Source organism: Mytilus trossulus, chromosome 12, assembly GCF_036588685.1.
Source record: "Mytilus trossulus isolate FHL-02 chromosome 12, PNRI_Mtr1.1.1.hap1, whole genome shotgun sequence".
NCBI classification, from domain to species: domain Eukaryota; kingdom Metazoa; phylum Mollusca; class Bivalvia; order Mytilida; family Mytilidae; genus Mytilus; species Mytilus trossulus.
The window spans coordinates 2,353,686-2,425,774 of NC_086384.1; the positions used below are offsets into that span (position 1 = coordinate 2,353,686).

Here is a 72,089-nt window from a genome sequence, read left to right on the forward strand (position 1 = left end):
AAATGTTAGAGGATAACAACACAATTCAATATTTCAGTCCTCAATTCAAAAATGTACCAATGAAACCGTTCAAATTCTAATGGCTTATTCTGTACTGTTTCTGAACATTGATCGCCCTGAAGATCATAAAAACATTTTATTCGAATCAAGTATGTCAATATTAAAAAGTTTTGATTTTATAAATATTGCCGGTATTTTTAACGGTAATTATGTTAAAAAACAGATTCCTGTTTATTTTGATAATACTGAACACCCTCTTACTTAAATTGAGAATTGAAATGGAGAATGTGCCAAAGAGACAACAACCCGAACATAGAAAAAACAACAGCAGTAGGTCACCGACAGGTCTTCAATGTAGCGAGAAATTCCCGCACCCGGAAATGTTCTTCAGCTGGCCCTTATTTTTTATGTTTACAAGAAATCTATCCGAAAATATGTGTTAAATTATAGCCAAGTGAATAAAGATATAAACCAGTTAAAATACACAGTAACATCAAATACATTTATGAGCCCATTTCCCATGTTTTAACCGGATACCTTGACGTCTTTCGCCACCCTAGAGTTTAAATCATTCCTCAGGAAAGAAGTAAATAAAAATGGTGCATACTGTCATTGCCTTTTATAGGATTGTCTTATATATTTTTTCTTTAATAACAATTTTTATCAATTCGATGCTGTATAGACATGTAACCTAACTAAACAATTCTTATTTTATTGTATTAATTTAATGAACAGTGATAAGTGAACATTAATTGAAGCCAATTTAAAACAAGTTTGTGTTTGTTGTTTTAGAGTTGAAGTATTTAATGGTTGATGTATGACAACGGGTACTTGTACTTCTTGTTTGTTAACATTTGCTTTCACACATTGATGTACACGCTTTCACTATTTGCATGAAGAATTTTACCTATTTATTTGATTTGATTACGATTCATTCAATTATAGCATCTGAATGTAGAGAGGTATTCTAATGAAGCAATGACAGAAAAAAACATCGCTTAAGCAGATTCTTATTGCTGCATTTTAGTTGTTAGTTCTTGACAATTCAAATCGAAACAAGTAATTTCAGATGGAATATAATTTAAATGAAATGAAAGTCATTTAATTAAACAAGCAAATTAAAGAGACGAAGGGAGAAGAATAATAACTACAATCGGTGAAGAAATAAACAAACAAATAAATCGTTTCTAAATGCATTATTTGTTGAGATGGGGGTCACGGGGATAAGTACCATTTTCCTTCATTTTTTATATATTTATAAATTTTAACCATTAAATGCCTTCCATATCATTCAAACAATCAGTTCTTAGTATATCTATTTGGTGACACTGATAAGTGATTATATTTCATTTATAATAATTTTAATAACAAAACTCATCCTTAAATTCTTATTTCGCATTACTAAGCAAAGAGGAAATCCTGGATAATCATAGGTCTGTTCTTTGTTCCTTTGGTATTTCAACCAAAGACGAAGAACTGGATCTTCCATCACTGTATTGGATACCTAATCTACATAAGTGTCCTTACAAACAACGGTATATTGCTGGGTCTTCCAAGTGCTCCACGAAACCCCTTTCTAAATTATTAACATCTATTTTATCAGCAATCAAAGACGGGCTTCAAAGTTATTGTGAAACTGCCTATTCTAGAGGTGGCGTGAATCAGATGTGGATACTTAAAAATTCCAAAGATCTTTTAGAGTACATACAATCTAACTCTCTTTCATCTTGTAACAGTACTAAAACATTTGACTTTTCTACTCTTTAAACAAGTATTTCACATTCCAAACTAAAAGACAAATTAAAAGAGTTGGTATTACTTTGCTTTATAAAAAAAAATGACTATCGTAGATACAAGTATCTTGTCTTAGGGAGGGATACATCCTATTTTGTAAAGAATCACTTTGATTCAAACAAAAAAATCTCTGAAACCGATGTTATCAAGATGCTTGATTTCTTGATTGACAACATATTTGTTACGTTCGGAGGACGTGTTTTTCAACAGACTGTCGGCATCCCAATGGGAACAAACTGTGCACCTCTACTTGCTGACTTGTTTCTTTATTATTATGAGGCTGACTTCATGCAGGAACTTCTTAGGAAGAAAGATAAGAAGTTAGCAATATCCTTTAACTCTACTTTCCGCTATATAGATGACGTTCTTTTACTAACTAATTTAAAATTTGGTGACTATGTGGATCGCATCTGTCCCATAGAATTTGAGATAAAGGATACTGCAGATAAAGTTAACTTCATATCTTGACTTACATCTACAAATTGATAATGAGGGTCGGTTGAAGACAAAACTTTACGACAAAAGAGATGATTTCAGCTTTCCAATTGTGAACTTTCCATTTCCAAGTAGCAACATTCCAGCAGCACCTGCATACGGGGTATATATCTCCCAATTGATACGATATTCCCGTGCTTGCATTTCCTATCATGATTTTCTTGATAGAGGGTTACTGCTCACAAGGAAGCTATTAAACCAAGAGTTCCAAATGGTGAAGTTGAAATCATCTCGTCGTAAATTTTACGGACGCCATCACGAGTTGGTTGACCGTTATGGAATAACCGTTTCATAAATGATATCGGATATGTTCCTTACGTCGTAATAACAATCCCCTTCCCTTTCATGAATTTAACCTACCGAATTAGACTATTTACCGGATTTGTAATCACATAAGCAACACGACGGGTGCCGCATGTGGAGCAGGATCTGCTTACCCTTCCGGAGCACCTGAGATCACCCCTAGTTTTTGTTGGGGTTCGTGCTGTTTATTATTTAGTTGTCTATGTTGTGTCATGTGTACTATTGTTTTTCTGTTTGTCTTTTTCATTTTTAGCCATGGCGTTGTCAGTTTGTTTTAGATATATGAGTTTGACTGTCCCTTTGGTATCTTTCGTCCCTCTTTTAGCAACTCTTTGGATACAGCATTAAGGCATCACTGTAGGTGACTCGGCTTCCTCTGCTTCATTTTAGACTTATACCTCGAAATCGACATACACGGTTATCTCAGTACCAGAATTTAAAACAAACGAGACGAATTTGATTTTGAAATTATCAATTTCCCCTCCTTAGTTGCAACACACCAACTTCACCTTCATATGGAATATACAATTTCCCAACTTGTTCGATATTCAAGAGCTGAGACTTTGTAAAACGTCACCAGTGTCTGAGCGGAAAGTGGATGAACCAGGGGTACATCAAAGAAGGTCTCGTATTACTTTTCTTAAAAGGTCAAAGAAAGGTACCAAGAACTTGTTGATACTATTTCCGTTTCAAGTTCACAAATAATACTTGATGGTCTTGACGTATAGCCTTTGCGTACTGACGGTATTTATTTTTTTAAGAACATGTTGTATTGTTTCTTTTATTTGTCTTTATTCTATAATTAATATTACTTTTACTGTTTGGTCTGTTTTCTGTAATATGCATTTGATGTGGCTCGTTATACATTTTGTCATGTGTTTGTTTTATCTTTTTTTTTTCTTTTGTTTTAACATTCATAAATTCTTCATTGCACTCTTTGCTGTTTTAACAAATAACTTGATGTACAGCATTCCATCAAGTATCCCTGTTACATACAATTATAACTGATATCCAGGGAGAATATACAGTAAAACTTATCTTATTTTATACATAGCTATTTAATACATTTCTATTTTCTATAATTACTTTATAAAAAACATAATATCATATAAAATCTTATCGAAGTATTTAATGATGTAACAGACATTGTGTCTTGAAGTTTACGGAGGAAAACCCGTTATCGGTTCTTTTTATAAAATTTTGAAACATATGAAAATATGAAAGAGATACAGCGTGGTTACTGTTTCTGTTAATTTTTGTTAATTCGTACCGTAGGATTTATAAAATTCTTTGGAAGTGTTTGTTAATACTAAAGAATGGTAAGTAAAATATGATTTTTGTTTGTTTCTTATAAGCTCTCGTCAAGAATTTTGCTTTTACAAATTTGACCCCAATTTTAGGCAGTGGCTATTTGACCGGCACCGGCTAAACAGCAAATTTTACACTTGACCGGCACCGGCAAAATAGCAAATTTGCCATTCAGTCGGCACGGAACAAAACTGCTCATTGATATGACCAGCGGAGAACAAAAAAAGCTTAATAATAATTTTGTTTGTTTTATCTTTCATTTTTGCTAGTGTGTTTTGTTCGTGTGACCTTTTTTAAGAATACATGACGTGGCTCTGTACTTTAAAATGCCACCATTATGGTATGTTGTACTAGTACTATTACGGCAGTATGTTATTTTCTATAATTATAATTTAAAAAAAACTTTGAACGACAAAATTATTTTACTCGCGTAGTGGAATTGTCCATATTTGAATTCTTGATAATCAAACCTCTCGGTCTTTTTCTGAAATTAGAACTAACAAAAACTTTGGAAATACATTTAGTATAGAGTACTATGAACAGCAAAAACTACCAGGATTGCAATAGGTCTTACAAGAAATCGACCTGATCTATATTGCCAACTTAATCTTTATATGGCATATTGCTTTATTAAATAATATCATTTTCATAAAAATTAAAGATAGGTGAGCGTTACAGTATATATTTTAAATCATGTTCACAACTGTTGTTTACTTAGAGTATTTTTTATAAAGTTGATATAAAGCAAATTGCACTAGTAAGCACTTCCTGTTTGTTCACATTTGCTTTCACATATTTTATTTTAGAGAAATCTTTGTTAATTGCATTTTATAGACATTGTTCAATGACCTACATGTATTTATTACTTTGCATTTTAATTCTATTTTAGCATCTTCAGGTAGAGAAGACTTGTTATCTCTTTGGCTATCCACGGTTAAGTTTAAGATAGTTGTTAGGACACCAATTGGACAAATGACAGAAAAACCACCTCTAGAAAAGGTCAATATTGCTGCATTCCAGTTTTTAGTTCTTGAAAATTCAACCCTTACAAAATGAAAATCGCTGTACACAAGTCATTTAAAATAGAATTTAATCCGAATGAAGTTAGTGTCAAATTTGGCCTAGAAGCAAGAGACGAAGGGATGACAATGATTACTGCAGTAGAAGGAGAACTAACCAACTTAATAGAGTATTTAATTGTAAAGGAACTTCCGTTTGATCAGAACGCTTTCAGCACTTCACGTCATGCACTGAAAGAAGCCAAATTTGATTGTTTGCATAGAGATGTTAATGTTTATTGTCGAGTCAGTAAACGTTGGTAATTGTTGGACCAGAGAAGATAGTTGAAGACATTTTCACAAAATTTTTTGGTTTCGTTTCATCAAAAACACAACCTTTAGTCTCTGTTCATCTGACTGAGAAGACTGAATTTGTTCAAATTTGATTAAACAACTGTAAATTATTTAGAAGTTTGAGAGGGAAAGAAGATTTTATTGAAAAGTTTCCACAAATCAAGATGGAAATTTCATCAGACAATGTTAATATTTGTGGACCAATAGATCAAGTAAGTCAATGTGCTGAAGAAGTGAAGAAATGGCCTTCAGGTATAAAAAGTAGTGAGAAGCATACAAGTAAACATATCATTCAATTGTTAGAAATGCCAGAGGTTAGTGAATATGTTGAAAAGTACATCAATGGGAAAGGAATCATTTGTGTATATGCAACGCTATCTCAGAAAGAAATGGTGAAATATTTGCTTTTTCTGACCCAGTAGTAAACCTTGGCTTCACCTTTCTTGATGAGTGTACAATAGAAAAGAAATATGGTTGTGACGATTACTTAGTGTTCGCAGATCCAAAATACGATAATTTATGTGAGAAATATTTATGGAAAAAAATGATACAGCTTGATAAAGATGAGTGTACAGTTTTGGTTGCTACAGATGATGTAATGTTAGAATTCTATGAGATAATGAGGTCGGTCAAAAACAGGGAGATTAATGCAATGAAATACTCTTTAGTTTTAGAAAATTCATGAATGGATATTCGATTTATATTTGTCCATGCTATTTATCATGTTTTAAAATGCAGTCCTAAATTGTTATCCTTTTTTTCGTATTGTATTTGACAATGGATAATGACATTGTAGCGTACAGGATAACAATAGGACTGTTGTATCACATGACTAGTTTGGGTTGTTTGAGAAAACAGTTTACCGGTATTGTTTTTCTTTAAATGATATGCTGACAGAATTAATTAAGATGATACCAAGATTTAAACTATGTATACGCAATTAATATAGTACTTTTCATTTATTGCTTTTATGTTTATTATTAATATGTGGTGACATTGAACCGAACAAGGGTCCTCAACGCACACAAGAGTATTCCGAGAAACATTGTCAATTTTCCATTGCAGCATTAGAAGCCTAAGATATGAACTGAACTATATTGCCGATATTATTGAGGATTATGATATAATATTTTTCACAGAAACACATGTAGACTATTATATTACTGATAACGATATATCTATTATGGGGTTTCAGTTACCAATTCGAAAAGACAGAAACAAGCATGGTGGTGGCCATAGCATTATCATGTGTTTTATAAGTTACGTTCACATAATCCGTAGGCATTATTTACAGCATCATGAAATTGAGAGTATGTGGTTAAAGACCAAACTTTAATCTATTTTGATCAATATAAATTACAGGTCGGAAAGGCAATCTGCAGTTTATTTCTGGCAATGAAAAACGCCCTTCATGAAAATAATTGCTAAGGTGATCTGAATAAAAAAATGATGTCTGATCTACCGTCAAATATTAGAGATTTTATTTTCATTAATTGCCTTATTATTATAATTGACAAAGCCACGCACTTTGACACACGACCAAGTATCCAGTCACTACTTGATCCTATTTAGTTACAGATTCTATACCAGTTTTAGATAAAGAAAAATATCGATATAAAGATATTCGATATAAGTGATCATGATGGTACGTATGCCACAATTAATTGTGGTTTCAGTAAAAATCGAAGATATATTAGATCTATATGGGATTATAAGAGAGAGAATTATGACTTGATGAAACAAAAAGTACTAAATATTAATTTGGAACATTTAATTTCGGATGCAATTGATGTTCGTATTGCTACTACAAATCTCACTAACACTTTTATTAATATAGTATCTGCGTGTATCCCTACAAGGAACGTAACCATAAGATGCAATGATAAAGTTTGGTTTGATTTAAGTTTGCGACGTGAAACAAGAAAACGGGACAGACCTCGAAAAATTGTTTCCGTTGAAGTAGTACATCTGCTGAACATAAATATAACCAACAAAGGAACAAAGTTAATAATTTAAAAAAGCAGACTAAAAAGCATTTCTATGCGATTAATTACGAGAATATTGATGAACTGAATGTTGCAAACAGTAAACAGTATTGAAAGACCATCAATATGCTAATTTAAAATGAAAGACCAACTCATGATATTCCTCCGCATAGAGACCCGGATCAGAACTTTAACCTTGCGTTTGAAGGAACATAAAAGTTGGAAATTTTAAATAAATATTTTTATTCGATTTCTAATTTAGATGATAATAAAAATTTACCGGAATTTGATGATAACTGTCGTGATTTTCTTTTACAAATAATTGTTAGTGAACAAGATGTACTTAATATTGTTTCCACGCTCGATGCAAATAAATATGTGGGACCAGATATTGTTAGCAACAGAATTTAACTTGCAGTCAGAAATGAAATTTCACAACCTTAATGTTTACTTTTTTAATAAATCATTTCACGATAGAGTATTTTTGGATCAATGGAAAATTGCACATGCTATTCCCTAATTCCAAGGTGGTGACAAATCATCACATTCCAACTACATTAACTACATGTCTATGTATTTTTGATGAACATGAAGTTAAGGAGGTGATTGAAATGATCAATGCAACTTCACTAAGCTCCTTTGATAGTTTTGATATGCGACCATTTCTTTCGCAGGCAATGCAAATAGGTAATGTGTTTTTCATTGAGCCTGTGACTTATGTTGTAAAAGCAAGACATATGTTATGAGGCTTTGGGGTAGCTTTCTTACTATTAGCGATATCGCAAAATTATCTCCTCACAGAAAAGCCTAGCACCTTCCCTGAATTTGTACCTATCATTTTACAATGTCATGAAAAGATTAATACATTTTTACCCATACATAAGTTCATATATTTTCCTTATTTGTTTTCTGTTATATTTGAGTGTGAATTCACATTACTATAAGACATGTCACGGTACTTTTCTATCCCAAATTCATGTATTTGGTTTTGATGTTATATATGTTATTCTCATCGGAATTTGTCTAATACTTAGTCCGTTTCTGTGTGTGTTACATTTTAATGTTGTGTCGTTGTTCTCCTCTTATATTTAATGCGTTTCTCTCAGTTTTAGTTTGTTACCCTAATTTTGTTTTTTGTCCTTAGATTTACGAGTTGTGAACAGCGGTATACTACTGTTGCCTTTATTTATACATTTATTGTAAAACTAAAAAATATGAGAGTTCTAATTGATCGCTTTTTTGAATGATAGTCAACTTAAAACATTTGCCATTTTCTAACACTGTTTTTTTCATAAAACTTTTTTTTAAGACTTTGATCCTTATTTACATATAAGTGAATTTTCCCGTGATTTCGTTAATGGTCATATAGCAGACTTTACAATAAATTTATAAATTGTAGGCCTAAAGCTCAATTTGTGCAAATTCTTTTAAATTTTGTTGTCTTGAAGATATTATTTTTATAGGCCGAAAATCAATTTTACCAGCCTGTCCTCCTGGTCCTGTGATCAAGTTTAAAGACTGCACAGTTGACAGAAAATGAGAAATATATAGACTTCACTTTTCTTTGCCTGGGTTATCATTTTTTTTGGCTTGTGATTCATCTTTCTAATGAACCATTTGTAGCATGAGAGATTGAGATTTTGATAATTTTTTAGATTGAATTGTTGTCCTTTGTATAGTTATTGGAATTTAGTTTGGAAATTATTTTTTACTCTAAAATAATTATTATTTAGTAATTAAGATATTCAAAGAATATATGAATAGAAGATAAAGATAAAAAAAAATAGATTTTAATGTTATTGCAAAAAGAGATTTTTGATACTCTCGTAGGTTAAAGTTGACTGCGATTGCGCAGATAATAGCGGGGGTAGTTTAAAGAGGTTGACATTTAATTTTGTCATTCACTGACAAGTTTTTTGGGAACACAATGTGACATGTGTAATTGGAAACATAATTGTGAACATTCAAATATTATGTTAGTATATATTGACATGAAAGAGGTGTATAGACTGAGGACGAAGTCAGAGGTTGATATACTTCTTTGGGTCGTTATATCCTGTATTGACCTCATAAATGGACTATAATTGTTTTATTATTAATTTCAAACAATATTTGTATTATAAATTTTCATCTGATTTAGTTGGAATTTTTTAGATATCATAGTGTCTTCTAGACAATAACAACATATCAGTTGTTATTCATTTATTTTTTTTGTTGTTGTTTTCTTTTTCATCTCATGTATTTGCAGACCTTTTTTTTTATCAAATAATTAATCATAGATATTTTTTATTAAACTTGTAACAATGTCATGAAATTTATAGCATGACGTCACAATGTATATTGGTTTTTAGATATTTTAAAAATAACCGTGCAATATGCGTTTTGCTATTAGCCATTTTTTCTGTACCTTTAAAAATATATTTTAATATCAGACTTTCCCTCAACGAATCAAATAATTTAAAATATACTAAAAAAAATAATATAACACTGAACTGACCTGATAAACTGTCAGATCTTCTCTTTTGCCATGCTCCATCTACACTCACGCACAGACCATCATTCCTATAAAAAAGAATTTGATAGTTAAGATCATTTAAAGCAAAGAGCAATACATAGAGAACTTTGAAAATTGCCTATTTTAACCTAATTTTACCAAGATTCTGAATTGTCTATATAAGTTAACATGAGTTCTCTCAGATCTGTTCATTGTTTCTTTTTGTTGTCGGGATGTAAAAGTACCTGGCCACGTCCACTTGTTTTTTTTTTGTCCATCTAATGAGCTTAGACTTTTTTCACTGATTTGAATTCGTTCTCATGTTGTACTGTTATACCACTGTCCGAGTTTAGGGGGTCCTGCTTACATGTTTATTCCCGCTACATTATTAATGTATGTGCCTGTACCAAGTCAGGAGCTTATAATTCAGTGTTTGACGTTTGTTTATGTAGACGAAAACGTGCGTCTGGTGTAAATATTTTTTTTTAATCCTGATATCTATGATGAGATTATTGTTTTACAGTCACCAAATTGAAGGCATGCAAAAATTTCAAAAATTTGGTATAATTTGAACTGTATATAAAAAAAAAGTATAATTTGAGTATAAAAAGAGTCTGTCAACCTTATACTGTGGAATTAATGATAGATGAAATACCAATAACATGTGTGCCACATATAGATAGTGAATATTTGTTCATCTACGACAGGTACATATTTCAAGACTGCCGTAGAACAAGACATGGAAGATGACGTGTTAATACATTTAAACCAAGAACCAACGATGGAAAAGAAACGAGAACTGGTAGGTAACAATTCACAGTAAAAAGCATATCATAGGGATTTTTTCTCAAGAACACCCTACACTGGACGTTAAGCAAGCAACAATCAGCTATCTAACGAGGAAGATCCAGTATAATTTAGTTTAATAAAAAAAACTCTTGCTTTCTTTATACCAGACTTATCTGCATCTTGGTTCCTTTATGTATTCAAGCATATATGATTTTTAATTTTAGTGTCTCGTGTATAATTCATAGTTTAGTATGACGTCCATTATCACTGAACTTGTATAGATATTTTTTAGTGGCCAGCTGAAGGACACCCCTGGGTGCTGGAGTTTTTCGCTGCATTGGTGACCTCCTGCTGTTGTTTGTTTTATGGCGGGTTGCTGTCTCTATGACACATTCCCTATTTCCATTCTCAATTTTATTAGACACTAAGTTTGGTATTAAAACACGGCAAAGAATTAAACAGATTATCTTTCAGACCAATATAAATATAAAGAAATGTGGTATAAATGCCAACAAGAAAACCCTCCACCAGAGACCAACAGACATATAAAAAAGAAGTAGAAGTTGATTGTCATCTTACCAAAAATATGGTCCTTGAAGTCAAGGCTCCTCTTTATAGGTTTCAACCTGCTATGATGGTCCTTTGAGTGAAAGTCTGTCTGGTAAGGTCAAGTTCATGTCCTACTTTAGCACATTTGAATACATTTTGAATCTTATTTGAGAGTTCACTTTTTTCAAAACTGAGAATAAACAAAATATTTTACAAATTTTTAATTTTGTTTTTAGGTGAGTGGTCAAGCTAATTTCCATCCCATCTATACAGCGTGTAAGAATGGGTCTGCAGGAGTCCTGAAAGCCTTGCTGAAATATGCTGGACCACAGGCTCTGGAGGAAGGTGATGATGAGACCAAAAGTACACCACTACAAATTGCTGTCAAAAAGTTAGTATCAAAATATATGCTCACTAGTCAATAGACGTATTTACACATGTACGAAATTTGTTTGCCATTATGTAAAATCCCACAGGTTCCCGTAAACTTTGACATCATAATTTAAAATATTTTGATGTCACAATTTAAAAGTAATTGTTGCTTGACGTCAAAAGGTTATTTGGAGTAGATCCAAGGTCATTCGGAGGCTAGATTCATCTAAATACCTAAAGTGTAAATACATTTATACGTAGGTACTTACATGATTTATTACATACCTTTCTAAAATAGTATGCTTAGGAATTAGGAAATGATAAAGACGCTAATGTTCCAACTACCTAAGGCAAAGTTGACCTTAAATGGAAACTGACAAAAGCAAAGGCTATTAATGGAACAAGTGAAAAACTGCTGCTATACTCTTGACTTGGTACAGTTGTTTTTCAAGAAAAATGGTTGGTTACACCAGGTCTTATTTCTAGCTAAATCTCCTACTTGTTTTTGATGATTAATAAAATTTGATTATTCATACTTCTAACAGGGGCCTGATTAGGTTGTGTTACAAATATCTTACAAAGTCGCTCCAAATTATTTAAAAAAAAAATACACTCAAGCAGGTGCTTAAACTTGCAGTGAGGTGGGGTTTTTTTTTGGCTCTGTGTTGAAGGCATCAATGTGACTTTGAGATAAAGAACAGCAATAAAACAGCTGTCCCTTTGCTTTTTGTGTGTTTTTGTTGCTGTTTGTGAGCTGATTTTGTGTCATAGATTGATACCAAATATCATTTTTTTTTACTTTATTACATGTTGAAGATACATTGTGATATTTTAACATTACTTGTCAAATTAAGAATATCAAAGTGTTTGACCTGAAAAAAACTTTAGGTGTTTATTAAAAACATTTCTCTTTATTTTCAGAAAACATTCTGATTGTGTAGAATTACTGCTGAGTTACAATGTGAATAAGGATGCAGTAAATGACCACAGACAATCAGCTGTTCATCTGGCCGTACAGAACAGAGATGTAGCCACCCTTCGTGTACTGAGGAAACATGAATGTGACATCAATAAAAAGGTAAAACTAGTACAGCATGCAAATAATCAGGAATTTGTTATATATTTCAAGATATTGGCCATATTTTGTCCATATCTGTCTCTGTATATTTTCTAACAATATAGGCAAACCTTCAGTATGAAGTCAATTATATCCAAATACCAGTAAAATGTCACACAGTAGTGAATTACAATATCCAATCACCAATAGAATATATATAACGATGTACACTATTTACAATTGTTGGTATATCTCTACACCAATATCACACACGTTCTCATCTATAAAATCTAAAAAAGAGTCCTAGAAAATATGAGATTTGCAGTCCACACACAACTTTTGTTTATTAAATAGGGCTATGATCTTAAATTACTTTTTCAAGATCTTTTCTGACCTAAATTTAAAAGTTTGTTACATTTGTGTAAATATATATTTTGAATAAAACATTGAAATTTTCCTCTTTAACCATGTAGTTTGATGAGTGCTTTTAATTGTTTTATTCTTGATACTGGAAAATTACAATAGATTTGATTTAGAAAGCAAGTATATATTATATGAATGCTACAATTAGAAATATCTAAATCAGTAGTAAAAGATAGAAGTTCATTAAATATTTCATATAGAAAAGAAGATGTTGTATGATTGCTAATGAGACAACTGTCCACAAGAGACCAAAATGACACAGACATTAACATCTATAGGTCACCGTACGGCCTTCAACAATGAGCAAAGCCCATACCGCATAGTCAGCTATAAAAGGCCCTGATAAGACAATGTACACCAAATTCAAACGAGAAAACTAACGGCCTTATTTATATAAAGAAATGAACGCAAAAAGATTTTTTGGAGTTTTTTTCAAAGATGTATGTTGAGAACAAGAGGTATCAAAACTAAGATATTTGATGTCATATTTTTATTTAATTTAGGATGCCCTAGGAGATAGTCCTGTAGTAGATGCTATAGCAAGACAACAAGGAGACAGTACAGAAATGTTAGATGTCATACTATATTGGCCTGGTATTGACCTGAACTTTGAAAATAAAAACGGATTTTCTCCTATCCATATTGCTGCCAGGAAGGGAGATTTAGGGTAAAAGATAATTATACATCTGATTTTAAAGAGCTGGGTAAATTGTTATATGTCTGATCCTCCATTCTTCTGTATGCTCTACTGTGTGATGTGTTTTATAAATGATGGGCAAAAGATATCAGAGGGACATTCAAACTCACAAGTAAAAAAATAAACTGAAAATCCCATGGGCTAAAAAAGAAAAAGACAAAAAGACAAATATCAGTACACAAAACACAACATAGAAAACCAAAGACAGAGCAACAAGAATCCAAAAACTCATGGTCTACCAAATACTGATATATTTAATCTTGCACATGATGACCAGGTTAAAAGTTTTGATCACATTTTATTAGGAACAGAAACAAGTTTGAAACCCAATGCAATTATGTATGATAGATAAAAAAAAAAAACTCAACACACTGATGTGATATGGTCTTTCCTAGTTCTGTTTGTTTCTAGGGGGTGTTTAACAACATGAGAGTATGGTACAATCAGTTAATATGAAATTTAAAAAAAAAAAAATTGTGTTTTATAATTTATTATTTTCAGTACTTGACTGATTATATTTGACTTTTATTAACAGAGCAGTACAAAATCTCTTAAAGAAAGACAGGAAATTACTCAACAAGGAGAAGAGCGATGGATACACACCATTACACCTGGCTTCATGTATGGACCATCACCTAGTCGTACAATATCTCCTAGACCAGGTAAGATGGCCTAGCTTAGCTGTATTTGACCAAACTTTTTTTAACCTTTTAGTTAAGTTTTCAATGCTCTTGATCTTTTTATGGGATATACCCTTTCAACTGTTAGTGCAATTGTCTTTTATGAATTAACTAGGACTACTTATTGTATAATAAAGAATGTATGCATAAATGGGACAACAACTTGACCAAATTACAGACAGCAGCCCAAGACCACCAATGGGTATTCAACATAGGGAGAAAATCCAGTACCTGAAGGTGGGCGTCAGCTTTCTTCTTAGCAATAACTTATACTATTTCAGCAAAATTGATCCCACACCAAACACTGAAACATACCAATGAACAAACATAAAAATTAAAAGACACAAGACTGAAAAACGCTAAAGTTAAGTGACTAATTTGGACAGTCTCAAAAATGGTTTGTTCTTATGTTGTGCTGTTTATACACCACTGTCGTTGGATAGGGGAGGGCTGTGTACTCACAAACATGTTTAACCCAGCCACAGTCTTTATGTGCCTGTCTCAAGTCATGAGCCTGTATTTCTAGCCTACTAACCGGTACGTGTTTTTCTTATTTTTGAAGGTTGTACAGTTGCCTATAATAGCTTACATCTACTTTATTTAAACGTTGGTGGATAGTTGTCTCATTTGCATCAAACCTCATCTCCTCATTTTTACATATAAATAACCGTTTTAGATGATAAAATATATCTTATTTTCCAGCCTGGTATTGACATTGATGCCAGGACAAGAGATAAAGGTCAGACAGCCTTGTTGATTGCTTGTTTCTATGGCAGCAGAAAGACAACAGATATTTTACTGAGTGAAAAATACAGTAAGTAGTCTTTTGAATAATTATTCTAAGGCTATGATATAGTGATAATTGAAAGGAAATACATTGTATTTATATTTTTAATGGTAGTAGTTATAGGTTTGTTTTTTCTCACTGTTGAAGGCTGTCTAGTGACCAATAGGTGCATATATTTTTGTCATTTGGTGGATAGTTTTTTTTTTATTTACAATCCTTACTTTTATATGTTTTGCTGCTCTTTTAAAAATATATATTTCAACATAATAATAACTGCATATTTTAAAAAGAACCAAATATGTTATGATTTTTTAACAATTTGGTGACAATATTATTTAAAAACAAAAAATGATTTTATTTCCAAAGATTGTCAGATTGATGTGAGGGACAGTGATGGTAACAACGCCTTACATTTATGTCTGAGTGGCCCACCCCAAGTCATGGAAATTACTGAGGTAAGTTTGGGGAGAAGTTTAAGGGGGGTGAGGCAGTATTTAATGTAAAAAATCATATATTATAACAAAGGAATAAGAAATCATTAGAATTATTTGTATTACTTGAACAAAGAATTGATTATTATATAGAAATAAATCTGTTCATTTTTTATGATACAACTTGTTTGCTTTCCTCATTTATGAATTTCATTCATTGATAAAGCAGGAATTTGATGAATATTTCCAGAGACATATATTTTTTTATAAAACTGCATGCTTCCTATTTCTCTGTTTATTACTTCTGGTTTGTATTGACAGATTCAGAGACCAAACCTGAGAGACAATGACAAACAGATAAATCTACAACTAGACCTGGCCGAACTCTTAGTCAATAAAGGTGTGCCCTACAATGTTCAAAATAACAGCGGGAAACTACCACAGGAACTGCCGTCTGCAAAGAAACTGAAAGAAGAATTCACTTCTATTATCAAGATTATAGTTTTAAGGTATTTAATTAAAAAGATTATTTCTCGTTTTTTTTATATAGATAAGACCGTTGGTTTTCCTGTTTGAATGGTTTTATACTAGTTAATTTTGGGCCCTTTATAGCTTGGTGTTTGGTGTGAGCCAAGGCTCCGTGTTGAAGACCATACTTTGACCTATAACGGATTCCTTTTACAAATTGTGACTTGGATGGAGAGTTGTCTCATTGGTGCTCATCAACCACATCTTATATCTATATATTATAATTTAGAGATGTTGTATGATTGTCATTGAGAAAATTTATAATACACTGTAGATCAAACAATGCTGATGTATTATGGCATAAACTTTTTCCAATTGACCCTAGTTATCAGCATGATACCCTCACGTTGAGCAACTGAGGGTGCTATTATCAGATGGAGGAATATTATGATATTTAATTTTCATCACAATTATAATACACCTTATCGCTATTTGTCCACCGTTAGTGGAAATCACACAGGTTCCCGTAAAATTTTGACATCATAAAGCAAATTATCTGTCGCCACAATGGATAGTGATGATTGTGTGCATCAAAAGTTCAACCGGCCGGGTCAGCCGGGAATTAGCGATAAGGTGTATGATGATGCAGTAACAGCCAGACAAATTAACTTGTGACTGGAAAATATGTTTAAATAATGATATGATACAATGAATGTTTCCTTTAGTAGATAGTTGAATTTTATAAAATAATAAATGAATATTTCACAAATGAAATCCAAAAACATTGCCTGAAATATGGGGAGCTTAAGAATGGTTTTCTGCATGTTGCTAAAACAAAATATTGTTTGCTTTTTTCAAAACTACCTCTACCCTTTTTTGGGGGGAAATATGCGTAAATTTTATTCAATTGTGAAATTTATGATAATCCATAAATCTGACTGGAACTTCAAGTTGCAGACCCCCTTTCAAAAGGTAAACCCTCATTTGAAATAAGAACCGTATTATCAGTTATGATACAGAAATAGACCCTCAAATCCTCATATACATGTATAGTTATTTAGGCATGAAAAATTTTAAAATGAGTGTTTTTCAGTTTGTATTCATGCACAATTTTAACTACTTATAATGTACTGTTTGGGAAAAAAGTTCTCTTTTTGGGAATAATTTTAAGCCATTTTCTTCTCCAGGGGAAAAAGCCTTTATTCTCCGGTAATTTAAGGCAAACAATATCACTAATTTTAAACAGATATATCATGTCAAGGAGGGGTATTTGCGAAAAATACCAGTCGGGAGAATGTTAAATTTCACGGGCCGTAAGGCGAGGGAAATTCATTTTTTAAGACTGGTATTTTTCGCAAATACCCCTCAAGAACATGATATAACTGTTTAATTACACCAAATGTAAAGTTCAAAAACGCATTGATCGTGACGTTACAAGCATCCAGTCGGATAGAGTTTTTTTTTGGCAAATACCACGGCAGAGAGGGTAAAAAATGCATATCCTTTTGGCAAATACCCGGGCGGCGTTAAAAAGTGAACGATATTCATTTGATAACAGTGAATTGGTGAAAAATACACTGGCTATCAACCAATCAAAGCCAAGTATTCTTACATGAGGTGTAATTATTAGGGATATACTAGGACTCAGCTTTTTTCAGTTGTGAAAAATACTATGGGTAGAGGAAAAAAAAGCACACGCTCATTTGATAGCTATAAAAACATCTGATACGAAAACATTATAATATTGAAACTTTATATATACTGCCGACCAAACTATTGAACAGATAAACAATATACACTCAAACAAAAAGAAAAAGAAGCTACAAAAATCAGGACATGAAGACAGAGACAGTTAAATGTTAAAATGATTCAGCCATTTTCTGCTTTACTTTAATTTACAATAAAATTTTATTACAGATCGAGTGGAGAAAAACACCAGTTATGTCCTTTGTGTGAAGAAAAAGGTAACGAGGTTTATGCTGTGTTTGTGGTTCAGCCATGTGGATGTTCTCTTTGTTATGGATGTTTCAATCCAAAATTCAAGCGCTGTCCAAACTGTGGTAAAAGTATACAGTCATACAAAACACTCAGGAGGAGGTAATGATTCAGGGATTCACAAAAACTTTACGATTAAAATTGACTGTAAATTATACTGAAATATTCATGACTTGAAAAGAGTCAAAGAACTCTAGTTAACTTTTTTGTTTTGAGTCAATTTGATTTTTTTAATAATGATTTATTCTATAGCATAATATATAAAATTACAAGTTATTGAAATTGACAAATGATGTTGCATTATTATTATTAGATGGGTACAATTTTCCTTTAAAAGTTTGTTGAGATTGCACAACTGCACAAAGTAATTAAGTTTTATTGTTCCATTGTTTTGATGCATGGAGTTGGTCCTTTGTATTGATGAGAAAAGTTAAAAATTGAAATATGAAATATTGGAACTATAATTAGAAACAGGAAGGAATTAAAGTGTTGCTGATAATTTCTTATCTATTGTTGGTAAAATATAAAATCAAAACTCTGTATGATTATTCCCCTTGTACAACAACTCTAGAAAGTATATTTATTTATTGGCTAATGTATTCGTAAAGGTAAAAGGAAAGTTTTGGACAATAAGGAATAATAAAAATGTAATATCTCAGTGCTTTAATGTTATAAGTAAAACTTTGATGGAATTTCAATGCTTATCCTTCTTTAAAAATTGAGAATGGAAATGGGGAATGTGTCAAAGAGACAAAAACATATAACCATAAAACAGACAAGTTTTTTATATTGCTTTATAAGCTGTCTTGATAATATATATCCAAAATCTCTCTCACTCATTCATAAGTAAAATTCAGTGACAAAACTTAATAATGACATTATTTTAAATTATTAACTGCTTATACATTGCAGATTACTGATCTTTAAACTTTGTTGGTTACAAGCACCATATAGTAGAAAGTAAAAACACAAAAATACCGAACTCCGAGGAAAATTCAAAAAGGAAAATCAAAAATCAAAAGGCAAAATCAAAAGTCCAAACATCATTTTGTTCCTCTTTGCAGGTAGCAGTTTACATTAAATTGTATATGGTTATGATATAATATATTCTATAAATGCAAATAAAGTGTAATATAAATCCTATTTAGTTGTTAATTCTACAAGTTTCACAAATATTTTGTCTTTTGATAATTCATTACTTTACGAGACATTAGGTCTACATTTTCCCAGACATTTTATCTAATGAATGACGGGTGCCACATGAGGAGCAGGATCTGCTAAACTTCCCTGTGAACCTGAGATTACCGTCAGTTTTTGGTGGGGTTCGTGTTGCTTAGTCTTAGTTTTCTTTGTTGTTTCTTGTATACTATTATTTGTCTGTTTGTCTTTTTATTATTTAACTTTGGTGTTATCAGTATATTTTCTATCTTTCAGTTTGACTGTCTCTTTAGTATCTGAGTCTCACTCCTCTTTTCCACAATTTACCATACACTCAGTCTTAGTAGCACTCTACAATTCACTGTACATACTGGGTCTTTGATTTCCAAAAACAAATCTACAATTTGCCAAACATTTACCAGATTTTCAGTTTGATATTAAGTGTTCTGCAAATAACCAGAATTTTGATTTGACAATCATTCCACCTTTTACCAGATTTCATTCTGATAACCATTTATCAATTTGCAATCCTATATAGATATAGGAAGATGTGGTATGAGTGCCAATGAGACAACTCTCCATCCAAGTAACATTTTATAAAAGTAAACCATTATAGGTCAAGGTACGGTCTTCAACACGGAGCCTTGGCTCACACCGAACAGCAAGCTATTGTAATGGAGGGGGTCGGTGACGACACCTCCCGGGAAGTGTAGTGGCCAGTACTTTGCCCCTATTCGACCATTGGGATACCTGATAAAGTGTTCCCAGAGTTAGTCTTAAAAGTAAGTAAATTAGCTTCGTGTTGTGTTATTTAAGGTAGTAAAACTTGCACAAAAAAAGGGGTGACTATATCTGCACCGAAGTAGTGGCTAACTCTTAACCTGAGTGAACTGATACAGTTCGGCGAGTATTAGGAGGCCTATGCAAGGCCGACTCAGACTAATTATCAAATGAACTTCTAATCTTGTCATTCAACAGTGTAACTTTAACAGAAAAGGTACTGAAGAAAAGTTGAATAAATGAATATTCTTAAAACATTATAAAAACATCAAAAGTTAAATACTAAAACAGTTAAATTAACATTCTTTACTGTTATCCTACTATATTTAAATCAAATCAAACCTAAAATAAACATTTAAATACTAAATAATTCATCTGTCCAAATTAAGAGGAATTAACCTAGGCACATCTAGGCACATCTATTACATTCCTCCCCCCTTAGGAAAAATTTTAAATAAATTAATATTTGGGAAAAGAACTATTTAAGATAGATGTGTTGAAAACCATAAACAATATAAAGCAATGCGAATAAAATGTCAATAAATGTCAACAAAAATGTCACATAAGCACACGGTCCAACCATTGGAAAAACTACTCTTGGCCTTCAGATCAAGGAATAGGTGGTGAACACAGTTTATAAAGCACAGAACTCCAAAGTATATATATATCAAGACGGTAAACGGACACAGTTATATACATCATTCAATAAAACACAGTTTTCCAAATGGAAACGGAAGGTAAACACGGATAATCTGCATGGTCCAAGTTGTACCAGGTAATGTCCACCAATTGTTGTTCTCACGAAAAACATTTTGAACATGTGATTTCGGGTTCTAAAAAGTCCATCGTTGTACCAGATAAAGTGTAGATCTCACAGAATCACGTTAAACATGTGATTCCGGGTATAAGATGATCAAACGTTGTACCAAAAGTAAGAAAGTTGTTCTTGATACAAGAACTGCTTACTTTATCAGCTGGTTGTCTTCACACATAAACTAACTGCCACTCTATAGATTTCTGCCATGACTTATAAAAGTCACAAAAGGAATACCATAACCAAACTAAACAAATTTACAGCAATAAAACTTGTTCAGAGAGGTTAAAAATCCAAATAAATGAGCAAACTCATAAATAAACCTAGTAAAACAAGAAACTGAGCCACAATCTGAACAAACCAAAATCAAATGAAAAACACAATCAAATCAAACAACGTTTTTGAGGGTGGTTTCGATAACAAAACCGGCTCATTAACGTGACGAAGAAAAACAACAAAATCCAATCAAAACTTTAAAAAAATTGTCCTACTAAAACAATATAAACTGACAAAATAAGTAAAATACTAAATTTACAAATTAAAACTCATAAAACAATCTATTTCAAAACTTTAACTTTCCCAGTCCTGCAAAAAGAAGTTTGCACTTTGTGAGCCTCAAAAGAAACAGACGAACATCTATCCGAAGTAGATTGAAATAAACTTTGAACTATGTTGACAACTATGCATATTTTTTTCACTTTCTTATGAACTGAAGTAGAAACTGGTTTGTCTGGTTCAACAACATGAACAGAATTGACACTTTTACAATCTTTATTGGGACAATTAGCTCTGATATGTCCAACAACCGAACAAATGAAACATGTTTTAACTTTAAACTTCCTATAGACCAGCTTTTTCAGAACTTTGACAATTTGATCAAAACCAGACTTCAAACAACTAAAATCACAGTTTTCTTCACTTTTTTAATCATGTTAATTTCATATTCAACAGGTTCAACTGTCAAATTAAAAGACTCAAACTCTGTAGCCAAAAATATAGCATCGTCAAAAGTTGCAGGATGCTTAAAATGGACAAACTTTCCCATTTCCTTCTCTAATTTGCCAATAACAAGATCCATAAAATAAGTTTCCATACTGCGAAAATTATCTGGATATGCACGATGACATAAAAGTTTGTATCGATGTCCGAAATCAAACACAGATTCATCTGGCAAAATAATACATCTTTTGAGTTGAAATTTATAAAAAAAAGTATCCTTTCCTTAGGATTAAAACGTTGCAATAATATTTTTTTCAAAAATTGTAGCTTTGCAACTGAACAGGAGTAAGAAGACGTAAAATAGTTTGTGCGTCTTCTCTTCAATTTATAACTAACTGAAGAGCAATTTCAGAAAAAATCCAGTTATTCCACAGACAAACTGCTTCAAATTGAATAAAATAATCTTGAACATCAGCACTTACACCGTCAAAAGTGCAAGGTTTCTGATCAAACTTTATCATTTTGAAAATCAAAAATTTAAACGATATAAAAAAAATGCAATAAAAATATTTAAACAAAAAACTAAGGGATCAGGTATCCTGGTCACGGCACCATTTTTAACGGAGGGGTCGGTGACGACACCTCCCGGGAAGTGTAGTGGCCAGTACTTCGCCCCTATTCGACCATTGGGATACCTGAAATCAGATTATGGCTGAACAACAGACAATAAATCAAATGAAACTATATTTTATTCACAAATGTACAATAATTGCATGAATTTAAACAGAGTCGGATAAACAAGAGTTAGAAAACTTTCTTAAATGGAGTTAAAAAATAGAGTAGTTTTTCAAATGTAAAATAAAGTGTTCCCAGAGTTAGACTTAAAAGTAGGTAAATTAGCTTGGCGTTGTGTTATTTAAGGTAGTAAAACTTGCACCAAAAAAGGGGTGACTATCTCTGCACCGAAGCGGTGGCTAACTCTTAACTCGAGTGAACTGATACAGTTTGGCGAGTATTAGGAGGCCTGTGCAAGGCCGACTCCGACTAGTTATCAAATGAAATTCTAATCTTGTCATTAAACAGGGTAACTTTAACAGAAAAGGTACTGAAGAAAAGTTGAATAAATGAATATTCTTAAAACATTATAAAAACATCAAAAGTTAAATACTAAAACAGTTAAATTAACATTCTTTACTGTTATCCTACTAAATAATTCATCTGTCCAAACTAAGGGGAATTAACCTAGGCACATCAAGGCTCATCTATCAAGATGACTGTTTATTTAACGCATCATGCAAATATAACGGAATTTGATGAGACTGTTATTAAAGAGAGAGGGTTAGCGCTATAGAACCAGGTTTAATCCACCATTTTCTACATTTGAAAATGCCTGTACCAAGTCAGGAATATGACAGTTCTTGTCTATTAGTTTTTGATGCGTTTTTTTATTTGATATTGCCATGTGATTATGGACTTTCCGTATTGATTTTCCTCTGAGATTAGTATTTTTGTGATTTTACTTTCTATTACACTATAAAGGGCCTGAAAATGACTTGTGTAATACAATTCAAACGGGAAAACCGACGGTCTAATCTATATAAACATGAAAAACGAGAAACACGTATGAACCACATAAACAGACGACAATCACTGAATATTAGATTCCTGACTCAGGACAGGTGCAAAATATTGCAATTGGTTTAAACGTTTTAATGGTACCAAACCTTCTGTTTCTGAAACAATAGAATAACATCACAACATAGAAAGATGTATAAGTATAACAATATTATTTAATTTTAAAAAGAGATGGACAGAAGATACCAATAGGGCATTCAAACTAAATAAGCCAAAGAAAAACTGACAACGAAATAGTAAAAAAAAATAGACTATGAAACACAGGATAGAATACTAAAAACTGAACAACAGGAACACGACCAAAATCCGGAAAGTATTCAGGTGCTTAAAAAGGGTAAAAAACTCATCATAGATACCAGGACTAAATTTAGTATATACGTTTTGTCTACAACAGACTCATCAGTGACGCTCGGATAAAAAAAAAGTTAAAAAGACCAAATAAAGTACGAAGTTGAAGAGCATTGCAGACCAAAATCCATAAAAATGTTGCCAAATACAGCTAAGGGAATCTATGCCTGAGGTAGAAAAGTCGTAGTATTTCAAAAATATCAAAAATTTGTAAACACTAAAGTTAATAAATTTAACCATATCAATGACAATTCATGTCAGCACAAAATTGCTGACTACTGGGATTATGATACCCTCGGGGAAATAAATCTCCACCAGCAGTGGCATCGACCAAGTGGTTGTAAATAAGCTCATCATAGATACCAGGAAATAATTTAGTATATACGACAGACGCGCGTCTCGTCTACAAAACACTCATCAGTGACGTTCGAATCCAAAAAAGTTTAAAAGACCAAATAAAGTACGAAGTTGAAGAGCATTGAGGACAAAAATGCCTAAAAGTGTTGCAAAATACAGCTAAGGTAATCTATGCCTGAGGTAGAAAAGTCTTTGTTGTTCAAAAGAAATTCAAAAAATTGTAAACAGTTAATTTATAGATATAACCAATGACAAATTATGTCAACACAAACAGTGGTGACTACTGGGCTTGATATACCATCGGGGAAATAAAACTCCACCAGCAGTGGCATCGTTCCAAAGGTTGTAAATAAACTCATCATAGATATATACAATTTATCCAATGTAAGACTTAAATTTACCAGAAGTATTATTTTTTAAAAAGATTCTCCAATTTAACAGATTGTATCTGATGTCATTAACATTCTGCAGTAAAATTTTCAAGATATTTGAAATTGGTTTACAAAGGAAATAAACGTTCTTGACTACACATGAAGGTCTGTTTTGTAAGTACATTGTTGTCAATATAATGGAATGTTACGCGACTGTCATACAAGTGAGAGGTTAAGTTAACTAAAATACCAGGTCCAATCCATTATTTTTTTCACACGGAAATGCCTGTTCTAAATCAGGAATATGACAGTTGTTTTCCATTCGTTGGATGTGTTTGAAGTTTTGATTTTTTTCATTTGATAATGGACTTTCCGTTTTGATTTTCATTGAAGTTCGGTATTTTTGTTATTTTAATTTATTCCAATCATTATTTCCTTGAGAGTCGCTGCTCATAGGAAATCTATCACACCAAAAGTTCCGAGAGTTTGAGTTATTATCATCCAATCAAACAGTCCACAGACACAACCACTAGTTAATCATTATGGAATATCTGTGTCACAGATGAGGACGGATCTGTTTTGATATTTGTCACCATAATCCCGTCCTCTTCTGTCCGGAATATGACCAACCGAATAAGACTAAACAGCGGGTTGTACTAACAAAAGCAACACAACGCGGTCACACGTTGGGTAGAATCTGCTCACCCTGCCGAAACAACTGGGATAACCCGCGTTTTTTTTGGTGGGGCTCGTGTTTTTCAGTCTTTAGTTTTCTATGTTGTATGTACAGTTACTTGTTGTTTGGTCTTTTACTATTTTTGTCGTAGCATTAGCAGCTTATGTTAGACTTTTGCCTCTCATATGAAACAAGCCTACCAATATCTTTATTTTTTTTAAGAAATCTGCCTCAAATGGTCTTTAATACCAAGGAACAAGTTATAATAAATAAATGGCATCGAACTCTAAAGCCGTCACACTATACCGAAAAAACAAAAACACCCCGCAAAGACACAAAACGTACAATAAAAGATCAAGCAAAACATATGCATCAAACTTTGTTATAAGAATAAATACACAATAAGATGTTAAAATTTTATTTTATTGATTTAAAGCAATATAATCTCGAGAAACAAAAAATAGACAACACATAGATGGGTTTAATGTCATTACACCAACAGATTTGCAAAATAAAGGGAAACAAAACTAATCTTTTGAATATCAGAAATAGAACTAAGTGTCAAAACTTCGCAAAATTTCAGATCTTTGAATAATCAGTTTAAAGAAAGATAAAGTTTTGGCTTCTTATGTAAACAGATGCAAGTCATATTATAAACTTGTAATAATTGAACAATAGAAGAAATTCAATACAACATAATGTGCTAACTTTCCGAACGATATTACAAAAATATTTATGCACCCAACCGTGGTCCAAGTGGATTTTTACAGATTTTGTAGGCTATTTACTGTTTGATTGTCCTTATTTCCGTAGCCAGACCGGCATAGGTTTAGAAATTATTGTAATAAATACCGACATTTTTTTACACGAACTCTTTGATACAAATTTACCAAAAAATGAGAAGAAAAACATATGATTTTTATTTGATCTCCTAATAGTTATATGTTTCACTTTCAGAAAAGGTATCACTCCAAAGGATTGAAATTATTTTTTGTCGCCAGGTTTTAAGAAATATGTGACCTGTTTTCCCTTTGTTGCAATATTTTAACTATTGAATGCACATTGTTGCCATGGGTACATCACAAGAAATATTTTTTTCCATTTATAACTTCTGGATATCAAATATATGATAATACTAATAACATACATATGCACATGTTTGACACTAACAATTAATGAAGGTAAATTATAATGTTTAAAGGAATAATAATATGTTACCTTATAAGTCATGACGACTGATTATGATGTCTAAACATACGTTGGACATAATAATAATAAAAACATATATAGGGTAAAACTAATGCAATAAGATACAAAATTTACAACATATTTGACATGCAACATAAATTAGCATACATTGTAATCTTCAAATATATAAAAATATATTATATGTTGATTTAATTTGTTACTAGTGTATCTAGTCCATATAGGTATACACTCCGACTACGAGTTTATATACCAACTGAAACACATCATAAAACAAATATGAGGTATTTTGATCATTTTCATATCTATCTGTGTCCGTTTCTCAACCAAAATGATAATACGATGTATGACCAAAATCTTAAATAGCATAGCATAGAAGAAAATTCTAAATTGGAGGCCGTTAACATTCTATTCTAAAACATTGCACTAAATGGTTACAATTAATTTTTAAGCCCGAAAAATAATCTTCTCAAAAAGAAACACGTTAGCAATAAGTTCAAATAAAAATTTCAATCCTCTGAAAGAAATTCGGGCAAGTGCTAAGTTTTTGCCTGTTAATATGCCATAATGGTCAAAATAACACATGTAATAAAACGTATGTAAACAACAAATGCATCTCATAATTCCTTTCAACAAAAAAGGAATATCTTACATAAATTGACTCGAATCAACAAAATCGAAAAATAGTTCTGTTTTCATTTATCTCAAATCGATCTCTTGCAGATAACAAATCGATCATTCATGTATGATCTGTTAAATAAAAAAATCACCACCAACCGATAATTTAACATCGTATCTGGCCAATTGAAAATATAATTATCATCAGAACCTATTTTTAAGGGTACAAAGTCCTAAGGTCATTGCTGTTCTCAAAATGGTCAATAGCAACTTTTGCCACAGATAGTCAGACAGTGACCAATGAAAAACTATAGACCAAATATTATCAGACAATGACCAATGAAAACTATAACTGAAATATAATCAGAAAGTTGTCAATGAAAATCTTAAGATCAAAGAAAGTAAATGATTATTAGAAAACTAAAGGTCATAGATGATCAGACTATAGCCAATTAAAATCTGTAGGTCAAATATAAACAGACAATAATCATTTCAAAAATCATAAGTCAAATATAATCAGGCAATGGTCACTCAAATTCAAAGGACGAAGACAACAAGAAAATAATCGATGTAAAACTATAGGAAAATGACGCTTGACATTTTGTATAATATATAAGCTTATTTTCGGATTTATGCATCCAGTGAATTTAAACTATCCGTGTCAACTCATCTAAAACATATTTTTTCAAATAATTGCATTGCGAAAAAGCTGAATTTGTCTGTGCATTCTTATGTTATACCATGTTTTTTTATTAAGTTTTAAATAATCCATTTATCAATAGGCTGTACAATTTTACATGGATTTGAAAATTCTTCATTCGTTCTGAAAGAGGGACGAAAGCTACAAAAGTGACAGTCAAACTCATAAATCGAAATAAACAAACAACGCCATGGCTTAAAAAAGAAAAAGACATATAGACAATTAATAGTACACAAGACTCAACCTCGAAAACCAAAGACTTAGCAAAACTAACCCCACCAAAAACTGGGAGTAATCTCAGGAGATCTGGAAGGGTAAGCAGATCCGGCCCATATGTGGACGAGAAAATTGTATAATACCCCCCCCCCATTAAAAACCTCCCAAAATAGTCAATAATATTTTCTCTGTTAAACCTATAATCAAAAATCAAACCAACCCTGGTCGGTTTTGTTTCACAATTATTCTATGACAGTATAGCTCTTTTCATCTTAAAGCTTTGGTCATTGCTGTTTGCATATCAAATAATGCATTGTCTACATTCTCCATCAACCATTTCACTATGTCAAGGTTTTCCGATCCACATGCATTGTTCATTGCTTCCTTCATATCAAATAAATTATTGTCAAAATTCTCTATTAACCATTTCACTATGTCAAGGTTTTTCGACCAACAAACCTTATTCATTGATTCCTGCATATCAAATAATTTATTGTCAAAAGTGTCTATCAACCATTTTACTGTGTCTAGTGTTCCCATAAGACATGCATTTTCCATTGCTTCCTTCATATCAAATAATTCATTGTCAATATTTCCTTTCAACCATTTCACTGTGTCAAGGTTTTCCGACCCACAAGCATTGTTCATTGCATCCTTCATATCAAAAATTGTATTTTCAAAGTGCTGTAACAACCATTTCACTGTATCTAGTTTCCCCGTAAGACAGACATTTTTCATTGCTTCCTTCATATCAAATAAGTTATTGTCAAAATTATCTATCAACAATTTCACTATGTCAAGGTTTTTTGACCAACAGGCATTGTTCATTGCTTCCTTCATATCAAATAATTCATGGTTAACATTATCTATCAACCATTTTACTGTGTCTAGATTTCCCATAAGACAGGCAATCTCGATTGCTTCCTTCATATTCAATACTGTTATGTCAAAATTATCTATCAACCATTTTACTACGACAATGTTTCGCAACCCACAAGCATTGTTCATGACTTCAGTCAAATCAAATGATTTATTGTCAAAACTCTCAAATAACATTTTCACTGTGTCAAGGTTTTCCGACCCACATGCATTGTTAAATGCTTCCTTCATATCAAATAAATTATTGTCAACATTCTCTATCAACCATTTCACTACGTCAGTGTTTTCCGACCCACAAGCTTTATTCATTGCTTCTTTCATATCGAATAATGTATTGTCAAAATTCTCTATCAACCATTTTACTGTTTCTAGCTTTCCCCCAAAACATGCATCATTCAATGATTCTTTAATATCAATCTTCGAATAGTCTACATGTTGTAACATAAGGTCAATGAAACTATACAACTTCAAATTAATCATTTCTGTGATGATATCTATCCACCTGTAATATTTCTGGTCAATTTTGTGTAGCAAGAAAAGAAAAAGATCTTTCGGACTATTATTTTGATATGTCGAAAGAATTGCAGTAATGATTGAAGTGAGGTCAACATCACTGGTTGTTCCTTCTGCTGTTCTGTAACATCTTACTTTACATATGTCGTTTATCAGTTCATGTATATTTAAAACAGAGTGGTTATAACTATGCAAAATCCATTTTATAATTTTGATTAGATCATTTCTACATGAATAATTTAGTAAAAATGTAATAGGATCAAACATTGTTTTTATATTTTCATGTAACCATTGTAATATTTTATCAAAATTATTAATTTTGTTGTTGATTGTTTTCAACGCGGTGCTCCTCACGTCGATTTGTAAATCGGGGAATCTTTCATAAATCAACCGAAGCATATTCAAATTTTGTAAATCAGATTTGCCAATCGTATCTATTAGGTTATCAGTATCTTCTATAATCCACTGGATAAAACGAAAAACTCTGAATTGTGTGAAAACCTTCTTTATCATCGTTTCCATTTCCTGATGGTTTCGCAATTTCCATATAAAGTTCTTTACAGTCCCAACATTTTCGCAACTGAAATCCTCAAGGAGAAACTCTTGAACATCTAGTACACTTTTATCGACAGTAAATACCACCCACTTCAGAAACGTTTCATTGCCATCTTTGCATGAAGAAGTAAATATTTGTTTCTTTTCATTTTGGTTGCATAATTTCTTGTTCAGCAAAATCTTTAGTACATCCTCCCAGCCATTTTCACAGGCTGTATTAACAATATTACCTGTGTCAAATGTTAATTGCCGCGCATCAATCAAAATTTCTATCACCAGATCTTTACAAAGTCTGACGCAAGCTGTTTTGATAAATTTTCTTAAATTAAACAAATTCAGAGGTAACGACCTAAACAAAATCTTCAGATTATCGATTTTGTTATATGTGTCAATACATTCTAAGGAAAGATTTGTTGATAGCAAGTCGCACAATCTTGTAATATCTTCTTCCTGTTCAACTTCCAAAACTAGATCTACAATATCAATTTCTGTAGGTACATGCCCTAAAAGAAAGCTAACGGCTGAATCATTACCATTTTTCAATGCTATCTGTATGCTATAATCGTAATTACACTCTATTTTATACTCATTTATCAATCCATATATAAGTTCCAACTTCATATCTGAGTTGTCCGTTTCACACAAATAGTAAAAACAGGCTACTACTACCTTTTTACTCGCTTTAAATTTTTCCAAATATTGCTCCACTTTAATGTCATTTTCAATGAAATGAAGGACTGTTGCAATATGTTTATCTACATTATGTTTCTGTATAAGGAACCATAGTAGGGCTCTTGGGAAGTGGAATGGCATCTGATCATGTTTACCCTCAATGTGTATGTCTATGGTATCTTGTGGTGTACAGTTGTTAAATTCCTCAGTTAAAAAACCTATAAAAACTGGATTATTCTGCAGTATGATTTCCGAATCGCAAAGTGTCTTTATAAACTCAGCCGATCTCATTATATATTCTTTCTCAAATAACGCCAACAGTCGCTTAGCCAAATGTTCAAACATGTTTTTTGCAATGATCAATCCAATTTTCTGTTTTCCAAAATTCTCGAACTCTAGTTGTATCAAATCTATTATAAAGTCAAAGTTTAACACTGAAATAACTTCCGACGGATTGACTTCATAATATGATATCGCTATTGCTTCATATATCATTGTATGTTTAAAATAATAAACCATTGTTTGAGGGTCTTGTTTTAAAAATCGACCATTCATTTGCTCTGCCATTGTTTCTATTTTACTGTGGAATAAACGTCTGCGTTGACAGTTTCCACATGACTCCATAATTGTCTCTAGTTTTGATATGTCTATTTCGTTTGTTTCCAAGCAACCAGTATTTAGTAGAGAGAACACTAAAAGGGCATACGAAATATTATTTTCAAGACTAATGTCGGTAGAATCTCTGAGTGAGTTTATTTCAGCAATTAGGGACTGATCTGGATGTTTAAAAAAATTAATACCTAGCTTTAAAAGACTTTTGTTCGAAGTAAACATAAAGCATAATTTGGGATACCCTAAAAACGGGTCCGTTTTGGCGATTTTATAAACTGTTCTCCAATCTAAGCTAAAATCTTTGTTACCATCGTATGAATTCAATACAATATCAATCTCATGTTTTTTGCAAAAATTAGACAATAATTTAACTTTTTCTTCTTCGCTCATGCAAAATCTGGGCGAGCTAAGATCAATTTTACAACAATTTTGAAACAACCTATGAGAAACAAGAACATATGTAAATGCATTAATTTTTGAAGAGTCTACTGTAAAGACTATCTTCAAGTTCCCTTTATGTTTCCTAGCATTTAACAGATCTAATATATTTTAACTGTTTGACATGATATTAGAGTATTCTTTAGACGAAAATCCATCGTCTATTAATAATGCAGTTTTTCTTTCATCGGTAATAATGTCCTTTATCTGTTTGATATTTGTAACTTTTATTAAGTCAAATTCTTCATCTGTTAGACCAAACTGTCTAAGTATTTCCAATCCATTTCTAGACTTTCCTGATCCCCCTTTACCAATGACGATAAAGACATCCTTCCTGTCCATCCATTCTTTACATTTCCTGACAGCATTGGTTTCAACAAATGTTTGTTCCTCCACACGACAATCAATTTCCATGTGTGTTTGATCTTCAAAAATAAAACAAAAAATGATTTGCGTATAAACAACCCCAGGCTTAATTATAGTTATCAACTTTACAAAGCTATGGATTTTTGACCTCTTAGAAAAAGAACAAAAAATTATTTAAACAAATTAAAAAAAATGTTACTTGCTCCAGGAATTTCCGTACCATTTATTTATATGCCTTTCCGAAAACCAAAGCCTTTTCTTTCAACAGAAATCAAACGACGCAGAAAACCTACTTGATATCAAGCATGTTCAGGTCGAGACGTTACAGGCCGCATGGCGCCATATTCCTAAAGAAAGTATTTTCAGCAATGGTGCTTTGACTTTTTGGCATACATTTCAATGAAAGAAAGAACATTATAGTCTAAATTATTATTCTCAATTGCTGGTTATATAAATAGAATATGACAACTGTAACACACCAACTATTGGGTTTGTGTCACATTGCCTTAGACTCCACAGTTCATTCAATATAACGTTTACAATGCAAAAGTAATAAAAAATTAAGGGCAAAGTATATTAGTAGTCAGCACTTCGGTGTCGACATGAAAATCCATTACTGTTAATTCAGAAATTATTGCGTGCATTTCTTTATCATTGAGATTTTGTCATTCTAGACTATTATGCGAATTTAAGTTTTGTTATATTGAGAACAATACTTTTAAATTCATATACTAAATTTCAAAATGCGAGTTTAAAATTGTTGCGATTTTAATCCTGTCGAAATTTTCGCAATAATAAAAACATCGCAATAATTTCTGAATTTACAGTATATGGTCAGTTTTTTTTTTTTATAAATTTCCTGTTACAAAATTTTATTTTTTCGAAAACTAAGGATTTCCTTAACCAAGGAATAGATTACTTAAGCCGTGATATAGTTTATGACTATGTTGATCTGAGCGTCACTGATGAGTCTTATGTAAAAAAAAAAACGCGCGTCTGGCATATTAAATTATAATCCTGGTACATTTGATAACAATTAATTCATAAAAAGAAGTGACTACGCGCTAAAATGTTTCTGTACTGTTCTTGATATCTGAGTAACAGCTATTCCTTTGTAATGCAAGAAATCTGTTTTAAATATTGAGGACGTGGTGCGTTTAGGAACATGACAGTTGTTATCCATTCGTTTGATGTGTTTGGACATTTTTGATTTTTGATTTTTGATTTTTGCCTTTTGATTTTTGATTTTCCTTTTTCAATTTTTAACAACTACCTTTTTTTTTTTTTTAAATTGTCTTAAAAAGGTACATTTACGGTAAAAGTAGTCTACTGATGAGGTTCGAATCAAAGTAATAAACACAAATTGCGAGATTTCCATCAACTCCAACAAAAGCGAGACCTGGCGCATCCACAGCGTAAACGTTACCTCTTACGCATATATCACCCTTCATGCGGTTCCACACTCATTCAAAATGTCAGATCGGAAATAGGAAACAATCGGTAAATTTACAAATCCGAATACTATACTGGTATCTAATGATATAATCAAGAAAATGTAGCGGTGTCATATATTTTAACGAAAGGAAGCAATGCATCACTGGTAAATCAATAGACATGTTACGAAAAGGTATATTCACGACACTGAGGTTGACAAATTACACTTTAAATGTGGGGAATATGTCAAAACACAAAAGATGGTACCTGTGTATACCTTGAATATAATTTAAAAACTGCATTGATCCTTTTGGAGGCAATTCCGCATGGAAAAACTATTCGATAACATTTGTACCATAAGAAATATAAGAAATATATATTAATCAATTCCATAATATTTTTAAGAAACTCTAAAGCTAAAAAATGGGGGGTTATACATACATGTAAATGCAATAGATGTGCGCGGCAACGGAGACACGAGTGCATACGTGTGGGAATTTTGCAGCGAGCCCTTAAGAGACCATGATATTATAATCTGTGATATACCGACTCGTGAATATATATATGTAACGGTCATTTTTATATAGTTATATAAATCAAACAAAGGTGTGTGTGTATTTTGATCCAGTTGTTTGCCACCTAAATTTTTATTTAACGGGGCCTGTTTTTCGTAACATGTCTATTAAGTCAGGAGTTTCGAAATCATAAACTAATTCAAACTTTGACTCAATTCTTTCATAGATACAAATATTGGATTAGCAAATTTGACTGTACTAATTAACTTATTAAAACGGTATTTATCATCCTACATTTTACAGTTATGTTTGACTAAAAGCACAGAAATCACTATGTGATGATAAATCAGTGTCAACTCATCGAACTTTTAAATAAACTTATGAGCGGCCACGTCCACTTGTATTTTTTGTCTATCTGATGAGTTAAGCCTTTTTCAACTGATTTTTATAGTTCGTTCTAAGTTGTACTGTTATACCACTGTCCAAGGTTATGGGGAGGGTTGGGATCCGGCTAACATGTTTAACCCCGCCACTTTATTTATGTATGTGCCTTTCCAAAGTCAGGAGCCTGTTATTCAGTGGTTGTCGTTCTGTTTATGTGTTACATATTTGTTTTTCGTTCATTTTTTTTACATAAATAAGGCCGTTAGTTTTCTCGTTTGAATTGTTTTACATTGTCTTATCGGGGCCTTTTATAGCTGACTATGCGGTATGGGATTTGCTCATTGTTGAAGGCCATACGGTGACCTATAGTTGTTAATGTTTGTGTCATTTTGGTCTTTTGTGGATAGTTGTCTCATTGGCAATCATACCACATCTTCTTTTTTATATTATAAGTAAAGGTTATATTATCAATGTTGTTATAAGATCATTGAATATTGTTAACATTGGCACACATAGCGATTTTGTAGTCAACTAATTAAAAAACAGCTAAATTTTCATTCTTTTCAAAAGTTGTTTTGGTATGTATGCATACACGTCCACGTTCATTTTCTCTATATAGATTTCTAAAGCTTACTTTTCGGTGTTATTCGATGTGAGTCAAGGCTCCGTACATTGACCTTTAACTGTTTACTTTTGACAAATTGTGATTTCGATGGAGAGTTGTTACATTTGCACACAATTCGTAACTCTAATAAACTGTTTTTGTGTACGGTCCCAAATTATTTTAGATATTCGTTGTTTTTCGGTGGTATAAAACATGTCGAAATGTACTATAACCATAAGTATTAAAGTATTTCTCTGTCTTGGATATATTTGCATTTATTTGTAATAATTTATAATACTAAAATAAATAAGCAATGAACGTTGAATTTGAAATATGCTTCTATGAATGTTTAATATTTGTATTTTGTTCTGATTGAGATTGTGAAGACTGATGTACGCCTATTTTGACAGTTTTTCCTATAATTAGTAGTGTAAATCCATTCAAACGGGAAAACCAACGGTCTAATCTATATAAAAAAATTGAGAAACGAGAAACACGTATAAATTACATGAAAAAACGACAACTACTGTACATCAGATTCCTGACTTAGGATAGGTGCAAACATTTGCAGCGGGGTTAAACGTTTTAATGGATCCAAAACTTTTCCCTTTTTCTGAAACAATAGCATAACATCACAACATAGAAAAACACACGGTAACAAATACCAACTATGTAATAGTAAACTAATAGATTATTACAAAAAAGGACAGATAAATAAAGGCAACAGTAGTATACCGCTGTTCAAAACTCATAAATCCATGGACAAAAAACAAAATCGGGGTAACAAACTAAAACCGAGGGAAACGCATTAAATATAAGAGGAGAACAACGACACAACACCGAAACGCAACACACACAGAAACGGACCAAGCAACAGACAAAACATTACGAGAATAACAAATATAACATCAAAACCAAATACATGAATTTGGGATAGACAAGTACCGTGCCACGTCTTATCTCAATATCTCAAAAATAAGAGAAAACACAAACGACTCAACGTTAAAATGCAACACACACAGAAACGAACAATATTATAACAATGGCCATCTTCCTGACTTGGTACAGGACACTTTTAAAGGGGAATACAAGTGGTGGGTTGAACCTGGTTTTATGGCATGCCAAACCTCGCACTTTAATGGCAAAGTTAAATATAACATTGAAATGACAACATAATATTACAGGACTACAATACAAATAAAAAGGAGAACATATTAGACAAAGAAAAGCATGATTAATAGATAACAAAAAGCATCAGGTTTAAAATTCAATACGCCAAAAACGCGTCTTGTCCACACAAGACTCACCAGTGACGCCCAGATATAAAAGATCGAAAGTGAAAAAAGTACATAGTTGTACAGCACTGAAGATCAAAAGTTGAAAAGACACTAACTAAAAAAAACAAAGAAAAATCTTAAAAGTCGCAATTCATTAACTTTATTAAATAAGGTCAAAAAGCTCAAACTAAGTAAGCAATACAAGCGTCTAGCTGATTATATTTTAGGTCGCTCATCTAGTCATTGAGCCAAGCAGAGGACGGAGATTGCCGATTACCATTACATTATTCGATGTGTGTCAAAGATATGGCGACAATCCGGAACCACTCGAAAAGAAGGATACATTGATGTTTTGTTGGTTTAAATAAAGGAAGAAAACGACAAAAAAAGATTAAAATAAAAAAAGGATCCTTTTGACCAGTAAATATAAAGTTTTCACAACATAATTGATGTTTATTGTTTTTGTCAGGCTAACAAAATACATAATAGTATATGCAAAGTTAGACACTTTCATCTATAAGAGAGAGAGAGAGTAAAAAAACATCAAAATTATTTTAAATCTCATAAATTCTAAATTGAAGACACACTGATGACAATAGCACATTGAAAAACGAACAAAAAACAACAGTTTAGAAAGCACCTACTAAAGACCGAGGATGACATTATGTGCCCTTGAAGAAAAAGCAGATACTTGTCTTAATGTGACATCTGCAGTGCGGCGTATGTAAAAAGAAAAATCACAAAAATTATGAAATCTGAGAAAATTCAAGACGGAAAGTCCATTAGCAAAGTACGAATTCATTGAGTATGTCATAAAAGATACTGCAACTTGCATGTTACCGATTTTATTAAATGATGATGATTACAAAATAACATCAACGAATGGAATAACAATAGCATAACATCACAACATAGAAAACTGTCCGTTTTTTTCACGCATTTTTGTAAATAAAATGGGATTTGATAAGACTGTCATACAAGTGAGAGGTTTAGCGCCACAAAACCAAGATTAATTCACCATTTTCTACATTTGAAAATGCCTGTACCAAGTCAGACATATAGTAGTTGTTTTCAATTCGTTTGTTGTCTTTTACCATTTGATTTTGCCGTTTGATAAGGGACTTCTCGGTTCGAAATTTTTCTCGGAGTTCAGTATTTTTGTGATTTTACTTTTTCCCGTCATGTAATGTTGTCATTTTAGCTGCATATTTTACATTGCCAAATTGCGCGGAGATTTGGCTATCCTTTTTTCTTAAAATGTCCTGTACCAGGAATATGGCAGTTGTTATCTAATAGTTCGTTTCTATGTACGTTGCATAGTCCTTTGTTTTTTTGTTGAACTTGTTTCGTTATTTTGTTGTTTTACTCTGGTAGTTCATCATTAATATGGGCAATAATGTCATAGAAAAGAGAAGATCGAGTACAACTTTTTATGTTTAAGCGTATTTGTGTTGAGCATTTGTCAGTCTTAAAAACATATAAAGCAATAAGTAAAATCACAAAAATTCTGAACTCAGATCAAATTGGAGAGTCCATAATCACAAGGCAAAATCAAATGACAAAACACATTAAAAACGAATGGACAAGAGCTGTCATATTCCTTTCTTGGTACAGGCATTTTCAAATGTAGAATAAACCAGGTATTAAAGCGCTTAACATCTCACTTTGTTGACAGTTTCATCAAATTCCGTTATATTTACAAAACATCATCTCGCTTCAGAAATATAAGTTTTATGCATTTAGGCTACAGGTTGATACAATAACATTTGAAATTCACAGTTTTAAAACTCTAATATATGGGTCACGTGAAATACCTTTCTCATGAGTCAAATCACAGAAAATGTGTGCTTGAACAACACATTTTTACGAAAAATACTTGAGAACAGACTTCACAAGTGGAACTCATGTTCGAGTCACCGGCAATATCACAAGTTCAGTAGTTGGTCAATCGGTACTGACATTATTATAACAAATCTTTTCTTAACTGCCAGTTTATAAATAACCAAGGTGTCAACTTCAAGAAGCAAACTTGACTTTATATGTTTTTGACTGTTAATTTATGTCCTTTTTGTCATTTAGCTCAAAAACTGTTTCTGTTCTTAAAGAACCTTTACTTGAATATTCAGCTTTGAGCGTTCCTCATGACAGTTAATTCAGAAAAGCGCTTCAGGGCATGAAATTTATAAAATGTTGTTTTTATTTTTTAGGACAACTTTCATCTTTTAAAGGTGTAATTCGTCTACTCACTTTTGACTTTAACTAACGTCTGGTTGAACCTTTCCATAAGTTGTTCTTGGTAATCATAGCCTTTCCTAACACATTCATCCAATAATTTTGGGATTTTTCCTGCTTTTTCTGTGATTTTCTTTTTTATTTCGCTAATGCAAGGTGCTATGTTTGCAACACTGTACATTAAAAAAGATCAGTTTATACATTAAATTCGTACATTTAAAGCCAGGTTATGATATTAAGCCAAACTGATTAAGGCAATGGTGTAGCAAAATAAAAATTTATTAATAAAGAAACAATTTCGTGTTTACGTTTTTGTCTCATAGTATCCTTAATCAGTTTTTATCGCCCAATTTTCTTTTTTACAAATGTGCTGTTTTTATGAAACATATCTTATGAATATATTTCCTTGTTGATTGACATAGTAATAGAAACAGTATTAAGACGGTACGGAAATCTTTCAGTGTAGTTTAAATTGCGCATTCACTGACTTGCACAAGATAACCCGGGTTCATTCAAAAGTTAACATTTTTTTCTTTGTACATTGTAAAAAATAAAAAATAAATATGTGCATACGGATATATTTAAGAAAATCAAACATCCTGATTTATAACCCTTATTTAAGGTTAAACAAGGCATACTATTATTGATAAGTGATTTAATTTAAAATTTGATTAGTTACAGCAGAAAATAATACTTGTGCGACTTTATATCTAAAGTTGTCTCATTTGCAATCATGCCATATCTTCTTAATTTCGTTTTCTTACCTCATGAATGTCTGTTTGTCTGGTAAGCATTTCCATCAAATAGTTTTGATACTGTGTGAAAAGTGTTTGATCGAGAGCACCTTCTTTTGCCTCACGTAATTTCTGCTTAAATTGTGTTTCTTTGTTACACACTTTAGCAATGTCTAAGATACAACGTTCTATCTTGACAACTGATGTGTTATAGTCGTTATCCGACATTATACCTTCTTTAGCATGGCCGAAGTCTTGGTTCCTGATCTGAACCAAAGTTTCAACAGCCATCCGTAAAATACAACAGTGCTGTAGTATGATTCTGCTTACGGACGGGTCAATATTACTCAATGTTATACCAGGTGCCGCTGCAACGGAGCAGATACTTAGAATAGCCCCTGGCCTGGGTCTTTTTCTATGACAAGTACAAGGCAGCAGAACGGCATTAAACATCTTTATCCAGTCATTTTCATCCATCACGGAATATTTAGTTGAAAATGTGTAGCCTGGTGGACATTGACAACAATGTGCATTGTACTGCCATAGATGATACAGTTCGTGCTTGTTGTGGTTCAGGAAATCTTCAAAAGTTATGGATTGCAACTGAAGACAGCTAAACCAGAACACATCGTCACAAAAATGGAATAACAAACATTTAGCTAAGGTAAGGTCAAGCACATCAGTACATAGACTTACCTTTGCCATGCGACAACAGAAGTCAGTTGATCGTCTGGTTTTATTGTGACATGGTAACTTTAAAGATCGGTCAAACAACAATTCAATTTGTGATTGATGCAGAATGCGAGAAGAACGGGATCGATAATGTCCCGGTGGACATTGACAACACATTGTACTGTTATATAAATGATAAATTTCATGTTGATTCGTGTTAACAAACTTTTCAAACGTCTGACCTTTATTTGCCACGTCTAGTTCGACTAAAGACACTAAGGCAGCCTTAGAATGGTCAACAACTAAAATAGCATGGCGTAGGCAATTCTCCCGTTCTATCGAGGTCATATTTAGGCTGAATTCTAGAAAAGAAATTGCAACTTTCAAAAAAAAATAAGCTTCCTTACTGGAGGGCTTTTACAATGAAATACATACAATCGTAGCAATTCGTACATAACACAGTACTGTAAGGGTACAAGTGTTTTCTTATATATAGCTACAAGAGTAAATAAATATGAAATATGAAAACAATTGAACGATTGATTAATTACTTTAAGCACAGTGATCTTATATAAATCTATATCTCTCAATTAAAAACGAAAATATGTCGCAACCATGTGTACATGCTTAATAGCAAACATATATGTATATAGCAAAATACATTCAATGAATATGTTTTTGTAAGAAAAGTTCATTATTAGTTGTTATATACAAAAATAGCAAAGGAGATTGTAAACGGGTTTATTATTATAGAGTGTTATTACAAAAAAGGACAATATTTTATGAAAAAGGACGAGTGAACAGAATTTTGTGATTGTGGATGTAATTTAATCAATACTTATAAGTAAGTGTTGCACAACTTTGAATATCAATTTAGTTTGATATATTGTTATTATATCGGAGCAAAAAAGTAAAATCTTCGTGGAAATTCTGATATGAATTCCTAAGTTATCTATGTGTCATTGACGAGGTATATTTAATCTTTTGCATTTTAACAAAAGGTGTTCTGTTGATTCTGTTCCTCCTACACTTTGGAGATTGTAACACCTTTCTGTCATAAAAATGTTTTTTGAGTTTGCTATAATTAATTCCTTTTCTTGCATGATCATGATGATTTAATTGACAAGACCGGAAATAGAATAATTACATTCAGACTTAATTTAACGTTTCATTTATTTTATTTTGAAATATGTGTAAAAGGCGATTAGTGACGGACTACAAAATGTATTTCAGAAATTGATGCGACTTCATTGATACTAGTTGTCAAAATATGGAAAATAAAATATCATTGCAAAATGTGAAGGGTTGATGAAACCGAGTGAACAAAAGTATAAGTATATGCTGTTGTCTGCTCTATGGCCGGGTTGATGTCTCTTTGACACATTCCCCAATTCAATTCTCAAATTATTTCATGATGTATAAGGTTGCAAAGATTTTCGATAACATCAGGTTTGTATAAAACAATATAACAATTTTTATGTTAGTGCCGAAATTCCACTAGCAGAAGTATCCGCCCAATTTTAGTAATATCATAAACATTTTACACTGCACCAGATGCGAATTTGTGTCTTTGTCCATATCCCTTCTTAATTTGAATTAACCATCCAAGTTATTCCATTAGAACTATCAATAATGTATTAAACAAAATAAAATGAAATAAAATAAATGGAGTACTTTTTATCTTTCAAGACACGGCGCAGGGCAAAATACACATATGCAAATTTGTTCTTTTTCCTGAGCTTAAACAAGACTCACAACAGTATTGTGATGCCATTTAAAGTTCTATTAATGTTTACCAACACACAATGATGCAATATACAGACCTTAGCGAGAAGCTAATACGTTGTTCAAATACCGTCTTTCTGTAAATATTAAATTGAATTTAAAAATCATATTGTTATCAGTGTTGAACGTATAAAGTAAATGACCTATAAAGATAAACATGTTGGGAACATAGTTTGATTTTTATCAAGGTACATCTTCCTGTTTGCATAACTTAAATGTTTGATATTATATATGTTTATACAATTTACAAAGAGGATTCTCCTTGCAGCCTTCCTGTACTAAAATGATTTTTTCGACAGTCTCTAACTAGACGACACTTTATGGTTAAACAGTCGTCAGTGTATTTGTGGAAAATTTGGCAGCTGCTTAAAGTACAAGTCAACAAAAATGATCTTAACACAACAAAAACCATTCGGAGTTATGAAAGATTAATAATTTTTCAGATACAGACGTTCCTCCAGCACACCGAATTAAGAACACAAGGGGTTTCCTCATATCCAGACACAGTATTTACTGTGATTTCTGAATTAAGAAACCAAGGACTCCAATATTCTGACATAATTATTTAGATAATTACTGAATCAAGAGATTAAGGTCTACTGTTAACCTCACATAATTGTAATGTTAAATACCGGTAGGGTAAGCACAATCAAAATATACACCCGTCACACGGTTGATCGTCTTTTTGATTTCTATTCCAAAGTATGGCAGGTGTAATGTTCTATACGGCCAGAAATTGAAAAAATAGTGGACGTCGCGGATAACCTTTACCTGGAGGAGTAGTAACGTTTCGATCAATTGCATCGTTTAATACTGGCTGCTGACTGATTCAATAGTTATCAAAGGTACCACGATTATAATTTAGTACGCCAGATGCGCGTTTCGTATTCATTAGAATAATCAGTGACGCTCATATCAAATTATTTATCAATCCTAACAAGTACAAAGTAGTAGAGCATTGATGATCCAAAATTCCAAAAAGATGTGCCAAATACGGCTAAGGTAATCTATGCCTGGGATAAGAAAAAATCCTTAGTCTTAGTCGAAAAAAATAAAGTTTTGTAAACAGGAAATTAATAAAAATGACCACGTTATAGATATTCATGTCAACACCGAAATTTTGACTACTGAGCTGGTGATACCCTCGGGGACATTAAAACTAAATGAACTGAAAAGAATGTTTTACACAACAGAGACTTAACACCGAAATGTAACATACACTGAAACTATGGCTTATCTAACGTCTATTTTTAACAATGCAAATTAAAATCAAATTGTAGTAGTAAATAGCTAATTAATTGTATTATTTAGCTTTGTCGGTGTTCTTCTGAATCAAATTGTAACTAAAAATATAGTATAAATTTACTTGATCCAAACACAAATATAACAAATAAACTGGGTGATCAATTGTCTTTACCACAACACACGAATAAAACAGAAAAAATTAAGATGTGTAACTACAAAAGTTAATATATTTGACAAAATCCGATGACAATAACAAATATAACATTTAAACTAAATAAATGAATTTTGGATGGAAAAGTACTGTGACACGTCTTATAGTTATGCGAATTCCCATTCATCAGAACAGTCACAATCGGGAATAAGTCACGTTCGGTAATAAAAAGATCAGACAATGTAATGACAAACCACAATCTAACACGTGGTAAAAATTTCCATATTGAGTTTGGACAAAGATACATTGTATGGATCAACCAATTCGTGATGGTGTTCGTAAAATTTACGGAGTGTCATTTTTTTTCATATATCCTCCTCATTCCTTTGTTGGAACAGTTTCTGCGTTAAGAGCACACTCCTGTATATGAAGTCCGTAAAGTGTGAACATGCACGATAATAACGTATCAATTGAGATATGTAAACACCATACGAAGGAACAGAGGGTATGATATTGTTGAGAAATGAAAGAAATTATAATTGGGAAGTTATAATCGTCCCGTTTATCATAGATTTTTGTGTAAAGTCGTCAATCTGTGTCAATATTGAGAAAAAAAATTAAGGTATGATGCGGTCCTTCTAGTATCAGTAGTATCTTTAATTTCAAGTTCACTGGAATATATGAGATGCAAGTATTGGCTGAAATATGAGTTATTCAAAAGTAGGACATCATCAATATATCGGGATGTAAAATTATAGAATTTCGCAAGGTGCTTTTTCTGTTTGTCTTTTAGAAGGTTTTGAATGAATTCAGTCTCATACGAGTACAAAAAAAATCGCATACAATTTCCGAACAAAACAAAATGATATATAATAAAAAAGATAGGTTTTGTTTGGTAGGACAATCTTGAACAAATGCGGGAAATTTGTACATTTAAGGGTATTTAAGATAGGGGTTAACATTATGCTTTGTCAAAAAAACATCAACAGACCAATCATGGATATAAGGCTGCTAGTTTTGATAGTTATCAAAGGTACCAGGATTATAATTTAGTACGTCAGACGCGCGTTTCGTCTACATAAGACTCATAAGTGACGCTCAAATCAAAATATTTATAAAGCCAAACAAGTATAAAGTTGAAGAGCATTGAGGATCCAAAATTCCAAAAAGTTGTGCCAAATACTGTTAAGGTAATCTATACCTGGGATAAGAAAATCCTAAGTTGAACGTTAGAAGTGAGTTTTGTGTACAATGAATCACCAGTGGAGATCAAATAAAGATTTGAGAGGTCAAATGAAATGTAAAATTGTGTTACTTTAAAAACAGAAATTTCTGAAACATTGTCCCAATGCAAGTACGGTTAATATAAGGTAATATATACCTTCTATAAAACAAACCAGATATTTGCAGTTTTTCTCAAATAACGTTGACCCGAACTGTATGTTGATATATCATTTTATCACAAAAAAGGTTATCACATGTTAGATTAATATCCATAAAAAAGACGGCAATTTATGCCGATTTATGCCGGAAATATCACAAATAAAATAATCTTTCAGTTACCATTACTTTTAAATGTTGTAGTTAGATAAAAGAATTCATACTTTATCAGGACAATTATATTACTTTTAGCGCTTGTGTTTAATTGAGAGAAGATGATATTTCAATGAATTTAAGACTTCACCACTCGGACTATAATTTTGGAGGGTCTACTTCTTGGTCTAAATAAAGGCAACAGTAGTATACTGCTGTTCTAACTAATTGTGAACTATATGGATAGCGTAGAGTTCACTTCACTGAAGGTGTGACTATCACCTCTGGCTGTAACGTTCGAAACCATTCTTATTTCATGGTGTGGTTCTTATATAACATTTTTGTCCCTTTTGTGTCTTAACAACATATTTCCTTCTTTTTTTCTCTTAAGATTTGTAATAGATAATAACATGAAATCCTAATATAAAACTTTATATAGGCTGCAAAAACTGTGGAATTTCAATAACAGATGCTAAGTTCTCTGGTAATTTAACAAAAAAAAATCATATTTTACCAGAAGTTACGATGATTTGAATTGTAACAAGACAAGAGCAAACCCAATTTGATTTACACAATTACGACCAAGTATAATATTTCTATGCATATTTTCTATTATAGAAGTCGAACAGACACTGAACTTCAGGGCAAATTCAATTCATCCATATGGATACATTCGAATTTTATAGATTATTATTCAATTAATAATTTCATTATATTGTTTGGTGGTGGGTTTTTTTTGGTGGGGGTGAGGTCACATTCTGTTTTACAGTTCTACTCTTCATCGTATCATTTATCAGATCTGTTGGGTTTAATTTTTTATACTAAGTCCATATTAGTTTCTTTTATTTTGGAGAAAAGGGGGCGGTATTAAATTTTTGTTTTTGACACGGATGTGGTGTTACAAGCTTTAACCTTAATAGATAACTTCCAAGAACATTGGAATTTTGTTAGAGAGCATAAGACTTTGTATTCCCTGTTAGTGATATATATTTTTTTATCGTGTAAAAGGAATTTATACGAGAGAAAAAAACCCATAATCACATGAGGATTATTATAAAAAGTCGTTTAGTCTTTACACTGAAAAATTGACAGTTATGTAATCGCCGTATGAATAAACGGGAGTGTGGGTTATGCATCACTTGTACAGCAATCCAACGATGAAAAAATATCAAAATACATACTGAGGGTAACAAATTAAACAGATTTCATCAAAAAATTACCATTAAAATCGAATTCTTAAAAATAACGAAAAACATTAAGTTATGACAATTACCGACGACGTTCCTGACTTGGAACAGATACACGGAAATATGATTGCCACACTATTATGTTGTATATATAAATATATTAACACACAACATAAATAAATATTTTCTTAAATATTGTTCATAAAAAAAGTCTGGGTTTAAATCATAATTTTTTTTTTATAAAAAACATGTAAAATATACGGCAAAACTGTATTCAAGTGTAATATATAGCGATGGGTAAATCTTTTGCTTTATGTATTTATGGAAAACTTTCTTTGTATATCATTTTGCCTCTTGAGTTAAATATCATTAATATTCATCAACTTGCAAGTGAAGAAGAAAATATCCTGTGGATTTTATCATTTGTCCCTCATTCTTTTCCATAGAATTGCAGTTTCAATTCACATAATTTTTGATGGTTTAAGCATCATTATTGTATTTCAATTTAACATTTAAACGATCCAACATGTGTACTATATTCGAGGTCAACACCGAAAATCTTCAATTCTGCACAAGTATATGTCATCCTATCATTGTTTTATTTCGACTTCACGTTCTGTGTTTACAACTTGACATTTTACTGTTTCAAGTAAAGACCAAACTACTTCAAATTTACATCGTGAAGTTTAAAGTCAACATATTTTATGATTAGCCTCTCATGACGTCATAATGATATATCGTCGTGCTATCTTAGCTCAACAACACGTACTTTCAACTGCACGTCGTGTAGTTTTGAATGAGCATATTGTATGGTCAGCCTATCGTGACATGATTATGATATAACATCGTGCTATTATAGCTCAACATCACATACTTTCAATGGTACTTTAGGAAGTTTTGAATGAGCATATTGTATGGCAAGCCTAACGGGATATTATTATGATATAACATCGTGCTATCATAGCTCAACATCACATACTTTCAAATGTACGTTGTGTAGTTTTAAATGAGCATAGTGTATGATAAGCCTATCGTGACATTCAAATGATGTAACAACATGTTATCATAGCTTAACATCACATACTTTCAACTGTACGTTTTGTAGTTTTAAATGAGCACAGTGTATGGTAAGCCAATCGTGATATTCAAATGGCATAACAACATGCTATCATAGCTTAACATCACATACTTTCAACTGAACGTAGTGTAGTTTTAAATGAGCATATCGTGTTGTAAGCCTATCGTGACATTATATTGATATAACAGCATGCTATCTTAGCTTAAAATTACAAAATTTTAACTGTACGTCTTGTAGTTTCGAGTGAGCATATTGTATGATAAGCCCATCGTGACATTAATTTGATATAACATCATGCTATCATAGCTTAAAATTACAAAATATCAAGTGTACGTCTTGTAGTTTCGAGTAAGCATATTGTATGGTAAGCCCATCGTGACATTATACTGATAAACCATCGTGATATCTTACCTTAACATCATGTACTTTCAACGCTGCATCGTGTTATTCTAAGTCAACACATTTTATGGTGCTGTAGCATCGTGTTATCTTAACTTAACATCATGTACTTTCAACTGTACATCATGGTGTTTTAAATCAGCAGATTGCATGATAGACCTATCGCAATATCACAATGAAATAACATCGTACTATTTCAGCTAAACATTTATTAATAACAAGTCAGCACCATACATTGTAGCTGTTCAATTTATTTGTTATCATATCAATCGACGTGGATGACTGAGCATTATCCATCTGCAAGCTAACATCATGCAACGTCAACTTAACATCATTTACTTTAAACTCATCGTAACGTGTGTCGGCATATCATCACAACATCGTGACTTATCATTATACTATCACGACTACAGCACTTGTCATTGCAAGTCAACATTGCGCATATTCAACTTAGCATATTGTAATTCAGAGTTATCGTTTAGATGACTCAATTCAGCATCACGCTGTCTTAACTTTACATTTTAAGATTCAACATAACGTTTTGTAAATCTCTAATATATGACAGCTGAGGCTTTCCATAATAAATCCGGTTATATAAAAAGTAAAAACACAAAAATACCGAACTCCGAGGAAAATTCAAAAAGGAAAATCAAAAATCAAAAGGCAAAATCAAAAGTCCAAACACATCAAACGAATGGGTAACAATATTGTTATATGTTAATGTGACTATGATTGAGACCTATCAGACAAAATCAAGGATGTTATTATAAATGGTAAGTATGTTCTAACATTTGTATTTTGTCAAATTGTTAGTTCAATAGAACATGTATCTGACAAAAAAATCAGAATGTGCAATATACTGTATTTTAAGTAACAACACAGTGTTTATCTTCTATATGCATAGTACAACAATTATAGTAAGTACAATTTACTACTTTTGACGAATCCTGTTTTTTGCAGTGGCAAATGAAGTGCTTATTGTACATTCTCATTTTTATAACAGCCATAATCACGTTGAAGTAATATAGAAATTTGGGAAAAATATAAAACCCAAGATACCCCCTCTTCCAAGTATTTAGTAGATGTTTTGCCTAATGACCCACTACAATTGATCAAAGATTTAAATAAGTTCGTCTAAAGATTTTTCGTATTCTAAGCTACATTTTGTCCCCTAAATACAATTTTTATGTAAGTGTATCTACATTCTGTGTGCATACTGTTGCCGTGTATAATATCAAAGTTATTGACCCCTTGGCGATTTTGATATCATAGTTAAACAGTATTCAAGTTACATTATCTGTGAAAGCGCTAGTATATTTGATTATTGTATTTTATCAATTATATACGCATGTTATCATGCACATAATGATATATTGAAGACAAATTAATAAAATATGGTTATCAAATAATTGTATATGCCAGACGCGCGTTTCGTCTACATAAGACTCATCAGTGACGCTCATATCAACACAGTTGAAAAGCAAAACAAGAAAAAAGTTGAAGAGAATTGAGGACCCGAAATTCCAAAATGTTGTGCCAAAATACAGCTAACGTAATCTACTCCTTCTTTTTCTGTCGCTTTAAATATATAATATGTTTATCATAAATGTTTCTGAATGAGAAAGTAATACGTTAACGATTAGTAAAACGGTTTTAAAAAATTTATAAATTGGTTTCATAAGCATCATTTGATATATTGATGTCAGGACTAATTTGTGGATGAAAAATATATTAATAAATTGGTGAATTTACCAACATAAATGTTTTTTTTTAGTTATAAATATTTAATTATGTGTTTGGTAGGCACTTCTTCCGTTTACACGCTCAAATGTACACAACAGCAAATGATACATTTAACATGATTACTTTGCAAATAATTCATTAGAATTCCACTCTTTGAATATTTCTTACAAATATTCAATAGGACACTTATTATGTTACAGTTCACTGTTGGAATATAAGTTATTACAAAACGTTTTGATTCGGGCGCCATTGATGAGAGTCATGTAGACGAAATGCGCGTATTGCGTACCAATATATTAACAAGGTATCTGTAAAGAGTTGTGACAATGACAGTCTTATTAAATCCCAATGAAAGGTTTGGTAACTCAGGTTAATGTATATACTGTAAATTCCTCCGATATCCGAAGAACCCCTCGAGAGCTGCGAGAGTACAGTTGAATCCATGTACACTCCCTATCGGAATTTATGGAGATGTGTCACTAACGTATTACAATGATTAATATTTACATGGACAATCCCAGACCAATCAACAAGGACTGTTAGGACACGGGGCAGGGTCTGTTATTATGGTGGAGGAAGCCAAAGTAATAGCTCGGCGGGAACAGACAAACCGAAGATATATCAGCAGATTGATCTACAGGTCAAAGTCGGGAGCAACTATGACCAACCGAGGCTCCATAGTACCCATGCTAGTTTAAACTCCGGTCTGGGTACCAGATATGTGTGTGAGAGGGTGAAAATCACCCTTCTTGTTTACTGACATTTTAAGCATCCCGAGTAGGATCGCACTCTGGACCTTCAGCACTGTAGCCATCGGTCTTTTTTTTAATTTTTATTATGTAGCCATCGGTCTTAACCACTAGACCACGAACTCACACATTAATTAACACTGTTAATTTGGCAGGTAAAAGATTCAGGCTGCCTTTTTCAAGGCAAAATAGTTTTTAGCTGTTTGTAATGGAAATCTTGCCCCTTTGAGGTAAATTTTTTCTTGGTTGGTAAGGACAATTTTTTCCTGAGCAACGACAAGAATGACTAGGCTGTGTATGATCTGGGACTGATTTTTTTATGAATAAAATAAGTAACTTTGATGTGAGAAGACGTTTTTCTATAATTTACTTTAAAGTTTTGTGTGGTCAGCTGTTGGTTACATGCATACATATAATTGAATTGTTGTTGATTAGTCAGGTGAAAGATTCAAACGACCTGTTAATACTATTTGTAATGCTATTTGTTATTTAGTATTTACTTGTTCTGGTTAATATCTGGTCTATATGCCAGCTTTGATAAGAGTTACGAATAACTATGAATTTTCACTACTTAGTACTATGAACATCAAAATTACTTCCTTTCACCTTTTATACTGCATATACATCATACTTCTGGCATCGGTACATGAAATACACGAAGTTTTATCGAGCACCAATTTTATAGTTCTGTTTTTGATATTCACCTCCCATGTACACAGAGTTTATTAGTGTTATTGCTTTACAAGAAAGTCATTGGTGTTCCTAACCGGAAGGTTAAACAGACAAAAGAAGTATACCTGACAACAAAATAATTTTCATTACCTGTGTTTAAAATTATTGTAGATGGCAGAATTTGTTTCAAGGTTGTTGTTTTTCTAAAATTCGTTTAACAGTTCTCAGCGGTATCATAGTTTGACTTTGAATATTCATACCTTATTATTATAAACTTATACTTAAGTAATGTATTGTAGGCAAGAATACTTATGTAATGTATTGTAGACAAGAATACTTATGTAATTTATTGTATGCAAGAACCAATTATGTAATTTATTGTATGAAGAAAAATATGTAGTTTATTGTATGCAAGAATACTAATGTAATTCATTGTATGCAATAACACTTACGTAATTCATTGTATGCAAGAATACTAATGTAATTCATTGTATGCAAGAAAACTAATGTAATTCATTGTATGCAAGAATACTTCTGTAATGCATTGTATGCAAGAATACTAATGTAATTAATTTTATGCAAGAATACTTATGTAATTTGTTATACATGTTATAGGCAGGAACAGATAATGCCCATGCTACGTCAATCTTTAAAAACCCAAATGTTGCAAAACACTTATTCTACCTCCATGAAAAATATGTTGTTGTCCCCGCAGATAAAGCCCCAAACAACATCGTTTTTGTGTGTAAAACTCATTACATTAACTGCTTGATAAACTAGGTATTCACAATTCACTTGGAAACTCAACATATACCCTCACGACACTTACCAAAGAGGACATCTTGGATAATCATAGGTCTGTTCTATGTTCCAAATTGTGACTTGGATAGAGAGATGTCTCATTGGTGCTCATCAACCACATCTTCTTATATCTATATATTATGATTTAGAGATGTTGTATGAATGTCATTGAGAAAATTTATAATCCACCGTAGATCAAACAATGTTGATGTATTATCGCATAACCTTTTTCCAATTGACCCTTATTATCAGCATGATACCCCTACATTGAGCAACTGAGCTTGTTAAAGATCTAGGAATATTACAATAACTTATATTTATCACAACATGCAGAAACAGCCAGACAAATTTACTAATTACTGGAATATGTGTTTTCAATATTACTTAGTATGAAACAAATAAAATTTCCTATCAATAGTTGAACTGTAAAATATTAAATGAAAAATCCCTTAATGAAAACAAAAAACATTGCTTGAAATATCTGAAGCTTCAATATGGTTTTCTGCATTTTGCTAAAATGATTTTATGGGATATATTAGGAATCATTTCTTTCATTGTAAATACTACTATTAGGGGAGAATGAAAGAAGAAATAAATCACACACTCATTTCATCTCAGCAATAAAAACATTTGATACCAAAACATTATGCTTTAGAAACTAAAAGAAACTATATATAAACTATTGACCAAACTATTAAACAATAAATAATATACATTCTTATAAAAGAGTGATTTAAACGAGGGCATAATAAAGACAGAGACAATAAAAAGTGAAATAATTCATCTATTTTGTGCTTTACAATACTAATTTTATTCAGATCAAGTAGAGAAAAACACAAGTTATGTCCCTTGTGTGAAGAAGAAGATAATGAGTTTTATGCTGTGTTTGTGGTACAACTCTGTGGATGTTCTCTTTGAAATGGATATTTTAATCCCAAATTCAAGAAATGTCCGAACTGTGGTAAAAGTATAAAGTCATCTACAACACTCAGAAGAAGTAATGTTTCAGCGACTCTTTTCACCAAACAATTACGTTTAAAATTGACTATAAATTGTTCTGAAATATTCATGACTTGAAAAGAGTCAAAGAACTATGGTGAAACTTTGTTGTTATAAATGAGTCAATTTGATTTTTTTCTTTTGATTTATTCTATAGCATGACACGTTATTGAAATTGACAAATGATGTTGCATTATTATTATTAGATCGGTACAATTTTTCTTTTCAAGCTTGTTGAGATTACACAACTGCACAAAGTAATCAAGTTTAATTGTTCCATTGTATTGGTGCAAAAAATTAAAATGTAAATGCAAATAAAGTTGGAACTATAATTAGAAATAGGAAGGAATTAAAGTGTTGCTGATGATTTCTTAAGTTAAATATAAAATCAAGAATCTGTATGATTATTCCCCTTATACTACAACTCTAGAAAGTATATTTACTTATTGTAATCGTAAAGGTAAAATGAAAGTTTTGGACAATAAGTAATAATACAAATGTAATGTTATAAGTAAAACTTTGATGGAATTTCAATGCTTATCCTTCTTAATAAAATTGAGAATGGAAATGGGGAATGTGTCAAAAAATGTGTTAATTCTACAAGTTTAACAAATATTTGGTCTTTTGATAATTCATTACTTACGAGACATTATGTCTACATTTTCCCAGACATTCTGTCTAATGAATGACGGGTGCCACATATGGAGCAGGATCTGCCTACCTTCACTATGCATCTGAGACTACCGCCAGTATTTGGTTGGGTCCTTATTGCTGAGTCTTAGTTTTCTATGTTGTTTCTTGTGTACTTTTATTTGTCTGTTTGTCTTTTTATTATTTAGCTTTGGCATTGTCAGTATATTTTCTATATTTCAGTTTGACTGTCCCTCTAGAATATCTCACCCCTTTTTTCTACAATTTACCATACACTCAGTCTTATTAGCATTCTACAATTCACTGTACATACTGGGTCTACAATTTCCTCCAAAAAAAATCTGTCTAAAGAACAATTTACAATTTGATAGTCATTGACCTGATTTTCAGTTTGATAAGTATTCTGCAATTAACCAGAATTTTGATTCGATAATCATTCAACTTTTTACTAGATTTCATTCTGATAACCATTGATCAATTGGTTATACTATTATTATAATACATATATGATGTAATAAACATGCAATTTACCCTACATTTTGCCTTACGAACATTTTACAATTCATCCAATGTAAGTGTAATAAGACTTGAATTTACCAGAAATGATGATGTTTTAAAGATTCTTCAATTAACCAGATTGTATCTGTATCATTTATATTCTGCAGTAAACTTTTGCAAAATATTTGGTTAACTAGGAAAATAAACGACCTTGGCCCTTGATGAAGGTCACGCCCGGTCTGAAAATATTTGGTTAACTAGGGAAATAAACGACCTTGGCCCTCCATGAAGGTCTGAAAATATTTGGTTTGAAAACTTAAGATAATTATTCACATTTGTTGGTCTTGTATTGTCTGCTATTTACCACAACTAGCAGAATTTTCTAAGGCTTGACAATGAGAAAAATAAGATATTAGATATTTGATAAGTGCCATTCATTAGAACAAAATTTCAAGTTACTCACAGGAATAGAGCCTCAATGCATATTTAAATAAGTCATCGTTTTGACTAAAATTAGGGAACATAAGATGAAAACGATATGTTTTTATGCTTAATTTATGGGCGTTAAGTTTTCTTGTCTATGCGTCCGTCAGTCCAGTCATCCGTCTGTCCCCACTTCAGGTTTAAGTTTTTGGTCGATGCAGTTTTTTCCCTATGATATGATCTTTCTAATTTTAATGCCAAATTAGAGTTATTATTCCATTTCACGGTCCACTGAACATAGAAATATGATAGTGTACTGGGGGCACATTATTGTTTCTTTTAATATAAACAAATTGACCTGAACATTTGTTAGATACGAACAGCAAACCATGTATTTTTACCAATATTTCTGAACATTTCATAGTGCTCAGGGTTTCATTTTCTTGATTACATTTGCCTTTTTATGCGAGCTCCATTCTCAGGTCTATTTTTGATATATTAATATATGTGAGCCTAGTATCTTTGGCGTGTTTTTTTATGTTTAAGTAGTCATCATAATTATCTTCACTTTGAGGCTACATTGGTTTTGGTTTCTCAATATAATTGTTTAGCACTCATTATTATGCCTTGAATACTAGTAGTTTATTGTTATCAAAATAAAAGATTTCGTTAAATCTATGAAGTTTTGTAATCCAACTAGATTCAAAACTGCTTGTTTCCTTTCTTTATAGGTTGGTTGATAACGTTTTAATTTGTGTCAGTTTTTATGGACTCTCCCTTTTGAAATTACTTTTGAGTTCGTTTCTTTTATATACTGTTTTATAGATTATAGTGGGTTTTTCTTAAATGTAAATTTTTGTAACAGATATATTGAAGACAGTTCCTTGACCTATAATGGTTTACTTTAATAAATTGTTACTTGGATGGAGAGTTGTCTCATTGGCACTCATACCACATTTTCCTATATCTATGATGGGTAAGCTTCCAAGGTACTTTAAGTTATTGTAAACAATAGATTAACGATGTTCAAATATATAAGGAAGTGACAAATCAAGGTAGCACACAATTTTAAACTAGGGAATCGAATCAATTCCAAAAAGAGCGAGATCGGGTGTGTCGGCAGAGGGCTAACAACATTTTAACAGTGGTGTCACTCCTTGAAAGGCCTCAGGTCTCAATCACATTGGTATATTGTTCAACTGATAATATTCAGCAATTAAGAGTATCCCATTGTTAATATTAGTAACGCGTAGTAGGTGGTCATCGGCGGTTGTCTGCCCTCAGGTTGGGTTGATGTCTCTTTGACATATTTCACATTTCTATTCTCAATTTCATAAATCATATGACTTTGATTCGCAGTCCTGCCTTTGTAGGAACACAATATTTGGAAAACCAAAAAGTTATCAATGAGGGAAAAAACAAACCCCATAGGGACTTGACAATAAGATATATCAGGGCTTGTTTAAGCTTTTGATTTTTCCATTTGACAATGGACTTTCCATTTTGAATTTTCCTTAAAGTTTGGTTTGGTATTTTGTTCCTATCATTATTCCCTTCATAGAGGGTTGCTGCTCACCATTTTCTACATTTGAAAATGCCTGTACCAAGTCAGGAATATGACAGTTCTTGTCCATTCGTTTTGTTATTTGATTTTGCCATGTGATTATGGACTTTCCGAATTGATTTTCCTATAAGTTCAGTATTTTTGTGATTTTACTTCTTGCTCACATGGAATCTATTACACTAAAAGTTCCGAGAGTTGAAGGTATAGTCTTCCAATCAAAAATTCACGGACGCAATGACAAGTTGGTTGATCATTATAGAATATCTAGTTTACAAAATACGACGGATATGTTGTGATCGTCGTCACCACAATACCGTCCTCCTTTTATACATGATCGATAAAGACTAATCAACGGGTTGTACTTACAAGAAAAACACAACGCGTGCCACATGTGGGGCAGAATCTGCTCACCCTTTCGATACGCCTGGGATCGCCAACGGTATTTTGGTGGGGTTTGTGTTGATCAGTCTTTACTTTTCTATGTTGTATTCTATGTACAGTCACTTGTCGTTTGGTCTTTTACTATTTTTTGCTATGGCATAAACAGCTTATGTTGAACGTTTGCCCAAAATATGAAACACGCCTATCAATATCTTAGTTTTTCGTTTCTTTAAAGAAATGCTCTTTAATAAAAGTAGGAAAATATCATGAAACAATCCAAGTTATAATAAATAAATGGCATCGAAATCTAAAGCCGTCAAACTATGCCGAAAAGACAAACAACACCCCGCAAAGACGCAACACATACAATAAAAGATCAGGCAAATCATATGCATCAAAAACTTTGTTGTAAGAATAAATACACAATATTTTATTAATTCAAAGCAATAAAAAGAATAAAAAAGACAAAACATAGATGGTTTTAATGTTATTACCCAAACACATTTGCAAAATAAAGGGAAACAAAACTATTTTTTTTAATATCTGAAATAGAACAAAGTGTCAAAACTTCGCAAAATTTTATTCAGATCTTTGAATAATCATGTTTAAATAAAAGTTAAATATTTGCATTCTCATGTATGCAAGGCTTATTATAAACTTGAAATAATTGAACAACAGAAGAAATTCAATACAACATAATATGCTAACATTTTGAACGATATTACAAACATAGATGAAATACTTTATTTCCGTAAACAAAAAACTTATTGGATTTACACAATATAAATATTCAAAAGATAATATGCATAATAATTTAACACTTATTCACTAATTATACAAATCACAACGAAGGAATTAAGCAGAGTATGTCACATAGACAAGTTAAACTAAAAATAAGCATTTGAATAATTAGCCATTACGTATATTTTTTGCAGAAAATAAATATTTTCCCCGGTTGTTTAGCTCTTTGACATTTCTCAAGTACAACAGTTGCACTAATTTAATAGTAGATGGTCTCTCATAGTTATAACTCTTAATATATTTATATCTGATGTTGTAATATTTATCACATTCTAAATTAAAACGATACTCATCTTCAATAGCATTTTTATCACACATACTACAAAAACGTTAATTTTGGGCTATACTATAGTATATGCCTGTTTCTGTACATATTACATGAGCATTTATTCTATATTAAGTAATAAAAAATCTATACAAACTGTTTAATGGACGACTAAGGTAAAATTGCATGGTGTGGCCATCCTGTTAATACTGATACAAAGTACATTTTGGCGAAATTTTCAAATATGATAAACCTTCAGATATATAATTATCTATAACTCTTTGTTCAAGTTCACTCAAAAATGATTGACTATTTCTCACTTTCTGTCAAAACCAAGCATCACTAAAACCATATTTACATAATATATCTCGTACTTTACAAGACCAATTTAAGCATGTCATTTGTCTTCACTCAACTAAATTCATACATATCTTTATATACATGTTTTAAAATACATTTCTCTTTGTCTAACAGTCTCAACCAGTAGGTTACCATTTCCACATATCTATTTACATACACGGGAACTCTGCCCAACTCGAAATACACCCTGTGATTAACAGTTCCTATTCTAACTTTAAAATTCTTTGGATATAATATACATGCAATTTTTCTGTATCTTCGGCTCACAATTTGTGAGGGTAAATTGAAAAAAACGTTTTAAAAAATAATAATAGTTTACCTTATTTACAGTCATAAGGACTGAATTTGGTGTCTAAACATACTTTAAGCATTTTGAAAAACCAACAAACTAATACAATGTGATACAAACTACACAACATATTTGACATACAACATAAAAATAATCTTCAGATTAATTAATTTATTATATTTTGCTTTAACTTATATATCTAATCCATATACATATACTATCCGACAAAAAGTTTATATACAAATTAAAATATAAGAATTTCATTGTAAAACAAATCAGAGGCAAACAAAAGTGAATTTGTTAAAAAAAAACATTTCAAATTATCAAAGCTCTAACAGAAATTCATGCAAGTGTTATTTTTGTCCTATAAATATGCCATTGTGCATAATAATAAAACATAGATAAAAGAATAAAGGCATCTGATTATTCCCTTCAACAAAAAATGAATATATTACCTAAATTTACTTGAATCAACAAAATTGAAAAATTGTTCTGTTTTCATTTTTCTCAAACAGACCTTTTGCAGATCACAAATTGACCATTCAATGTTGTATCTGATCCGTTACATAAAAAAATCACAACAAAACGGTAACTCAAGATCGTATCTGGCCCATTCCAGAAATAAAGTTATCATCAGAACCTCTTTTAAAGGGTACGATGAAAAGTTGATATTTAATGTACAAAAGAGTTAAATAAGCTTATTTCACGAGAACCACTCAACTATAACGACTAAAACAAGAATATTTAGAACTTACTCAGAGGTGAAATCAAACCTATAGTTCATTATTGATTAAATAATGGTCAATAGCAACTTATACCACAGATAATCAGACACTGAAAAACTATAGGACAAATATAAACAGACAATGATCAATGAAAACTATAAGTTAAAATTATTTTCTTTAAACCATTTTATTAGGTCAAGGTTTTCCGACTCACTGGCATTGTTCATTGCTTCCTCCATATCAAATAATGTGTTGTCAAAATTCTTCATGAATAAAGGCAACAGTAGTATACCGCTGTTCAAAATTTATAAATTGATTGAGAATAAACAAATCCGGGTTACAAACCAAAACTTAGGGAAACGTATCAAATATAAGAGAACTACGACACAGCAGAGACACAACACCGAAATAAGACACACACAGAAACGAACTATAATGTAACAATGGCCATTTTCCTGACTTGGTACAGGGCATTTTATAAAACAAAATGGTGGGTTGAACCTGGTTTTGTGGCATGCCAAACCTCCCGCTATAATGGCAGTGTTAATTATAACATAAAAATTAAAACATGAACCATTTCACGGTATCTAGCTTTCTTGTAAAACCATACATTGAACTATAATGGTTTACTTTTATAAATTGTTTTTTTGGATGGAGAGTTGTCTCATTGGCACTCACACCACATCTTCCTATATCTATATTTTTCATTGCTTCCTTCAGATTAAATAATTTATTGCCAAAATTCTCTATCAACCATTTTACTGTGTCTAGTTGTCCTCTACGACAGGGATCGTTCATTGCTTCCTTCATATCAAATAATGTTTTTGTCAAATTTCTGTATGAACCATTTCACGGTGTCTAGTTGTCTTTTCCCACCGGCACTGTTCCTTGCTTCCTTCATATCAAATAATTTATTGTCAAAATGTTCAATCAACCATTTCACTGTGTCTAATTTTCCTCCACGACAGGCACTGTTCGTTGCTTTCTTTATATCAAAAACTTTGCTGTCGAAATTCTCTATCAACCATTTCTCTTTGTCAAGGTTTTCCGACAGACAGGCATTGTTCATTGCTTTCTTCAGATCAAATAATTTGTTGTCAAAATTCTCTATGCACCATTTCACGGTGTCTAGTTGTCCTGTGAAACAAACATTGTTCATTGCTTCCTTCATATCAAATAATTTATGGTCAAAATTCTCTATCAACAATTTCACTATGTCTAGACTTCCCATAGATCAAGCATTGTTCATTGCTTCCTTCTTATCAAATAATTTATTGTCTACTTTCCCTATCAACAATTTCACTATGTCTAGACATTTCATAGAACAAGCCTTGTTCATTGCTTCCTTCATATCAAATACTTTGTTGTCTAAATTCTCTATCAACCATTTCACTTTGTCAAGGTTTTCCGACAGACAGGCATTGTTCATTGCTTTTCTCATATCAAATAATTTATGGTCAAAATTCTCTATCAGCAATTTCAATATGTCTAGACTTCCTATAAAACAAGCATTGTTCATTGCTTCCTTCATATCAAATAATTTATGGTCAAAATTCTCTATCAACAATTTCAATATGTCTAGACTTCCTATGAAACAAGCATTGTTCATTGCTTCCTTCTTTTCAAATAATTTATTGTCTACTTTCTCTATCAACAATTTCACTATGTCTAGATTTCCCACAAGACAAGCATAGTTCATTGCTTCCTTCATATCAAATAATGTATTGTCTACTTTCTCTATCAACAATTTCGCTATGTCTAGGTTTCCCCGTCGACAAGCATAGTTCATTGCTTCCTTCATGTCAAATAATTAATTGTCTACTTTCTCTATCAACAATTTCACTATGTCTAGATTTCCCATAAGACAAGCATAGTTCATTGCTTCCTTCATATCAAATAGTTTATTGTCTACTTTCTCTATCAACAATTTCGCTATGTCTAGGTTTCCCCGTCGACAAGCATAGTTCATTGCTTCCTTCATATCAAATAATTTATGGTCAAAATTCTCTATCAACAATTTCACTATGTCTAGACTTCCCATAGATCAAGCATTGTTCATTGCTTCCTTCTTATCAAATAATTTATTGTCTACTTTCCCTATCAACAATTTCACTATGTCTAGACATTTCATAGAACAAGCCTTGTTCATTGCTTCCTTCATATCAAATACTTTGTTGTCTAAATTCTCTATCAACCATTTCACTTTGTCAAGGTTTTCCGACAGACAGGCATTGTTCATTGCTTTTCACATATCAAATAATTTATGGTCAAAATTCTCTATCAGCAATTTCAATATGTCTAGACTTCCTATAAAACAAGCATTGTTCATTGCTTCCTTCATATCAAATAATTTATGGTCAAAATTCTCTATCAACAATTTCAATATGTCTAGACTTCCTATGAAACAAGCATTGTTCATTGCTTCCTTCTTTTCAAATAATTTATTGTCTACTTTCTCTATCAACAATTTCACTATGTCTAGATTTCCCACAAGACAAGCATAGTTCATTGCTTCCTTCATATCAAATAATGTATTGTCTACTTTCTCTATCAACAATTTCGCTATGTCTAGGTTTCACCGTCAACAAGCATAGTTCATTGCTTCCTTCATGTCAAATAATTAATTGTCTACTCTCTCTATCAACAATTTCACTATGTCTAGGTTTCTCAGACGACAAGCATAGTTCATTGCTTCCTTCATGTCAAATAATTTATTGTCTACTTTCTCTATCAACAATTTCACTATGTCTAGATTTCTCAGACGACAAGCCCTGTTCATTGCTTTCTTCATATCAAATAATTTATTGTCTACTTTCTCTATCAACAATTTCACTACGTCTAGTCTTCCCATAAAACAAGCCTTGTTCATTGCTTCCTTCATGTCAAATAATTTATTGTCTACTTTCTCTATCAACAATTTCACTATGTCTAGATTTCTCAGACGACAAGCCCTGTTCATTGCGTTCTTCATATCAAATAATTTATTGTCTACTTTCTCTATCAACAATTTCACTATGTCTAGACTTCCCATAGAACAAGCATAGTTCATTTCTTCATTCATGTCAAATAATTTATTGTCTACTCTCTCTATCAACCATTTCACTATGTCTAGTTTGCCCGTTTGACAAGCTCTTTTCATTGCTACTTTCGTTATCGTCTTAGAATAATGTACATGTTGTAAAATAAGTTCAATGAAACTATACTTCTCAACATTAATCATTTCTGCGATGATATCTATCCACCTGTAATATTTCTGGTCAATGTTGTGTATCAAGAAAAGAAAAAGACCTTTCGGATTATTATTTTGATATGTCGAAAGAACTGCAGTTATGATTGAAGTGATGTCAACTTCACTGATCATTCCTTCTGCTGTACTGTAGCATTCTACTTTACATGTGTCTATTATCAGTTCAGGTATATTGAATACAGAGTGGTTATATTTATGCAAAATCCATTTTATAATTTTGACTAGATTATTTCTACATGAAAAATTAAATAGAGATGTAGTAGGATGAAACATTGTGTTTATATTCGCATGTAACCATTGTAATATATCATCAACGTTATTAATTTTGTTGTTGATTGCATTCAGCGCGGTGCTCTTCACATCGATTTGTAAATCTGGGAATCTTACATATATCAACCGAAGTATATTCAAATTTTGTAATTTGGATTTGCTAACCGTATCTATTAGGTTATCAGTATCTTGTATTATCCACTGGATAAATCGAGAAACCGTCAAACTGAATTGTTTGAAAACCTTCTTTATCAACGTTTCCATTTCCTGATTGTTTCGCAATTTCCATATGAAATTCTTAACAGCCTCAAAATTTTCGCAACTGAAATCTTCAACGAGAAATTTTTCAACATCTAGCACACCTTCATCAACTATAAATACCATCCACTGCAGAAACGTTTCTTTGCCATCTTTGCATGCAGCAGTAAAGATTTGATACCTTTCTTTCTGATTGCATAACTTTTTGTTCAACAAAATCTTTAATACATCCTCCCAGCGATTCTCAATGGCGGTATCAACAACATTACCTGTGTCAATTTTTAAAGGTCGCGCATCCATCAAAATTTGTGTCACAAGATCTTTATAAAGTTTGGTACAGGCGGTATTGATTGATTTTCTTAAATCGAACAAATTCAGCGGTAATGACTTAAACAAACTATTCAGATTATCGGTTTTGTGATATATGTCAATATATTCTATTGAAAGATTTGTTGATATTAAGTCGCACAATCTTCTAATATCCACTACTTGTACTTCAAAAACCAATTTCACAATATCAATTTCTTTCGATACATGGCTTAAAAGGAAGCTAACGGCTGTATCATTACCATTTTTCAAAGCAATTTGTATGCTATAATCGTAATTACACTCTATTCCATACTCACTTATCATTCCATAAATAAGTTCTAACTTCATATCTGAGTTGTTTGTTTCACACAGATAATAGAAACATGCTGCTGCTACTTTTTTACTCGCTTGAACTGTTTCAAAATTATGCTCATGTTTAATGTCGTTTTCAATAAAATGAAGGACTGTTGCAATATGTTTATCTACGTTATGTTTCTCAATAAGAGACCACAAAAGGGCTATTGGAAAGTGAAATAATATCTGATCACTTCTACCCTCAATGCGAATGTCTATCGCATCTTGTGATGTACAGTTGTCAAACTCCTTGATTAAAAGACCTATAAAATCAGGATTATTCTGCAGTATGATTGACGAGCCACAAAGTGTCTTCATAAACTCAGCGGATCTCATTTTATAATCTTTCTCAAATAATATGAAAAGCCGTTTAGTTAAAAATCCAAACATTTCTTTTGCAATGGTCAAACTAGTCTCCTGTTGTCCCCAATCCTCAAACTCTAATTTTATAGATTCAATTATAAAATCCCAGCTTAAAATTGAAATAACTTCAGAGGGATTGACATCAAAATATGATATCGCTAATGCTTCATATATCATTGGGTGTTTAAAATAATAAACCATTGTTTGAGAGTCTTGTATCAAAAAACGACCATCCATTTGCTCTGCAATTTTTTTAACTTTATTGTTAAATAAACGTCTTCGTTGACTGTTACAACATGAGTCCATAATTGCCTCTAGTTTTGATAAGTCTATTAGGTTTAATTCTAAGCAACCAGTTTGTAGAAGTGTGTAAACCAACAGAGCGTACGAAATATTCAGTTCAGAATTAATGTCTGTAGAATCTCTTAGTGAATTTATTTCCTCCATAAGGGATTGATCTGGATGTTTGAAAAAGTTAATACCTAGCTTTAAAAAACTTTTGTTTGAGGTAAATATATATAGCATAATTTCGGATATCCTGTAAACGGGTCCGTTTTGGCGATATCATAAACTGTTTTCCTGTCTAAACTTAAATCCTCGTTACCATCGTATGAATCCCATGTAGTACTAATATGTTGTTGTTTACAAAAATTAAATAACAAACTTGCTTTTTCTTCCTCGCTCATGCAAAATCTGTCAGTGCTAAGATCAATTTTACAACAATTTTGAAACAATCCATGAGAAACAAGTACAATTTTGAAAGAACTCATAGTAGAAGAGTCTACAGTAAAGATTATCTTCATATTCCCTTTATGTTTCCTTGCACTTAAAAAATCTAAAATATCACAATTGTTAAAATTCTTATTATAGTACACTTTTGAAGAAAATCCATCATCTATTAATATGGCAGTTTTTCTTTCATCGGTAATAATATCCCTTACCTGTTTGATATTTGTTACTTTTAATAAGTCAAAATCTTCATCTATTAGACCAAACTGCCTAAGTATTTCTAATCCATTTCTAGACTTCCCTGATCCTTCATTACCAATGATGACGAAGACATCTTTTTTGTTCATCCATTCCTTACATTTTCTGACAGCATTAGTTTCAACAAATGTTCCTAGCACTACATGATAATCAATTTCCATGTGTGTTTGATCTACAATGATATAAACAAAATATTGGCTTTTGCAAAACACACCGCTTACCTATAGGTATCGCCTGTACAAAATTAAAGTTTGGCGTAAATAAAAAGTTAGTCCTGGTATCTATGATGAGTTTATTAAGCCATTGAAATTAACATTCAGCTCTTTGAAACTAGTTAAAACATTAAAGGATTGCAGTTAATGGTTCACGGCTCTAGGCATGTTTGAATCGTTTATTTTTATGCCTTTCCGAAAATCAAAGCTCTTTCTTAAAACAGAGAGAAAGCGACACAGATCAATAACATTACAGAGTTGAAATATGCAAGTCTTAAAAAACAACAGTATATGCACTTGTTGCCATCAATAGTTTGTTGACCGTTATGGAATATCCGTTTCACAGATGATATCGTTTTTTTATGTCGTAATTACAACCCCGTTCCCATTTTACGATTGTGATCTACCGTATTAGACTATATAGGTTTTCACTTTGTAAATACAGCTGTTATCAAACAAAGCTTATTTTGGGGTGATATATGATCTATATGAATAATTCATTTTGTTTTTGTTCTGTTTCCCAGATATTATTTCTATTTTTCATCTCGTAAATATATAGTTTGCAAATTTTACCAGTAAATTTGCATATGCATTGTGGTTGAACTGACACGACGGGTGCCACATGTACAGCATGTCAATTAAAGGGTCAATATACTGTTAGCACATAGCATACACAATAATTCAGCTAAAAACTATATGCAACTTGTAATAAAATAAATTATAACTTTTAGTTAGGGAAGTAATGGTAAATTAATCTATTATCTTCAACCTAGTTTCGGAAGTTTTCATACTTGCCTTCTTTTATTGTTGAAGAATTTCCTTTTAAAAAAAATTCAAAAACATTTTTTTTTTATTGGATATGGGGATTTTAAAAGATCAGTTTGAAGGAGATTCTTATTGCCAACATATTTGTTGAAATTGGGGATAAAATTATTGTCATTCTTAAGTGAATTATAAGAATACATGCCTCTCCTTTTCGACCTCGTCTTATTTTCATATGAATTGGAATTCCTTCATACACTTGTCACAACAAGAAGATCAAAGAAGCCAGATCAATTAATTTTACTTTAAGATGTTCTATCCGTTAACCGTTTAAAACTTTTCTTATTGAAATCAATTGATATATTCACAAAAACTTGAAATTAAAGAAAAAACAGACTCTGCCTCATTTCTAGACTTAAATATTATTATTGTTTGACGTAAATTTTACATTGAGGTTCTGAAAAAAGAAATCACAAATTCACCAACATTCCAACTGACTCCATTTTCAGAAAATGACATCTGTAACAAACATAAACTTTTAGTTATCGCTTTACAAGCAGAGCAAAATACAATGAAAGTCCCAACTATGTATTGGCTTCCGAAGCTTCACAAAACACCTTACAAACATAGATTTCTTTCGTCTTCAAGCCATTGTTCCACTACTAAATTGTCTATTCTTCTTACCAAAACACTTGGTACAATTTAAAACCTTATAATAAATTGTTCAAATAAGGCCTTCAAAAATAGTGGAATTAATTACTTTTGGAGTGTCAAGAACTCGTTCGAAGTACTTGATAAATTGCATGCTTATATTGGTGATTTTGAATCTGTTCAAAGTTTTGATTTTTCTACCCTGTATACTACATTGCCTCACATTCTCATTAAGAAAAAATTCACACACCAAATTAAATGCACATTTAAAAAGTCAGAATGTGAATATATATGTTCAAACTCTTTTCGGTCATTTTCTAGTAGCAATAAACAAAAAAACTATGTCAATTGGACATGCTTTGATACTATATATGCCCTTGAATTTTTACTAGATAACATTTTTGTTCGCTTTGGGGATGCCGTATTTCGTCAGGTTATTGGAATTCCAATTGGACTAACTGTGCACCACTTATTGCTGACCTGTTTTTGTATTGCTATGAGTTACAATTTATGACAAAAATAATCAAAGACCCATCGAAACAACATCTGATAAACAAATTTAATAATACATTTAGATATTTGGATGATGTTTTGGATCTCAATAATGACGACTTCAGTATGTATATTAAAGAAATTTATCCTGTTGAACTTACTTTAAATAAAGCTAATACTAACAATTACCACTGCCCTTTCCTCGATCTTGATATCTATATCACTAACGGAAAGCTAACTACTATTATTTATGATAAAAGAGATGATTTTTCATTTCCTATCATTAATTATCCATTTTTAGATGGTGACGTTCCCTTGTCACCACCTTATGGTGTTTATATATCTCAACTTGTACGATTCGCTCGTGTATGCAACAATGTGTTAGATTACGAGAGAAATTTATGTATTACTGACAAAAAATTTCACCAGGGTTTTCGATATCACAAACTAGTCAAAACATTTACTAAATTTATTACCGATCGGTATAAGAACATCATTCGTAAATATAGGTCAACATGCAGACTTCTTTTACGTTCTCGTATTTCACTTCCAATTTTTTATTGAAATATTCTTTATAAAGCACAAAGGTGTCAGTATTCACCTCAGAAACTAACAAAACCTTTGAATAGACTTATTAAAAATTTGTAAGGGTTCCGCGGAACCCAGTGTCTCGCCTATTTTTGCTGTAAATCGCAGGCTCAACAACAATGAGGAAAAAAATCAATAAAAATATTCCTCTTGTTACTATTTTATGATTGTAAGAAAATCTAAGTCCATTTAAAAGTAAATTACAGAAAAAAACGGAGTAATCTTTTTACAAACTTTACTTCTGGATAAATCTTATGATCATAAATAAGCTTCTGTCCAAGTTTGGTACAAACCCCGGATAGTTTAAGAAAGTTATTAAAATTTTAAAAACTTTAACCACAGAGTGAATGTAATGGTTCCCCGCAGAAAAACTAAGTCCATTTAGAAGTAAAATATGGAAAAAATGGATTTATTTATTTACAAAATTTACTTCTGGATACTATATTATGATCATAAACAAGCTTCTGTCCAAGTTTGGTACAAACCCAGGATAGTTTAAGAAAGTTATTAAAATTCTAAAAACTTTTACCACAGAGTGAATGTAATGTTTCCCTGCAGAAAAATCTAAGTCCATTTATAAGTAAAATACGGAAAAAATGAAATTTTATTTTTACAAAATTTACTTCTGGATATTATCTTATGATCATAAACAAGCTTCTGTCCAAGTTTGGTACAAACCCAGGATAGTTTGAGAAAGTTATTAAAATTCTAAAAACTTTAACCACAGAGTGAATGTTTTGTTTCCCCGCAGAAAAAACTAAGTCCATTTATAGTAATATACAGAAAAAATGGAATTTTATTTTTACAAAATTTACTTCTGGATTCTATCTTATGATCATAAACAAGCTTCTGTCAAAGTTTGGTAGAAATACAGTATGATTTAAGAAAGTTATTAAAATTTCAAAAACTTTAACCACAGAGTGAATATTTGTTGACGCCGCCGACGACGCCGACGGAATGTAGGATCGCTTAGTCTCGCTTTTACGACTAAAGTCGAAGGCTCGACAAAAAGGGATATAGTTGCAATACTGTTGTCAAGTCATTAAAGATTGCATATTTTGGCGTTAATATTGATTCACGTATAGGGTCTTTGCATCGGAAATAAACACATTGATTCAAAAACCAGTTGTTGGCATGACACGGGTTATGTTCTTCTCATATATGTTATGATGGTATGATACTAAACCCCTAACGGAAAGGATTGTGCCTGGTGTTCATATGATGAAATCATAATCTTTCAGTCAGTTTAATTGAAGTCTGGAGCTGGCATGTCAGTTAACTGCTAGTAGTCTGTTGTTATTTATGTATTATTGTCATTTTGTTTATTTTCTTTGGTTACATCTTCTGACATCAGACTCGGACTTCTCTTGAACTGAATTTTAATCTGCGTATTGTTATGCGTTTACTTTTCAACATTGGCTAGAGGGATAGGGGGACGGTTGAGATCTCACAAACATGTTTAACCCCTTCCGCATTTTTGCGCCTGTCCCAAGTCAGGAGCCTCTGGCCTTTGTTAGTATTGTATTATTTCATTTTAGTTTCTTGTGTACAATTTGGAAATTAGTATGGCGTTCATTATCACTAGACTAGTATATATTTGTTTAAGGGGCCAGCTGAAGGACGCCTCCGGGTGCGGGAATTTCTCGCTACATTGAAGACCTGTTGGTGACCTTCTGCTGATGTTTTTTTTATGGTTGGGTTGTTGTTTCTTTTACATATTCCCCATTTCAATTCTCATTTTTTTTAGACTTTGACAAACGAGACGATTTTATTTTTTAAATAACAATTTTTTCTTATCTTCGAAGCAAAATATCAACTTCTGATTCATTTCCCAACTTAATCGGTATTCAAGAGCTTAAATCGACTACTCAGACTATGCAAAATGTCCTCAGTGTCTGGGCAAAAGTTGATGAACCAAGGGTATGTGAAAGAATTCCAAATGACACATATATTTACAACTATAGGTCTTAGTACGGCGTTTAACAATGATCAGTAGTTTCGATATTTATTCTGCTTCCTATGTTGAGAAAAGCCAGTTGACTGGTTGTGAAAAACAATAAGTTCTTGTTTGAATATCGACTCATATTTTGTCGCACCAAAAATAGGCAAATATGTTGTCAAAAAGCTCAGCAGGTGGAAGTAAATAAGTACGAAGTTATAATTGAAGTTTCCAATCATAACCTGAAACTTATTTTAAACCAGTCAATCAGAGGGTGTTTTTAAAGAGGAGATTGATTTTAAACAATGTTGTTCGATTATGAACTAAATCAAGTAACAAATACTTTAAGAGTTTTCTGTCGATTCAATTTCCATACCAAACAAGTCTTAATTAACTTATCTTTCTGATAATTGAGGAAATTTAAAAAATAAATAAAACAGTAATGAATAGCTATTGGCTTAAGGATACTGTTTAATCCAGAAAAACGGTCCAACTGCATGAAATTTATAAAAGGATGTTTTCATTTTTTTTCAACACTAGGTCTAAATCGCTGTTGCTGGACTACCAATCCCTGATGTTATTATAACCTCAGTACTTAGTAGGTCGGTACTGTAAAAATTCAACAGAAACCTATCATAGATTGTTTGTTTACGAATTAAGAAGATTCAAACGATTCACATACTAAAGGCAAAGTTGACTATAGATTGAATTGACTGTTACGTTTATTCTTTCGATCATCTAGCTTTAATAGTTTCGGTTTGTATATATTCTATGCTTTGAAATATTTTGATTTCAGCGTTCCCGTGGAAGGTAGATCCGGAAAAGCGCTAATAACGCATTCTATTGATAAGTTTTTGTTTTCTTTTTTTTTATGACAGTTGTAATGTCAACTAAAAAGCATCTCTTACAGTTATAATATGTTTACTCACTTTTGACTTTTACTAAAGTTTGGTTAAACCTTTCCATCAGTTGTTCTTGATAATCATATCCTTTCTTAACACATTCATCCATAAGTTTTGGAATTTTCCCTGCTTTTTCGGCGATTTTGTTACCTATCCTGTTTAGACAAGGCCCTATATCTGCAACACTCTACAATCATTTTTAATATAAAGTCGAAGCTTAAGTGATCATGACCATAGTGTAAAGAAATAAAAAAATATTTTGAAGTACAATGCCGTTTTTGCTTGTTGTGTATCATACATAGTATCTTTAATGAGTTCTGTTGATGAATTTTCTTTTATAGTAATAAATATGTGCTGTTTAATGGAACCTATATTGTCTTGTGAAAAATTACATTCTTCTCATATATGTTATGATGGTATGATACTTAACCCTTAACGGTAAGGATTGTGCCTGATGTTTATATGATGAAATCATAATATTTCAGTCAGTTAAATTGAAGTCTGGAGCTGGCATGTCAGTTAACTGCTAGTAGTCTGTTGTTATTTATGTATTATTGTCATTTTGTTTATTTTCTTTGGTTACATCTTCTGACATCAGACTCGGACGTCTCTTGAACTGGATTTTAATGTGCGTATTGTTATGCGTTTACTTTTCTACATTGGTTAGAGGTATATGGGGAGGGTTGAGATCTCACAAACATGTATAACCCCTTCGGCATTTTTGCGCCTGTCCCAAGTCAGGAGCCTTTGGCCTTTGTTAGTATTGTATCATTTTAATTTTAGTTTCTTGCGTACAATTTGGAAATTAGTATGGCGTTCATTATCACTGAACTAGTATATATTTGTTTAGGGGCCAGCCGAAGGACGCCTCCGGGTGCGGGAATTTCTCGCTACATTGAAGACCTGTTGGTGACCTTATGCTGTTGTTTTTTTATTTGGTCGGGTTGTTGTCTCTTTGACACATTCCCCATTTCCATTCTCAATTTTAACTATACAACAATAATAATAATAGTTTTCAGCAGAACTACACTGTTCCTTTTTCACATTCCCATTGGGTTATAATAGCTTTTTCCTCTAATAATTTAATAGCATTGCAACCCCACGATTTCTCAGGTTATAACATGTTTTATTCTTTCAAATAATTGTCATCACAATTATCTAAGTTTAAATTGTGTGCATGGTTTGAACACAATCTTCCCAAATTCAGTAATTCAGAAAATGTTCCACAATTATAAAATCCCAGGTCAAACGACAAAAGTGTAGAAAGAGCTACTCTTGATGTACAAACAGTTGATATTTCCATTTACCTTTTTATATCTCAGTCAAATATTTTGCTCTTATTCAATTTATTACCACTATTACAAAAATTAGAAATACATGGTTTTACGGTTTTCACAACGATACAATATTTTAGGTCAGAATATTTGTCCTTTTTATTGACATATTTATAGATTCAGAATTTTTACGGTAAGAAAATCTTTTAATTTTCTTTAAATAATATGTATGCATTCTTTGATTGAACAAAATGATCCGGGTTCGTCCATTATTTGATGTCCATCGTAAAACACAACAGAATAAATGTGTTTTTTCGTAACAATGCAAGGTTAAACAAGTCAAATAAATTTGGATAATTGTTATACTATCATTGATCAGTGGGTTATAATATGTTTTTCACTGTAACTGCTGATATCTTAAGCACGAATGAAAGCGTGACTTTAGTAGACTTAACGTTGTTTTTTTTACATTCATACCATATCTTTTTATGTTCATATTCTTACCTTGTGAATGTCTGCTTGTCTGGTAAGCGTTTCCATCAAGTTGTTTTGATACTGTGTAAACAGAGTTTGATCGAGTGCACCATCTTTTGCCTCCCGTAATTTCTGTTTAAACTGTGTTTCCTTGTTACACACTTTAGCAATGTCTAAGATACAACGTTCTATATTGACAACGGATGCGTTATAATCGTTATCCGACATTATACCTTCCTTAGCATGGCCGTAGTCCTGGTTTCTGATGAGAACTAATGCATCAATAGCCTTCCGTAGAGTACAACAGTTCTGTAATATGATTCTGCTTACCGATGGGTCTAGATTTATTGATGCTATACCAGGTGCCGCTGCAACGGAACAAATACTTTGCGTATTCCCCGGATTCGGTCTCTTTCTATGGTTAGCGCAAGGCAGTAGGACAGCATTGAACATCTTCATCCAGTCATTTTGATCCAACTTTGAATAGTTAGTTGGAAATGTGTAGCCTGGTGGACATTGACAACAGGGTGCATTATACTGCCAGAGATGATACAGTTCGTGCTTGTTTTGGTTTAGAAAATCTTCAAAAGTTATAGATTGGAACTGGAGACAGCTAAACCAGAATACATCGCTGCACAAATTGACTAATAAACATCTGGCTAAGGTTAGGTCAAGTACATCAGTACTTAGACCTGACCTAGCAATGCTGCAACAGAAGTCATCTGACCGTCTGACCGAATTATGACATGGTAACTTTAATGACGATCGGTCGAACAACAATTCCATTTGTGATTGATGCAGTATACGAGGTGAACGAGGCGGAAAATGTCCTGTTGGGCATCGACAACATCTTGAACTATTATATAAATGATATATTTCATGTTGATTAGTAATAACAAACTGTTCAAACGTCTGGCCTTTATTTTGCACATCCAGTTCTACTAAAGACACCAGAGCAGCTTTAGAATGATCAACAACTAAAATGGCATTCCGTAAGAAATTCTCTCGTTCCTTTGAAGTCATA

At 31.9% G+C, this 72,089-nt stretch overlaps 4 protein-coding genes across 4 annotated transcripts in view; 1 reads left to right on the top strand and 3 right to left on the bottom strand.

Moving 5' to 3' along the window:
• The first annotated feature begins 5,416 nt into the window (after nucleotides 1–5,416).
• On the top strand, nucleotides 5,417–18,943 carry LOC134693549 (E3 ubiquitin-protein ligase mib1-like). The gene is made up of 11 exons (XM_063554389.1): nucleotides 5,417–5,566; nucleotides 10,411–10,533; nucleotides 11,306–11,460; nucleotides 12,363–12,519; nucleotides 13,425–13,588; nucleotides 14,154–14,280; nucleotides 15,001–15,112; nucleotides 15,452–15,540; nucleotides 15,838–16,025; nucleotides 17,902–18,081; nucleotides 18,892–18,943. The coding sequence occupies exons 1-11, from the start codon at nucleotides 5,417–5,419 to the stop codon at nucleotides 18,941–18,943; spliced, it is 1,497 nt and encodes a 498-aa protein (XP_063410459.1).
• Nucleotides 18,944–28,064: 9,121 nt separating this feature from the next.
• Nucleotides 28,065–31,040, bottom strand: LOC134693550 (uncharacterized). The gene is made up of 2 exons (XM_063554390.1): nucleotides 29,836–31,040; nucleotides 28,065–29,178 (listed from the first exon to the last, which is right to left on the bottom strand). Exons 1-2 carry the CDS (start codon nucleotides 31,038–31,040, stop codon nucleotides 28,065–28,067), a joined length of 2,319 nt encoding a protein of 772 aa, XP_063410460.1.
• A 31,555-nt stretch (nucleotides 31,041–62,595) lies between these two features.
• On the bottom strand, nucleotides 62,596–71,349 carry LOC134693622 (uncharacterized). The gene is made up of 3 exons (XM_063554461.1): nucleotides 71,096–71,349; nucleotides 69,345–69,504; nucleotides 62,596–63,943 (listed from the first exon to the last, which is right to left on the bottom strand). Exons 1-3 carry the CDS (start codon nucleotides 71,291–71,293, stop codon nucleotides 63,273–63,275), a joined length of 1,029 nt encoding a protein of 342 aa, XP_063410531.1. The 5' UTR covers nucleotides 71,294–71,349; the 3' UTR covers nucleotides 62,596–63,272.
• The window catches only part of LOC134693551 (uncharacterized), a 4,171-nt gene continuing 3,374 nt past the window's right edge, over nucleotides 71,293–72,089 (bottom strand). The window contains exons 2-3 of the mRNA XM_063554391.1: nucleotides 71,396–72,089; nucleotides 71,293–71,337 (exon numbers count right to left, since the gene is read on the bottom strand). The exon at nucleotides 71,396–72,089 is cut by the window's right edge and continues 13 nt beyond it. Of these exons, the coding sequence (XP_063410461.1) occupies nucleotides 71,293–71,337; nucleotides 71,396–72,088 (738 nt within the window). The 5' untranslated portion in view covers nucleotide 72,089. The remainder of the gene's footprint in view (nucleotides 71,338–71,395) is intronic.

Excerpts from the sequence above, each read along its gene's own strand:
- LOC134693622 (XM_063554461.1), bottom strand. The coding sequence starts at position 71,293 with ATGTCGGATAACGATTATAACGCATCCGTTGTCAATATAGAACGTTGT. Across the intron at positions 69,505-71,095 it reads GACAAGCAGACATTCACAAG|AGTGTTGCAGATATAGGGCC; the intron begins GTAAGAATATGA and ends AAATGATTGTAG. Across the intron at positions 63,944-69,344 it reads AACTTTAGTAAAAGTCAAAA|ATCAAACACACATGGAAATT; the intron begins GTGAGTAAACAT and ends ATATCATTGTAG.
- LOC134693549 (XM_063554389.1), top strand. The coding sequence starts at position 5,417 with ATGGAAATTTCATCAGACAATGTTAATATTTGTGGACCAATAGATCAA. Across the intron at positions 11,461-12,362 it reads CTACAAATTGCTGTCAAAAA|AAAACATTCTGATTGTGTAG; the intron begins GTTAGTATCAAA and ends CTTTATTTTCAG. Across the intron at positions 15,113-15,451 it reads TTTACTGAGTGAAAAATACA|ATTGTCAGATTGATGTGAGG; the intron begins GTAAGTAGTCTT and ends TTATTTCCAAAG.
- LOC134693550 (XM_063554390.1), bottom strand. The coding sequence starts at position 31,040 with ATGGAGTCATGTGGAAACTGTCAACGCAGACGTTTATTCCACAGTAAA. Across the intron at positions 29,179-29,835 it reads GGCAATGAAACGTTTCTGAA|GTGGATAGATATCATCACAG; the intron begins GTGGGTGGTATT and ends GAAATATTACAG.